This window comes from Enoplosus armatus, chromosome 15, assembly GCF_043641665.1.
Source record: "Enoplosus armatus isolate fEnoArm2 chromosome 15, fEnoArm2.hap1, whole genome shotgun sequence".
Classification (NCBI taxonomy): Eukaryota; Metazoa; Chordata; class Actinopteri; order Centrarchiformes; family Enoplosidae; genus Enoplosus; species Enoplosus armatus.
This window is the reverse complement of record NC_092194.1, coordinates 21,429,172-21,501,260: the sequence shown is the minus strand read 5'-3', so window position 1 is coordinate 21,501,260 and position 72,089 is coordinate 21,429,172. Positions and strand designations below refer to the sequence as shown.

General features: G+C 42.0%; 2 protein-coding genes across 2 annotated transcripts in view; both read right to left on the bottom strand.

Annotated features, from left to right (window-relative positions):
- The window catches only part of akap6 (A kinase (PRKA) anchor protein 6), a 142,895-nt gene extending 142,870 nt beyond the window's left edge, over window positions 1–25 (bottom strand). The window contains exon 1 of the mRNA XM_070920560.1: window positions 1–25. This exon is cut by the window's left edge and continues 220 nt beyond it. Within this exon, the coding sequence (XP_070776661.1) occupies window positions 1–25 (25 nt within the window).
- Window positions 26–26,573: 26,548 nt separating this feature from the next.
- On the bottom strand, window positions 26,574–70,087 carry arhgap5 (Rho GTPase activating protein 5). The gene is made up of 7 exons (XM_070920359.1): window positions 69,998–70,087; window positions 60,892–64,838; window positions 58,723–58,876; window positions 36,099–36,176; window positions 32,977–33,108; window positions 28,890–28,995; window positions 26,574–26,892 (listed from the first exon to the last, which is right to left on the bottom strand). Exons 2-7 carry the CDS (start codon window positions 64,714–64,716, stop codon window positions 26,574–26,576), a joined length of 4,614 nt encoding a protein of 1,537 aa, XP_070776460.1. The 5' UTR covers window positions 64,717–64,838; window positions 69,998–70,087.
- Window positions 70,088–72,089: the final 2,002 nt, after the last annotated feature.

Genomic DNA, 72,089 nt, shown 5'->3' with positions numbered 1-72,089 from the left:
CGGGAGAAAGAGCTACGATGCTCATGGTGTCAGAGAGGGAGAGAGAAGTACAGGAATCCTAATGTGGGTGGACGAGCCTCATTGGAGTAAACTGGGGAGGGAGAGCAAAAGAGAGACAGACATATATAGAGATCGATCAAAATGTGATTCTGAGGAGGAACAAATTAGGAAAGAAAACAAGAATGAGGGGAGGGAGGTTGAAGGAGGAAATGAAGGAAGGACAGGGAGGGAGACATTTGGGATTCAATGACTTTCTCAAGGACCCTTGGACGTGCAGACAGGAGGACCACGCCAATCCCTGAGATGAACAGTTTCAGGGTTAAAGTTGTGAGAATAAATATCCATATTTAAACCATATTCAGACCATCATGAAGTACAGAAAACAGAACTGAAAATATGGCTAGTCAAAATGTTCACATGAGGTTTAGATTGCAGCGGGGAGTTTGTACTCCGACAGTTCATTATATACCTGTAGTCATTTGGTTATAATTACGGGTTTCAAAAGCATTTTGAATATGAGTGCAGTATCAAATCTCTCCTTGAATCCATGTGGGTTTAGCTTTCAACCTCTGTAACTGAAGTTAGGAAATAACTCAAACCCAACAGCCTGACATCTGATTCCAGCTGTGGAAACAGACACACACAAACTCATTCTTCATCCCTTTGATACGCAGCAGGTGAAGTGAAACGAAACAGCAGTTCAGATAAAAAGTGAAATGAGTCAGACAGAAAAGACCAACAGAGCGTAAACTAAGCAGAAAGGTGAAGTTACTGTAGGCTGTGAGCGTCCTAAATACTTCTAAGATTAAATAAAAGCTTTCTTTCCAAGTCATTGACCACTCAATCAACCATCTGCTTCACGTACAATCATTTCATCAGAGAACGCAATGCAAAGATAAATAGGAGAGGAACACAGAAGCATAAACACAGCAAATAAATAAATCTCATCATTCCTCCTCTGTAATGTCCTTCCTCTCTGCTGCTCTTCTTCTATCGTTCTGCCTTTTTTTCTCTCTCTCTCTTTTCTCTCTCCGTCTCTACAAAGTCTTTCCTTCACCTTTTATCTGTGCCTATAATCCCTCTTTCTACCTCCATGGGGATCCCTGAAACCATTACAGGAGGAACTAAAGCTCTTAGAGACGCCGACGCTAAAGGAAACAGACATTAAGGTCCAGGATCAAGACACAGAGAAGCAGATAACGGACGTGATTTTATGTTTCACAAGTTTCTCCAAAAGGAAGAGGAGTCGGGATTGCTGCACTGAGGGAGGACGAGGTGCAGGAGAGTCAGATGGCGGAGATAAAGATTGAGGCTCTGAGCAGAGAGACAGACACGATCAGAGCCACAGAGGAGGAGCTGAAAGCTGAAGACCTCTTTTTCCTGCAGAACCACTAGACTGCGGCTGAAAGAGTCCAGCTTTCCCTGCCGGATGTCCCAGAGCCGATCCCTGGAGCTCTGGACACGGCCAAACACCTGAACAACCTGTCCTTTGCCGTTGTATTAAAGACATTATCTCCACTTCTGAGGTTCTGGACCCAAAAACTAATCCTGGACCACAGCGGTACTGTCCTAAAAATACACTCTGGAGAGAAGCTGTGTCCAGGAGGCCGATTAGTCTTTTCCATCAGTAAGCGACTGCAGCAGCTAACAGACAGAAATGTTGTCCATAAGTGAGACGTTATGAACTTTGGGATTATCAAAGGCAGGTTAACACTAAGGCACCACTGGTGGCAGCAGTGTGCCACTGACTGCATTTGTGTCTTAGTATAGTTATGTAGCTGCATGTGCACAAACATTGATGAAACAGGGATAAGAAACGGCTGCTACAGTTAAGCATTATGGCTAAATGCTAAACTGTTTTGATTTGGGTGCTCAAAAACAATGTTGCTCCATAATGTTCAGGTGGGACATATGAGGAAGTACAGCTTATTTAAATGTGGTGTTTGAGTTGCTTATCAATGTGAAGCTCTTAGTGCATAATGAGAATGAAATGAAAAGTTCCACCCATAACCAGAATCACCAGAGACAAACCTGCAAACCCAGGCTTGACTTGTCCGGATTAAAACACAAATAAACACACAGGCACATCTGGTGCGGTTCAGGTTCAGGCGAAACTTCTCAAAGCTGCGAGAGGGAAGCTACCACAGCTAACAGCTGGAAGACTGCAGCTGCTGACTCCAGGAGGGAACTGAACTGCCTGTCCCAAAGTTTCTTCTGTTTCTACATGCTGAGATTCTTTTTTAGAAAATGTTCCCGTCACCATCAAGAGCTTGGGCTGTCAGGAACTGTTGCTGTTGTGCTGTGAAGCCCTCTGAGACATTGTATTGTACATACAGAAGCTGGACTTGGGAGTGGAAGCGTGACTGACGGGGTTTAAGTTGTTTGCTGTGTAGCTGGAGGTTTAGTAAAACTTACAGATGATGACTTCTAGGTCAGAGGAGAATCTAAACTGTACTGTCTGCCATGGAATCTATAAAGAGCCTGTCCTCCTCTGCAGTCTGCACCCTGAGAAACTAAGACTCTTCTGTTTGGACCATCAGCAGCCAGTTTGTCTCATCTGTCTGCATTCAAAATCACACACAGACCACCGCATGATGCCTATTGATGAAGCAGCTCAGGATTACAAAGAAGGAGAAACCTTGGAGGAGAAACTGGGGCTCTTAAATAGACTTGATCAAACAGCTAAAGACACTGAAGTCCAGGCTCAAGACACAGAGAGGCAGATTAAGGACGTGTTATTATCATGTTTACTGGGATAACATGTACAGGACGGTGTATGTGGGGCTTTGTGTTATACGTGTTATTAAGATCAATAAATTGTTGGTTTGGTGATTGTTAACAGTAAGAAAAGTTTTGAGTATCACCAGACTCATCCTTTAATCTGTGTGAGAAGCTGCATGATGTTTTTAACTGCTAAAGCCGCTGGTGAGGTCGTGCTATGCATGATCATCAACATCTAATAGGGTCAGTAAACCTTAAATCTTTCAGTCCCAGACCTCAAACTGCATCTTTAGTGATGGCAGTGTCTGTCTTTTGGTCCACCACTTTGGTCCAGACAGAAATATCTCAACAACTACTGAATGGGCTGCCATGAATCTTTGTGATCCTCTGACTTTTCTTCTAGAGCCACAAAGCCACAAATCACAAAGTCCTCACTTTGTCACGTCTAAAACTAGTTCTCACAAAATACAAAAGCAAGAAAAAACAGAAAAGGGATAATAGAGAAAAAACAACACACTTTCACACTGTACCTCTCCATCGGCCCCGGCATTTAAACACTTAATAATCCCATGTTTTAAGACCAGATGGAGTCATCCAGACTGATCCAGACTAATCAAACATGTGGTCGGATGACAACAAACTCTCTCTCTCTTTCTGTCTCTGTTTACCTCCTCCACTCTTCCCTCTGTCTGCAGGAAGGAGACAAAACCTCCTTTTTGTCTCTCTACTTTGTTTTCTCACACTGTCTCTCTCTCCACTGTTGTCCTCTCTGTCTCTGTCACAGCATGGCACCACACACACACTGTCCATGTGTGTGTGTGTGTGTCTCCTCCCCTTCATCTCAGCTGTAGCTTTAAATCCTTTCAGGCAGCACCAGACGCAGCCAACAGACAAATAAAATGTTTTATTCATATTCTCTTTTCTCTGAATAAAATATGCATCCAGCTCCCAGTTCAGTTTGTCTGCAGGTTTCAGCATGAATCTCACATCAACATAAAAACATAACAGAGACACTAATACTTAAAATAAATCTTGATCAATATCCTGAATGACAAAGTTAACATAAACATCAAGTGTGCAAAAAAGGCTGCAGCTTCTAATCAGGAATATATATATATATATATATATATATATATATATATATATATATATATAAAATAAATAGCAATAAATGGTATATAAGTAACTCTTTACTTTTAATAAAAGTAAATACATATTTACATATTAAAAGTTGGAGAAGTTTGCTTTAGTTACTTTGCTCTGTTTAAATAAAAGATAGATTAGCTGAATAAAAACCTGAATATAGTCAGTACGTGTTTGCAGTCTGGCCTTATTGTAAAACAAAGATTTAACATTCACAAAAAAAGAGTTATAATAAAAATGGTGGCTGTTACTGATTCCACTTAAAGTGTTAACTTCTGAAACAATAAGAAACACATTCAAGAGCTGTATGTGTGAACGTGTCTCTTCCTGTGATTTACTATGAAGTTCAATGACAACAAAAGGAAAGACAAATGAAGATCACGCCTTCAAGGAATGAAATGTGTTGGTGTGAAATCTCTATCTCACACACACACACACACACACACACACACACACACACCCAGTAACCAGCAGCAGCCAGCGTCGTGTTGGTTCAGTCAGTTGGAGGGACTCTGTATTGATCAGCATTAGCAGCAGAGAAATTATGTCAGTGGAGCAGCAGAAGAAAAACCAGTGACGAACTCAACCTGCCTGACAGCACTAATGATGGTAACCCAGTTCAGCCCAGTTCAGCCCAGTTCAGCTGAGGACAGAGGAGGCTGTGGGGTTTGCAGACCACCGAGGTTCTTGTGTCTCCACCGTTAACACTGGATCAAAATATGCCCGGATGGCCCGGATACCGATCCTTAAGATTGGCTGGGGACATCTCTACATTACGTGGAGGAAGTAAGTGACTTTTCAAATTTTCATAAAAGTCCAAAAGCACTTAGGCTGACTCCTCTGAAAGCAGTGAGACCCTGAGCTATAACGAGACTCCTCTGCTGCTCAGACACCGTCATTAATGTTCATAAACTCTGGGCTGAGCTGCTCATCGATGTTCAGGCTCAAAGCATTGTTAATATCACTGATAAACACTGTCGATTAGATCAAACACACTCATTCAGTCACACAGAACTTAATAATAATAAAATGTCCACAGAACAAACTTCTTTTGTTATTTGTCAAGTTTATTCAATTTAACTTTTCATGTTTATGCATTCTTTTTTGTGTAACTGCTTTTGTTATTTATTCACTGAGCATCCTCTAAAAACGTGTCTTCTCTTTCCCAGAAACATGGTGCTTCATGTCTGTGAGGCGTGTCAGGATGAGGTCAGTGGCCAGAAACAGACATGACATCATCATCATCAGCATCACAGTGACTTCATCAGCCACATGACCACAGAGGGTGGAGGAAGGGGGTGGAGGAAGAAAAGGAAAGAAGTGAGGAAGAGATGAGGAGGCGATGATGCTGATTATCATCATAACTAAGAACTCTGAGGGCAGTTATGACGATCACATGGCTCAGATCAATAATATCAGCCTTAATGAGATGACGACGCTCATAAAGAGCATGCTGTGAGTCACCGGCTCATGAGGAAGTCCGTGAGTCAGACATCGTTTAAGAAATCTGTATCATCATTTAAATCACGTCTTTAAACTCAGTTATATAGATAAAATTCTCCGCTTCTTTATTTTACCTCTGATAACCACTGTTCTCCTGCTTTATCTTATTTGTGTTGTATTTTAAAGTACTCTGTCTTGAGTGCTTTTTGAATATTTCCATGTAAATTGAATGAAACTATATTACATTGTATTGTTTATATGTTCAGCTGACCGGCTGTGCACAGATTAGAAGACTTAATCTGAGCTAATTAATAGGAAGTATACAAATTGAGTCCTACTTACAGTAACACTTCTTTTGAAGGAAACAGTATGGGTAAATGCAGGGTTACCATGTTTGGCCTGATTGACAGGTGGCTCAGCCTGTCACACACAGCTGCGGTGGACGTTGTTGTGTAGTGAAGACTCTTCTACCTCAGTCCATCACAAACACACAAACACATTCTGACAGACGCGTGCGCGAGTTCATCTCTCAGTTTCAGAACATGCACACGCTACAGAAATCATCTTGTTCGACGTCCTCTCTGACGTCTAATCCTCAATGATCTCATGATTCAAAGCTCGCCGGCTGTTTGTGAATCAGCTCATCTGTCTTTTGTGAGATTAAAGCTGAGATTAAAGCCACACCGGGAAAGAGTTTTATGTAACACAGCAGCTGTTTTATCAGCTGAGATCACAGAGAAAAGGATTTCTCCCACTTTAATCCAGATTCTACAAATGTTCCTAAACTGAAGATTAAATGTGATTTCTCTTTTCTTTGAAGAGTCTTTCTTCAGTCGGTGGTGTTCCCACCTGAGACTGATTCTGTGGCAAATTTTTAATTCATAATAAAAATAATAACAAGTGTTGTACTTTAATATTGTACAAATCAAATGTAAAAGTGTGCACTGCAGTATGCTGACTGATAGATGTCACATACCACGTTGCTATAATATTACTTTTAATGTTTTAATTTAATATTAATTTAATTTCTCTGCGATCAGTTTACTGCTGACCAAGTTAGCCAAACTATTAGCTATCTGAGGCTAATGTGTTGCTGATACAGCTGATACTGACACGTAACTCTTTTACTCTCGAGGACTAAAAACAAACAACAGATGCTTTTCTGGTTCACCTGCACTTCTTCCATGACAGTGTATCACATCCTCCTGTGGTGATGCTACCAGCTTCACCTTCACAGCTAGCTCCCCACTGGCCACACCTACATCACATGGTGCACGGCGGCAGACGGAGGAGCTGCTCTCGGCCGACTTTGTGTTATAAATCATTTACAACAAACCAAACGTCGTGTGTCACTGTTAAAGTCAGAAGGAGGGTGTGTTGCTGTGATGCGGGCACTTAGAATAAACGGAGGAGAGGTCGATGGGAAGAAAGAAAATACAGCCACGAGACAGACTGCAGTCACAGAGCAACAACAGGGTGTGTGTGTGTTGGGGAGGGGGGGGGGGGGGGGGTCCCAGGGGTCTTCCAGCCCAGCCCCAGTATGAATAATGTATCATAGGGGAGGAAGATGTGTTGGAGGATCTCCTGTTCCTGGTCATAAATCTTTCCCTCTCTGTATTGTGTTTCCGAACACGGAGAGCAGCAGAGGTAAAAAAAAATAAAAATCAAACTCAGTCACGTGTTGCGGATGTCGTGCATGAATCCTGCCTGCGCCACCAAGACTGGAGCAAAACATTAAACTGTGCCACCAAAATCCAGATTAGAGAGCACAGGGGTTGATTAAAGTATTGATATTCTCGTCTAGGTCGCCTGTTATGATGCGCTCACAGCAATAGGCTTCATGGATGGACTTTCTGCTGCCCTGGGTTTCACCTCTCAGGCTGCACACAGGCTGCCCTTCTGATTGGTGCAGCATGTGGAGGCCTTGCACAGCCTGAGATAAACACCTGCAGACACTACTCAGGGGTGAAATCTCACCCCCTCTGCATGTTTTTCAGGTAGAAGAAAAATCATCTATATTTCAAAGTACAGTTTATATTCGCTATAAAGCTAATAAGCTAATAGTCATTAATCTGCTGGATTTTCTTTTCACTGTCCAAATGCTGCAGATGCTGAGTTTATTTTACTCCATTTACTAATACTTTACTGTTTATTTTCCTCTAATAATTCATTGTGTCTATTTACACTTTGAGCCACACTAGATACTTAGATGAATATCTTAAACAGCAGGAAGTCTTAAATGAACTGACATGAGAATTAAAGTATTTATACAGTTTATATCAAGTTTTGTTTTTTTTTACTTTCTAACTTAATAATACCTTTCTACAAGGCTTTTACATGTATTGATTAATTAATCAATAATAACCTATTTCAACACTATGTATGTGTGTAACATAGTTGACAACTTGAGAGGAGACACACACTTCATGTACACACCTTTAAACAATGATATCCATTCCTCTGCAGTGGTTTCCCCGTACTGTACATTACATTATATCATATCATATATCATATTATTACCGCTCTTCTCTCTCCAGTCCGGACTCCCACTGGGACCAGACCAAACCATTAGTGTGTGGACGCCATGTTTTTTTCCCCTGTGTAATTATGGGTAATATTACAACAGTATTTCCTTACAGAGCGCTGACGTTATCAGAGACCAAGTGAAAAAATCAGAGCTGCACACATTCTGCAGAACCGTTTCAATCATCTGATACGTTCAGTGATGATAAATGTTCCGCGTCCGTCTTTCGGAGCTGACAACTGTTTCACTCTGAGTCTGTTTCCTCCAGAAACCGGCTGAGCTGATAAACTGCAGACAGAGAGAGAGAGAACCAGAGAGAGGTCAAACCAAAGGACGCTCTCTCATTAAGATTGATTATTCTGTCCCAGACATGTTAGATCTTATGCTCAGTCGGTGGCTGCAGTCTCTACAGTAACTTATTACAGCTGAGTGACAGTAACAGCCACCTTACAACAGCTACAATCTGCCATTTGATTAGTTCACTCCTGATCAATGACGTTGGGACACGGACTGATGTCCCTCTTGACTGTGGAGCTGTAGTTCGACTTTACAGTATTAATAATCTACATTTACTTCATCAACTTGTGAAAAAACTACATCACCAAAGGCATTACAATAACAAATGTCCATTTAGCAGTTAAAGTTTTAGAGATACTAATATTGATTGAAGATATACGATAAACCAATGTTCTTTTCTTACATTTCATTTCAGATAACATTTTTGGTAATGACATCTCAAATTAACTTTTAGGTTTAACATACATCAGATATTTTAAAGATCTGCATTAATCAAAGACTAAAAATGCTTGTTGAAGATCTTTTTTCTGCAACGGAAACAAAATAAAAACTATTACAAAAATTATTACAATTTATGCCACCAAATAAAAACTAAAAGATAACATGAAAGACGGACAAATGAACTACTTGAACTAGACACACAGTCTACATGCATCTGCATAATCACACAAACCCTCCTCAGAGGAAGATTCAGCTGCTTGGAACTGTTGCACTGATAAGCAGCATCACTGACACAATATCTTTGCCTTCAATGTTAGCTAACCGGATCTTGGAGGGGAAAAAATGACATATTTGTGGACTAATTTAATCTACAGGAACAAACCACGACAACTTCACAACTTAACATCACCTCCAACTGATCAGCAGGATTTATGGAGGCTGTCAAACATCAAAATCTTCCCCTTGATGTTCACTCAAGAAACTTTATTTTAGCTGCTCATTTCAAGCTGAATGCAGACAATGATGAATGAATGAGTTTCTATCATTGTGTCATATACAATACAATTTCCCCCAGTGTTAAGACTAATACAGCATAAACAACAGCAACAAAACACATCAACACTGGTTGTCTTTTTCTCAGCAACACAGAAGCAGCCAGTACAAAGACACCAGGGTCCCATGTTTCAGATGTCAGAGTGTCTTTGAACGCACCAACAAGAAGAGTTTTCATGCGCGCGCACACACACACACACACACACACACACACACACACACACACACACACACACACACAAGCAACCGTCAAGTGAAAGTGACAGGAGCTCCTTTTACTGTCTCTCTGACAACAAACACTGACTTCACAGCGACGGACCACAGCAGTCATACACAATCTGTGTGTGTGTGTGTGTGATTTGTTTCTGTCACACACTCTTGTGTTTTAGAAGAAATGTAGGTCGTTTTTTTTTTTTTTTTACCTTCACAGCTCTGATGTAATGCTGAATGATTAGAGTGCTTTCTAAGGACAACGCTGCTAAATGCACCTTAAAATTAACAAACAAACAAAGATTAAAACCACTCATGATAAGCATGGTCCTCCTTAAAGCCCTCTGTTACGACTGCCAACATAACTGAGTATCACTGTTGAGTTTCCCAGCCATCCAACCATTATATATCCACTCTCTGCATCACAACACAAACTCTCTATCAAAGATATGTTTTACATTATTTTCAGATTTGCTTCTTTCAATTTCAATGAGATTTAATTGCGTCTTAGCGGCTACATTTAGTCAATAACTCACTGGCTGATATGATTTTAGTTGATTTTATCTCTTCTTGTAATTAAATGAACTTTTATTAAAACATGGCAGCCTGACAGGGAATTAAAATATTCTTTATTAATGGAGGCCTGGCTGACGTAGCAGCACTGCAGACAGAACCTAGCAGAACCACAGAAAGGCTTCACGAATGACAAAATAAAGCAGAGGAAACACAGAAAGAGAAGGAGGAGATGTTGGATTTGGAAAATTAGCAAGATCACACAACTAATAATTAGTCAATCAGAGCTGCACTGTGTCACATGGGTCACAGAAGTCTTAGAAAGGACAGGGAGTCTTGCAGGAGAGGAAACTGGTGATTTATATATATGAAGTAAAGACACACTTGGACTGGAGTGCTGGCCTGGAGTCAGCACTCAGCATCTCAGTATCTGCTGCTGGCTGGCCTGCTGCATTTTGTCAGATAACTGGTCGATCTGTGTGTGTGTGTGTGTGTGTGTGTGTGTGTGTGTGTGTGTGTGTGTGTGTGTTCAATAATTTACTCTCCACAGATAATGCCTCTCCGCCTCTCTGCCTCTCTGTCATACAAATTGTCAGACTGAACCAACTTGGATGCTAAAGTGTTGCTTGGTGTAAAAATGACTATGAATATACAAATGTAATAAACTGCTGAATGAACCACATGTACTCTCAAACCTGAAGACCTCCCAGTAGCATAATGGGTTTGGATTAGGACAAGTGGTTTTCTAGTAGTAAGATTTCCTTTCCTTCCCAGAATGCCTTTCAACCGAAAGACAATATAAATTTGTATTCACCAGTCATAAATACATTCCCTGATTGAAAACCAAACCTGCCTCGTTGCTGTGGTCTATACATATGTGTATTTCTAATTCTAATTGAATTAAATTAATTTAATTTAATTCAATTTATTCAGTCAACCCCCAGTTTATCTCTGTAGTTGTCTACATTGCTTGTCTGAGATGCCGATGCTGTGGTTCTCTGTTCTGTACTGAGAAAGAGAAACGCAGGACTGAGTGTTCGCTGCCACACCCCGGGGTCTGAGCAGATGTTATCGATACAGAGAGAGAAGAGGAGGAGGAGGAGGAGGAGGTTGGAGGAGAAATGGCAAGCTGAAACAAGGGTAGCTGCCAGGAGAGAAAATGGAAAAAAGGCTAAGAGTAGAAGAAGGAGAGGAGACAAGAGGAGGACATGAGCGGACGATGGATGTGAGGATACAAGAGGAGAGGAGACAGAGAGTAGAGGACAGTCAGAGACACTGCAGGAAAAGTGAAGGAGAGACATTATGAAGGGAGTAGAGAAGAGGAAGAGGAGAACAAAGGAGGAGTCCGGCTGAAGGATGGATTCAAGAGGAGAGGAACACATTTTGAAAAAGAAAGAACAACTTGATCTTTCCTGTGCCACAGTAATGGTAGGTTGGAAGTGAAACCCCCTCCCACACTATTTACACAACAAAGAAATCAACTCCTCCAACAATGAAAACACATCAAGTGTACCAGGTAGGCCTTAACACTGGCAATTAAAGAGGCGATGCTAAACTAATGACAGCATGTGCTAACATCAAGCTAAGCTAACAAAAAGCTGGATAAAGGCCATGCAATAACAAGCTAGGCCAAGAGCAAGACTTTACTAACATCCAATTAAAGCTTGGGACAAACCTGAAGACCAGCTGAAGCCCACAAAGACTGAACAAACCAGATAAAGAGTGTTTTTAGTCTCTAGTCAGGAAGGAACATTAATCTTACAACTGAGTAAATACACCAGATAACATACTGAGAGACTGGTCAGTAACTTCTGAGTTCTCGAGGCAGACGCCCCCCGCAAATCCCACAAGAAAGCCAACTGTCGCGTGCTCTTGTACAGCAGCTTGCACTGTTCATATGCAGCGACATTTGTGCTGAAAAGGTAAAAAAAAAAGGAGGAACAAAGCTCAGAGTTTGGTGAGATCCTGGATGGAGAGGACAGAGGGAACTGGAGCTGAGTGAACTGTAAAACAAAGCTGTTTTTAATTTAGGTACGTCTCCCTCAGGCGACACACTAATCACATACTATATGATTTTATCTGCCAACTGTAAACAGCAACTGACCCAGACTGGAACAGACCCGGTCCACCTTCAGGTCCCATCAGTCGTCACGCCCAAATCATATTCAGAATCGGCTCAACAGTCATAATGCGTAACCCCGCCTTTAGTCTACAACAAGCATACAACACAGTCAACTAACAACAAGGTGGACTAAGAGCAAGCTACATTAACATAAGCTAAGCTAACAGGGTACCATCTAGCTCCATATGTATCCTGAGCACTCCATTATGGGGGATTTAAACGTTTGATTTGCACCTGGGAGACATTAGATCATTTGGGCAGACAGTAGACATCTATGAGATGAAGAAGATATAAGCAGCTGCAGGATGAGTAAAAACAACCTTTTCACAATCACAGAGTAACACACAGGGAGGTCACAGGGCTACAGGTACAATCTAGCTGACAAACAGTCAAATAACTGAATTCAAGTCAAGTCACGAGTCATCAGAAGTCAAGGGGGGTCGAGTACAACAACACTGCAGCTAGCATCACTTTTAGCAACAGAGAAAATAAGATATCTCATCCATTCTGCATTAAAACTGAATATCTTGAGGTCAGTGATCAGTCAGCTAACACCACAAAAGCTTTTATGGCGTAGTTAAATTATGTGTGCAGGTTATAAATACGTTTATATCTACGGTTCACTTACATTTCATCACTTCGTTTATTCAGCCATTATTCACTCAGTTCATGTTCAATCAACAGTCTTCCTCAGTTCACTAGGTGAGAAACATGCAGACGGCATAATCAGTCCTGTCTGAACCATGTTTATATCAGAGAGTTACAGCTGAAACAGACTTGAAGTCAGCAGCAAGTGCAGCCTAAATGATTTCATTCATTCTGTCACCTGCTGCAGATTTCACCATCACCATCCCCCATATTCAAGAGAGACAAATTACCCAATGTGTGTGTGTGTGTGTGTGTGTGTGTGTGTGTGTGTGTGTGTGTGTGTGGGGTTACTATTCTCCAGAGAGGAGCTGGATAACCCTGAACCCTGAACCTCGAACCTCATCATGCGTTACCCATTCCAACCTCACATTGTGGGTGATTTGTTCACAATGGTGGGTGCTCACACACACACACACACACACACACACACACACACACACACACACACACACACACACACACACACAGCTGACTGAGTTCCCAGCACTATTGTGTGATGAGGGAGGATGGGGGGCCCTCTGGTCTCTTGTTGAATCGGGGGTCTCTCTCTGAGCTCCATTAACATGTACTTTACTTTACTACATTTATCTGACAGCTTTAGTTACTAGTTACTTTATGAATTAAGATTTTTACACACAAAACATATGAAGCGTTTATAAAATACATAAATTAAATGACCCAACTGTTTACACAAGTACAGCTGAAGCGATTAGTTGATTAATCAATCAATCAATTGACAGAAAACTAATTGAAAACTATTTTGAATGTTTCAGTCATTTTTCCTGTAAAAACATTTGATGGTTCCAGCTTCAGAAATGTGAAGATTTGCTACTTTTTCCTTTTAATTGTTTTAATAATTGTAATGTATTAATTATTAATAATGTTGAGGTTGGGACAAAACAAGCCTTGTACAGATTTAAAACATGTTTCACAGTGTGGATCACACCTTTCACTCTCAGCAGTAGTAATAGTAGTGACACAGCGTCTCCATCCTGGCAGTGGATAGATGTATGGAGCGTATGATGACGTGGTGGTCTGAGCTGTACTGTGACCTCCTGCTGTGTCATCCTAATACTACAGCAGATCATTAGCCTCTCTGCTGAGCTGTGGAGACACTGAGGATACAGGCCGGACCAGCATGCAGTTCACCATGTCAGCTGTTTTAAAACCAGAATGATTTCTGGTTCCTGCATTACAACAAACAGAGAGGAGTGGTCACAAATCTAGATCTCTGACTATGAGCTCTGTCAGAACGTGGCTGTGATGCACCTAAAGCTGCCTGTCAATCACACAAAAAACAAGAGAACAAGTAAAAGGCTTTGCTCAAGAAGAGATACTTCTGTACATTAAGAATGGTTCGTCAGTCTAATCTATAAACAGCTGCTCCGCAAAAACGGGCAAAAACACTTTAAAAAAGATTAATTATGAAGCGTTTTTTGTCTTAAACACTTCCAGATATTTTTATTAAGTGCTTAACAAATGAACTTGACCTGAATTGACTTCAGTAAACACAAGTAGCTCCTGGCTAATTACAGATGATCCTGAGGGAGTCAGCCCACCTGTACTGGGAGATCCAGCACGAGTCTCGCTCATTAGACATCTCTAATATGTGACTCTGTTAGAATAGGAAGGAGGACGGGGAATAAATGCTGGAGGTGACAGACTAAGCTCAGGGGCTACTGAGGGTGGCTGGTGGTAAGTCAGCAAGAAACTCTTTCTACATAACAGCGTTCTTTACTAAAATAAATAGATCAAATGCATTGAAATAGTTGAACAACATTAAAAAATTAAAAAATGACGAATGAAAAATGCAAATCTAACCAGATGGGCCTTGAGCTGCTTGTCCCAGGTGTTTGCACAGGTAGAAGGAACTGCTTTGAGGATACCAGCTTGAGGTCTGGAGGCTAATAGCTGAGGGTTTATATATACCAAGTGATGCACATGAGTGGAGAGTGAATCTCCTGCATTACTGCCAATCATCCTGTCCTAACCAAAGCAGCGTGTCAGCAAACAGCAGGAGTCGTTTCACTCCACGACAATGATAACCATCCTCTGCGTTTGTCCTGGGCCAAACCTTCAAACTGTTTCATTAGCTGAAATAACACCTGGTCAAACTGCATTCAGATCAGTTTCTAAATCAACATGGAGGAGGTGGTCTCAGCAGAGCAGACGGATTCTGTCTGACACACAGCAGGCTTCATTTAAAGATGTCAACACCGGTGCTACAATGATACCACACGTCTGCTGCCAATACCAAAGAGATGATAAAGGTTATAGAGGCTTAATATATATTTATTTACACACAGCCACATATATGCCCTCCATTAGCCGAAGTCAATTACATCTATATAGCCTGATATCACAAATCTCAAATTTGTCTCAGGCAGCTTGACAGTCTGTACAGCACACGACAACCTCTGTCCTCAGACCATCCACTCAAACTAGGGAAAACTCCCCAAAAAAAACCTTTCATGAGGAAAAATGGAAGAAACCTCAGGAAGAGCAACAGAGGAACAACAGGAAATAGATGTTGTGTAGAGAACAGACAACATCATCAAATTACTGTATGGACAATAATGATGACTAGATTATAATGAGCAACTTCAGGCATCAACAAACAGACCTGAACCACAGGACCCCCCCTCCACTAGATTCAAATCTGGGTACACACTCCAGTCAACTAGGTGGTGGCAAAGTTATTGACCAACCAACAAACAAACACCAGAAAAAGGAGAAACTGGATAATTAGAAGAAAAACAAGAAGCCTAACTCAGCTAACTTAGCTTACTTGTACTAAAAGCAGTTTAACCAGCGAGCTAACAACTAACAGACCTGAAGTGTAGTTTTTACGCTTAGCAGCTAGAAAGGAGCACATACTGAAGGAAAAATCTTATTATTAAAGTCGCAAGGCAAACTATAAAAGAATAGCTCCTGTAGTCTCTCACTCAAAATACATAATGCAGCTGAGGCGAGTGGAACAGAGGTTAGCTTGACAATTAGCTGTCTATCAACCAGCATCATCATGTCCACTAAAGCAGCTACAGCTCAGTGAAGCAGCAGCATGTACTCCAGTCAGGAGGCTTTCTGTCTTCCTTGTTTCAGTGTGGATTTAATCCCATAAACCATCTGTAATAGGAGAAGCCTAAACCCACTTTAACCTTCTACGCCTTTCCTCTGACATCTACGCTTCTGTGCTTCTCTGCAGCCACTCAGCCCAGTTTAACAGCCCCGGAGATACGTTACATCACATCCTGTGAAGTGGAAAATGCAGACAGTGAGCTGGGCTGTACTGACCATCACACTGCACTGTAACAACGTCCTGCTCTTCATAATCAACATGAAAAATACGTTATCAACTTATTTACCATTAAAACCACTGTCCTCTCCTTCCCTCTGTTCTCCTCTTCTTTGTTAAACCCGAGGCTGTTTTTTGACTGCTGCCATCTTAACCTCCTTTTAGGAAGCTTTGTCGAAAGAAACACAAGAACAGGATGGCAGGAAGTTTCATTGATGCCAGGTCCATTTAATGCCACATCAGAGACATTTGAAAGGTCGACTTTGTACACAAAACCTGCCCCACCCAGCCTTTGATCAGCAACAATAGACTCATCAACGTCCTCCACATGTCCCTCTTACAGAGATATTTCAGCTCGATGTATTTCCCATAAATGTGTCTATTGTGGCTCTATGGGTCATGCTAACTCGCCTCCTTTGTTGTAGAGATTCAGGGAAACAAGGACTCCTACAGCTTTCCAAATAAAGATGATTTTTACATGAATCTCGTCTCTGAGTCTGGCCCAAAGTAAACACAGAAAGTAGCCATCTGGAACCATTATAGCTAACGGCACAGAGATCTACATCCAAGGCAATGTCACTCACTTCTGTCCTCACTTCCTTTCCTTTCCTTGCTTCCTCTTACTTAGAGAGGAAATAAGGAGGGAGAAAAGACAAATCGGCTTTTCACACTGGCACCTTTTCAGCCCTGTGTTTAGTCAATTTTCAGGGGATAACCCAGCAAACTCGGGGTTGACCCTGCACTGGAGAAGGGCCAGCAAGCCCTAGGCTAAAGTCGGGGTTAGCCCACTTGGATGTGCCAGGATTGATCCAGTGTGAAAGCTTTCTTAGCCTGGGATTAAGTGCAGTGTGAAAAGCCTAAAACAGGATCAACTCTCTTGGTCTGAAAAAGGGTCCAAATGAATGGATTTAGGAAATAGGATCAGAAAAAATCATTTCAAGAATTTGGACTTGGAGAAACAACAATGCTCAGGTAAAGTCAGAAATACTCACATGTAAACACTGAGCAGGAACCTGCACAACATAAGGCCTTTAAACTTCAGATCATAGAATAATCAACTCATTTAGAAGAGAATATGAAGATAATAGTACAATAAAGTGAACTTTAGGAAATGAGAGCAGATGTCACTCAGCAGCAGCCACATATTTAATGAGTGAGGCAGCTGCTCATGCCGTCATCCAGTGATTAAATAGGTAACTAAACTGATCAAAGGACGAGATGCTTTAGGATATATCTGCTCAGAAATGGATCACATTGTGGTTTCACTTAAATCAGAGCAGCAGGTCGCAACAAAAACAAAAAAGTTGGGGAAAGTCTAAACGGCTCAGTCACATCAGGATTTGTGGGAACACACACTGTTATTGCCAACATTTCAGGTGTGCTCAGTTTTACTTCCAAATAAAGTGGCTCAATCTGAATAAACTGTTGGTTTGTTTCCAACCTGTCTGACCGTCTGACTGCTCGTGTTTCTTCTTCTTTTTAGTGACGTCACCGTTTCCAGAACTCAGGAATGAGTACAATGTTAGGGTGTCACATATCGTATCGTCCAACAGCGTCTCAAACCCCCCCACACCTGGGACACAGGTCATTAACCAAACGTGTTTCACATGTGCTTTTCCTACTATGACAAGTCAAAATGTCTGCTGTGAAGAAGGTGTGTTGGTCAGCTGTGTAGAGGTAAGAAAGCAGGCAGGGTCTGAACTTCTCTCTCGAGCTCTTTGTTGGCGCTTCACACAACTACTTCCATCTTCCATGCTTCCCTTTTGTGTACAAACTCAGCACCATGACTGCCTTCAAAGAAACTGACTGTCATTTAAACAATACTTCATCTCGTCCCTCCCTATAGCAGACTTCTCGCCCCGCCTTCAAGAGTGGCCACTTGGCAACATGTATGAACACTTTTACCTTGAGACATGGTCAAATGACACATCATCATCATCATCAAACCATTTTGTTTCAAGAATACCACAAAGTTTAAACTTTACTCATCCCCGTTTCCTCAAAATCTGAACTTTGAGAATAAACAGAGCTGAGATCAGGTCAGCTGGTAAACACTGATCAGAAAACAACACGTTAGAGACGCAGGAAGGATGTGAGGTTTCGAACCCAGTGAAAGAGACCTAAACCAGCCCAGTGAACCAGTAAGACAGCCCAGAATGAAGCAGGGCAGCAGACTGGGAACAGAGAGGAGAGGTGTTGGCCTCTTTCTGTATGCAGCAGGCAGAGCGAGCTCTTCTGCAGAGCAGGCCTCCATAACAAAAGCTCAGAGAGAGAGAGAGAGACACTGGGAGTCACCTCCCTCTGCTTCTGCCTCTCTCTTTATCTTTTCCTCTCTTTTCTTGCATCATTCTCGTAGCATTAGCATCAGACAGCTCATTAAATCAGCATTCCATGAAGGATTAGGCTTACACACACACACACACACACACACACACTTTCCTCTTTCATATACACAAAACAGGAGGAGGTTTCACAGAGCAGCAGAGAGGAGGTTCAGCAGTACGTACCACATCTCTCTTCTTCTTCTTCTCCTTTAGTCCATATCGTTCCCTTCTTCTTCTCTTCCTGAGTGTTGGATGTTGGAGGATGCAGAGAGAGAGAGGGAGGTGCCTTTGATGTTGTGGCAATCCCACTGCAGAGAGAGAGAGAGAGAGAGAGAGAGAGAGAGAGAGAGAGAGAGAGAGAGAGAGAGAAGAGAGAGAGAGAGAGAGAGGTGGTGCTAGCAGAGAGGAGGCTAAAGCTAAACTAGCCACCAGCTCAGTGTGGGACGGTGGGACGGACGGATGGGAGGGATGAGGATGATGATGCGGCACCTTTCAGTATGGAAACAGAGAGAGAGAGAGGGAGAGAGAGAGCGGGGTGCCCTGTTACCTTGGAAACTGAGATGATGTGATGGAGAAGGTGGAGCTGAGCTCTGATTGGCTGACAGGGTGTGGTGCTCCCCTTCCTGAGGGAGGAGGGGGAGGAGGGGGATGACAGAGCAAAGGCTGGGATGTGAGAAGCAGCTGCTCTCTCTTTTTCTGTGCCGGAGGAGGAAACGCTGCACAGGGAGGACAGGAAGCCATCGACGCCCCCAATTGGTGACTCCTGGGAGTGCAGAGGAAGACCAGAACCTGCAGGACAGCCAGGAGAGAACACTTTATTTTAGATATAGTTTCCTAATCATATCATCGAAAATAATAGATACACAACTTTAAATTCATAGGAGTTCCTGGAAAGAATTATGTAATTCGTCAGCCAAAACTGAATCTGCTGGTTTTTTATGTTGTGTTTTTTTCCTTTGATGTTTTTTAATATGTTTATAGCAGACTTATAGCAGGCTAAATTAAATCAGTTTAATCCAACATTCACTTGAAGTCAAGAATCTACCAATAGCCACTGCTTCAACATACAAGTTAGGTCAGTAATTAAGTAAACACACAAATAAATAAACATGTGGACATGTAAATAAATAACTGATATGCTGTTTGACCTGAACTCCACCAAATATCTTATAAGGGGTCAAATTGAAACCCGACAGTCTTTAAGATGCTCTAAAAGAGTGCATTTGCTTAACATTTACAACTATATTAACCACTGATTAGTTCAGTAATTGAAATGACAAATTTGGTATTAATAATAGGGAACGTGGAGACGGTGTTCAAAGACACTTTTAAATAATTCCAATTAACTCCACTGTTGAGTTGTAAACCATCTATCAAATAATTTCCTTCCTTTATATATTATATTATTATTTATATAATATCACCAATCAATTCAATTCTGTTAATGAAATCATAATCTATATTTACATTCACATTAGGCAGTGCGTGTATTGCAGTTTCCTTAATAAATTACTTTTGTTTCTCTTCCTTATTTTCCTTTTATGCAAACTTAAAGAAACTTAAACTGTGGTTTTAAATCTTATGTATTTTTAAATATTCATGACTAAATAAGCAGCCGTCAGAATAAAAATAAAAGAACATCTTCAGGTTTAGTATTACAGTATTGTTTAAATAACTGAACCACAGCGCCATCTGGTGAGGAATGACAGAAAGCATTAAAGGCAGAGTTGACATAATGCAGCTGAAATCTTCCTGTCCAGTTGATAATTCAGTCATTGGCAGCAGACCGGCTGACAGACCCTGTTACACTATGAGTGCAGGTGGAGCTCATGTCTCAGTGAGCCAGTGTGTACAACAGAGACACACCTGAATGGCATTCAGCCATTATTATAGTAGTTAGTGTGTTGAAAAATGGTACGAACCAGCTGTGGATCGTTTCATTTAACTTTAGCATAGCATAGCATTGGGGGTTTCATTCAGGAAAAGATGAAAATATACATTTTTTAAATATCACTGAGGTATCATAGATAATGGAAAACAAGTGTATAAGAGTTTCTGTCTGTTTTCATCTTGAAAGAAAAAGCCAGAAAACACAAGAAGTCAAAAGAATCATGAAAACCATTGCTAATGTTGGCTAACTGTTACCTAGTTATAAATCAGTTAGGGAACCGTTAATGTTAGCTAGCACAGAGTCTGAAAAAGCTAGTTATTTTAAGTTGATGTTAAAAGTATTTTCTTTAAAGTTTGAAGGCTCTGGTTCAGACACCTGTTTACTGGCTTAAAACATTTTGAGGGTATATAAATTCAAAAATTACAATTGTTTCCTGTTTTCATCTTGAAGTCGAGTCGAAACCAGAAAACAAGTTCATGCTAGCTAGCTAGCGGAATCCGTTAGCTATCAAAGACCGGTACGAAATCGTTAATGGCCTGTATCGGAAAAATGCTCGTCATTACCGGTGATGAGGATCAAGAAAAGACAAGAAAACCTAAACCACAAAACAATTCTGAGAATCATTAGCGAGGTAATATATAACATTACCTGGTCGAAAACGTCACGAACTGTTAGCTAAACTAGTCTACATCTTATAAAGAAAATGGCGATTAGCTTTATGTAAAGATTAGGCAACTATTGTGAAAGTAAAGTGCCTACCATGATGTTTTCAACCATGATGTTTTCAACCCTTCGTCCTCAACTCAACAGCCCAGCAGGTCCAAGTTCTCCGGGTCAACACAAGCAAACCAAACACCATTCAGAAAAACGGATTTTCCTAGTTACCGAATATACTAACCACGAAGATTATAACATAAGGTTAGTAAAGTATTTGCCAAAATTGATGAGCTCCACTGATAAAATCGGCGTACATAAATCCCCCATCATTAAAGTTTAAACGTTTTAATTACGATGTCGCTTTGTGTTTCTTCCAGTATGAAACTGTTAAAAAAAACAACGTTAAACTTAATGCGGTGATGTTTGATAGGAGATAGTGTTTTTGCTGTTAAACAGCTACAGATACATTCACGGAGAGAATTTTAGATTTTTAAAACAGTAAAATCTATTCATTTGACAACAGATTTAAGATTTACTCTGGCTGTAACTCCTGAACCTTCATTTGTCCTCTACAGGTGCTCCTGCTGAGGTTTGTGTGCTATGCAGTTCATATTTTGGCCACAAGGTGGCGCACTTAACCATCTCAACATCTGAGTGTCTGCAGGGCTGAGCTCCAAACAGCAGAGGTCACTTAGCAGTACTTTTCTTGGTAGTACTTTTACTTAAGTAAGATTTTGAATGCAGGAGTTTTACTTGTAACGGAGTATTTTTACATTGTGGTATTCCTACTTCTGCTTAAGTAAAATATCTTAATACATCTTCCGACTACCAAAAGAACTAATACCACATTACTACAACCACTGAAACTGTCATTAAAGCTACTGCAAGCAGTGGTGAAAAGTACATTTAATTAAGTACTGTACTTAAGTACAATTTCGAGGCACTTACACTTTGAGTACTTTCGTTTAATACTACTTCATACTTTATACTTCAACCACATTTCATGTTGTACTTTTTGCTTTACAGATCAATAGTTTGCATACAAAACATGATTAGCTGATAAAATAAGATGCATGTTTATAGATGAAGCTTCCCAACAGTATATGAATTTGAGTTTCTAAACAAATACAGCTAAAAGAATTAAAAAGACTCCAAGCAGCTTTGGAAAAAAAGAAACTTTATTTGGAAACATTATGGAGAGAAAACAGAAAACAAAACTTGTTTTAGAGTTTTTCATTTCTGAAAATCATTTTTATTTACTATAATACACAGCGGATGACGTTAAAAGTCAGTTGGTTTGTACACCGGTGTGACTGGATGAGAGCAGATCTTATCAACAAAATGATAAAAAATGAAAAGAACAGTTGATTGATTGATGAAAACTACAGACGAACAGCTTAGTCTTTTATTATCTAGCAGCTGCTGGACCCCCCCCTCACCCTCCCATCCCATCCCATCCCATCCCACCCCCCCAAAAAAAACCTTGAGCCTGTAGATCAGGGTGCTCCTGGCTCTGTTCCACTCCATTCGCTCCCTTCAATGTGCCCTTCAACGTCCTCTTCAGTCCAACATCATCAAACCTTAAAATGGGCTTTTGGCTACGTTCCATTCTGAATATTTATCCTCTTTGACACACCCTTTACCCTCTCATTCACATCTCAAAGGAAAATTATTTCTCATGTGTCTGCAGCGGGTCCCGTTCCAGACACGTGTCCCCTCCAAAGTGCCCTTCAAAGTGAGCTAAATCAGGTCTGTGGCGACGTTAAGACAGGCTTCTGGCTCCACTTCGTCCCCTTCAGTACGGCTAAAATCACTGCAAAACTGGAATCATTCCTTTTCTACCCTTTAAAGTTTGTGACCTCTCATGCCGTTGTAGGAAGATTACCATCATCAGATAATCTGTTTAGATTCAAAATATTTTTTAAAGTCTATGCAACAATAAAAAGCCATGACATTTTTGCTTTATAAATGACTTAAACAATCAAAATCGATGCATTTTCTGCTGATAGACTTGATTGTTTCAGCACTCGTGGGAAGAGAAATTACAAACTGGCAGAATATGACAAGAAAAGCTTCAATCTCAAACAAGAAAGGCCTCGTGACGCTGTCTGTATACAAACATCAGCCGCACAGGAAGCGGCAGGCCATTTTGAGGGTTCAAAAAAAAATCAAGTGAGGACACAGGAGACACACGTCTAAAATGGGACACACCCCCGCGTGACATTCTTGTATAATTGGATTCATCCCCCGTCGCTGACATTCACCGAAACACTGAGAAAAGGCTGCAAACTTTCCTGGTGAAAGTTAAACAAAATGATTCAGTTTCTCCTGCTGAAAACGTTTTTTAGGAGAATCTGGTTCAGTCAAAACTCCACTAGCAGAGCAATGCATTCTGGGTATCTGATAGATGTTGAGTTTAAGGAATAATAAACTTGCCCAGGCTGCAGAAAGGGCTTTTCATTTTTAGAGTGCAGATATTCTTCCTATTTCTAAAGCTAAAACCATGAATACTCAAATAGTCCTATCTCATTTTCTCTGGAATTTGATCAAGAAAAACTCAAGCAATTCATCTGCAGCAACATCAGAGCCTTCCAAGTTCTTTAAATATGCATCTAATTTTCAATTCACTATCAACACAATGTGACTGTGTTGTGTCCAAAAAATAAAAACCCAGAAAGTCGTTCAACATCACTCCTGAAAGACTCTTCTGTACATCCGGATCAAATAAAACTCCATCAGATGATAAAAAAGATGATAAAGAGTTGAAATTATTTCATCATCAAAACAAAAACCTCCCTCCCTTATAATTATCACGTTATTGTGTATAAAAACATGACAAACATTATAACTGATGATGAAAGTTTATCATTTTGCTTCACATCATACAGAGAATAAAAATATGTCGCTGACGCCGTATTTTAGGGATCAATAATGTCCAAATAATTTCCTCTGGCATTACCTGGAAAGAACTGTCATTTTATTATAATTAAAGGAGAAAAGAAAATGTCAATTAAACCCAAGTAAATATGAATTCATTCATTATTAATGTATTTATTCTCTTACTGCCGCATGTTGAGCTGCTACGTCCTGATTAAAAGACTCTCTGGGTGACGCCGACAATTAACTGAAATGAATTGATTAGAAGTGTGCTAATTTAACACCGTCTGCTATCTCTATAATTAGTACCAAATTTCCAGTGGTGGAAGTACTTAGAGCCTTTACTCAGGTAAAGGTAGCAATACTGCAATATAAAAGAAAATACTCCATTACCAATAAAAGCCCTGAAAAGTGCAATAAAACCTACAATATTTCCCTCCGACATGTTTTGGAATAGAAGTATAAAGTAGCATAAAATGTAAAGTAAAAGTACCTCAAAACTGTACTGAAGTATAATTCTTGATTAAATGCAAAGTTCTTTCCAGGAAACTTGACGGAAGTTATTCTGAAATGACTCAGACATGAAATTACAGACGTGTTAAATAAAACGTTAGCGGCTATCATCTTTGTTCCGACGTGGAAAACAAATCTTTGTTGTTGTGCAGCAGGTGGAATATTTGTATCCAGATGGACAGAAGATGTGATGAATGTTTAACATCCTGCTGCCAAAGACCAGCAGCCGTTTATCTGACAGAGAGACACTGCTCAGCTTGTGTACCAACACAAAGTGGGCCGCAGGTGAGCCGAAGGTAAAGGTGTGACTGAACGAAGCTCTCGCTGTGTCATCGATGAAGACAAGCGACGAGGGATGTTTTCTCTTTCAGACAAAGAGGAATTAAAACCCACCCATCTGTTATCTAACCCCCTCCCCTCTAGACACACACACACACACACACACACACACACACACACACACACACACACACACCATCAGAAAAAAAGATGGGTTTCAGTTACACCATCACAAAGAAATATGATTATAGCTTCTGACAGATTATTCAGTCCAGTACCCCGTGGTATTTCACTAAATCAGCAACTTCTGCTGCTGATAGATTTATATATATATATACTTATATATACTTCTTTCCTCTATTTAGGGAAAACTATTCAACATATAACCAAAAATATGATATTAAGAGTTGATTTCTTGCATGATGGAAAATAAACAAATGCAAAAAATGAAACCCCTCCTCGAGTTTTTTCTGTGGAAATGTTCCCCTTAAACCAAAAAGATTCAGATAAAACGATGCAGATCTGAACAAGAGCTCCGTTAGAGTTTCAAAGAGTTTCATTTCATTTCATTTTCTTTAACTTTTAAGTTGTTGTTTTTTTTTTTCACTAAGTGGCAAAACAGAGACATGCAAATTTTAGTTTCCAACAAACCAACAGAACAAAAGTAGAAATGACAAAGTGGGAAGCGTCGTCCGCAAAGTGAAGGAAGTAACCGAACACGGAAGACGCCTCCTCGAACCGATCCTGAACGCATCGCAACGTAGTGGTTTCCTCACTCATGTGCCATCATCGAGGGCTCGGGGGGGGGGGGGGGGGGGGGGAGACGTCAGTCGATGCATTAAGAGTTAGAGGCTCCAAAGAGACGAGACAGTCAGCTGAAGGTTTGTAGTAAAGTCTGATTCTCTCGTACGGAGCGCTACGAGTCCGTCAGTTCCTTTTCCCTCCTGAATCCCCCCTTCCCTCTGCAGAGAAGGTACAAACTGGCTGTAATACAGACCACAGGTCAGTTCACACAGATACACCATCACACACACATCATCGTCATCACACACACACACACACACACACACACAAACTGGGTAGAAATCAGACGTTACAAAAAATATTTAAAAAAAAGAAATGAAGAGTCCAAATGATAAAAACATAAACTACACAAACAGACATGAAATTGGCATGTGGGACCTTTGACACAAATCGTGCATGTGCTGTCCTTTAAGGGGGTCAAAGTTCATGTAGTGGGGCAGGGGTCATTCCATTTAGTCTTTTAGTATTTAAAACCAGAGCACCCCCCCACACCTCACCTCCCCGAGACCAAAAATAATCCACATTTTCTCATATTTCAGCGAGGCGGCGAGTTCATAAACCCGCTGTTTGTGAGTCTGACGTCTGGTGTCGAAGGGATGAAGAGCGTTCCCTCCTCTTACTGACCGATGTTCGGTCAAAGGGCAACAGAAGAAGAAGAAGAAGAAGAAGAAGTCGTCAGTCAGTCAGTCAGTCAGTATCAGATGTTTCATATTGGCGTTGCAGTTGTGGGGTCTCTTTAAGCTTTAACTTCCCTTTTCTCTTGTCTCGGAGCAGGTAAAGGTGGGCAGGGTTTGAGGGGGACTTGCTTAGGACCCAGTGTGCTATTCCATCAGGGTAAGGTAGGTGGAGGGTAATTTTTATTTGCCCCAAGCGAGTCCCAGAATCCCCGGAGTCCAAGTCAGACCCTGCTAAACGATTAGTGTTGTCGCTATGTGCCGAATCAAAGCAGCTCATCCATCAGCTGGTTTCAGTCTTCGTATCATAAAAGGGGCGGTCGGATCCAAAAATTAGTTCCAAAAGGTGACGTCCGATTGTAATTCTCTAATCCAGGATTTACCTCGCAGGATGAGCCGATCTCACAGATTAGGTTTAATCCAACAAACGGTCGATGTGTCTCAAAACCCCGAAGCTCATTCACCTCAAAGTCCATGACGAACAGCAGCTGCTGAATCCACAAAATGTCTCCATCCGGGTTATTTTATATTTCATTTGAACAGCCGACCAGCAGAAGACGACCTCCAGGCGATTGTTGGCCGAAAACGGCTGGCGGCGCGCACAAACAACCTCAGACTTCATGTCCCAGCATGCTCCTCTGGCTCTCAGATCAGCGGGTCGGGGTGCAGGGTGTGCTGGATCTGCTGCGGCTGCAGGGGCGGGGGCAGCTGCAGCGGGAGCAGAGCCTCCACCATGTTGTGGCAGTGCGGCGGCGGCGTGCCCTCGCTGCTGGAGCTCTCGGCCACCTCGCCGCCGTGGAAGAAGTAGTCGCTCTGCACGATGAAGGACTCGATGACGGCCTGGTTCAGCTTGGTGGTGGACAGCGTGTCCTTGTTCTCGAAGTCGGGCCGCATCAGCGTGGGCCAGAAGCAGATGGACAGGTTGTCGGCCGTCATCAGGGTGGTTTTGCTGTGCTGGCTCACCCTGCGGGAGGAAACAGAGGCAGACAAAGGGTTAAAAAAAAGGACAAACTCATCCACAAACAACCACTCCTGAAATCATGTCACCATAATGTCAACCTGTCACATCGCTAACGTGTAATTCTCCTAATATTTATTGTTTTTATCTCCTTTGTACGCATGTCAAAACACATCTTTTTAAAAATATTTTAGAGGAGAAATACAAATATAATTTAGACGTGTTGGTATCTACTGTTCAACAGGTAAATGATGTGAAAGGTATATTTAATGTCTTCAGGTGTCATTAAGCTGCTCTAATCTGCTCGGACAGAGTTAAACATGCAGACATGTACTGTCATTATGTAGAGCTGGGCGTTATGGGTGAAATCAGTATCATGACATTAATAGGGATATTTTTCCAATATCAGATCTAAAGTATCATTATAGCAACTGTGTGCAAAATCACCTTCATCTGAAATTCAAAATAATGAACTGTTTCCAGGAGCTCGAACTCTTCATGTGTCTAAAACTAAAACTTCAGGACTGATGTTGTTTCACAGAATCTTTCACTTGAACAACGATGACAGTGAATAATCAGCCAGCCCACTGAAGATGTGCTGCATTAATACATTTAAAACCAGAGGCACTTTCAGCCTTCATTCATCGGGCATCATTAACTGAACAAACTTGATTTATTACTAAAATAAAAAGTAAACACCATTTGTCCGCTGTCATGACGACGGACATGATTTTGTCTCTTTCTGATCAGCTGACAGGACACATCCAGCAGCTGACTGGTGTTTTAATGAAATCATTAACTGATGAAGCTTGACATCATGATTAGGGTGGTGATTTATTACATTTAACACAATTAATGAAATCAATGACAGCCGCCATTTAACCCCGTCACTGAACACCGTCCAGCCTGTCAGCTGCAGGACGGCGGGGCCGTTCACGCTGCGTCACCAGATCTCAGACCCAACAGAGACTTCAGCACGACGCGAGATTATCTGATCGATTCAGAAAACACAAGCACGAGTTTACAAACCACAGCCAGAGCAGCCGAACGACAGCTGAGACTCGACGGCCTCGTAGGAGCACATCTGTGGCACTACGAGTGATTCAAGACAGTTCAGCTATTTTCTCGTATTTAGAGCTGAATTTAGTGATTCAGACCTGTCGGACCAGCGCAGAATGTCTCGGGGAATAACAATAATAACAACAATAATATGACTTTACAATTATCATGCCTTAATCTGAATTTTAGAGTTTAAATGACACCAAAATTAACTAAAAGAAAAGCTGTAATTCCAACAGACTAATAATGTTGTTGCATGAGGCCCACTGAGACAGAATCAATGCAGCAGTCTCAACATTGTTCGGGCCACTGGTTCTTTAACTGTATCTAAATAGTTAATTTAAGGAGTAATCACTGTGGACGGGACAGAATTAGTAAATAAGACAGAACCGAGGACAAGGATGAACACTTCAGTCCCGTTTCAGTAATCCACTACCTGCAGCTGTGTTCAAGTTCAATCTTCTTCTCTGACACAAAGTCAAAATACAGCCAGCAGACTCGTGTGTCACTAAATCCGGCACGGCTTTTTTTTTTCTGATCAGACTGCTGGATGTTTTAGAGCATCTGTAAATGTTCTCACTGCGTTCGTTTTATCATCCAATCACAGCTGCAGCAAACATGACACACGGGGGTACAGTTCGGCTGCTGCCAACGCTCACAATGTGTCGGCTTGATGTCAGAACTGCATCGTTTGCATCCTGCGACGTGTCAGACGACAGTTTGAGTCTAAATGAAGCTACCTGCTGCGACGTGTTCACTGTCACCACAGAAACACGTACATCTGAGCACTGAGGCTGCTGCTGGAGCTTCATACTGAGGATTTAACTCCAACACCACAACACCACATCGAGAGTGTGTGTGTGTGTGTGTGTGTGTGTGTGTGTGTGTGTGTGTGTGTGTGTGTGTGTCTGTCTCTGAGTTTGTGGTTTGTGTGTGTGTCTTACCTGTTGAGGTGTGTGATGATGTATTTGAAGACCTGGTAGTTGACCGAAGGAAACTTCTTCACGATCTCCCGCAAGACCTGCAGACGCTCGATGTAGTCCACGATTTCTGACACACACACACACACACACACACACACACACACACACACACACACACACACACACAGGGAGAGAAGATAGAAGGTGTTTTACATTTTACACACACACTCTCTCTTGGGAACGGATATTATACTCTTTGGAAAACAAAAGGCTGAGATGCTGCCAAGAGCAGCTCCCACGCTGTACACACACACACACACACACACACACACACACACACACACACACACACACACACACACACACACACACACACACACACACACACACACACACACACAGCAGCACTAAGCCTTGTGGGCAGAAACAATAGTCGCCTGCATCACATCTTACTCTGCACTGGTTAAAAACAAAACAGGTCCGTTTTTGCAGACTAAGAAACTACAGATTTAAAGTCACAGCAGCACGAAAAAGGCGGAACTGGTGTTATTAACTTATAGAGCTGAAGAGACTGGAAATAAAACATGAGGAACTTTGGGTAATAAAAGGTATCTTTATAGGATTTGATGAGATGTTCAATATTTAAATGTAGACTATTTGGCACGTGTGACGAAGCAGTGATTGAAATGATGTCTATTTAATCAATTTGTAATTTGAGGTAAAGCTCTTTGAGGTTAATGTCAATGGTTATAAATTCTTACAGTATTTTCCAGAATCTGCTCAGAGAGCTTCCATGTCATTATGGGGGTGCAATGGGGGGCTTATTTAGAACCGATTGATTCTTTTGATCAGTTTATGACTGTTTTAATCTCCAAACTTGTCAATAAGATCAAAGGATACTGCAAAATAATAAAATAAAGTCTCTCTCGTATGTTATCCAACTTAAATGATCTTAAATGTAAAAATACAACGGTAAATTATTAAACATTATTACTAAAAAACATGATAAGTGATTAGAGCATCATGTTTCATCAGCTGCTAGCAAGTCAGACAAGTCAGGAAGTGAAAACTGAGAATATTTGGTTTGAGACAAATAGTAAAAATGGTCGTGAAGCTGCTGTTGTGACAGTTAAAGCTGGTAGACGTGAATACGTAGAGGCAGTAAAACAAAAACAACAACAACAAACAACAGAAAACACATCCTTCCTGAAGAGTAAACCGTCTGTGAAGTTCCTCGATATTCCTCGTCCTCCCGAGAGAATCCATCACTTTCCCGCCGGCGAAAGCTCGTTGGAGCTGAAGCGCTCTGCTCGGTTATTAAATATTTAAAGAGCAGATGTGAAATAAGAGCTTTACCTTTGGATTGTCACAACAGAGCTACTTTAACACACCCCGACCTTCCTTCCCCCATCTGGAATGTCCTGGAGAATATTCCAGACATTCCAGGACCAGCGGGAAGCCTTTTATATTTTTAGACACAAATTTACAGCCGTACACACAACGACACTCAGATTTATTCATCCTGCACACCATCAATCATCCTAACGAGGAGCCAACGGGAGCCTTTGACCCTCTAATGGCTGCAAGAGGTCAAAGGTCATTAATCCACGCTGCCACATCTCAACATTAGCTGGAGCTATCGCAGAAAGAAACGGTTCATCATGGGACCAATATAACAATTCAATCCTTTATTAAATGTATATATATCAGTCTGATGGGGCCGCTGTCTACACCGTGTACCCACAATGCAATGGGTTCAGTGTGATAAATTGATGTGCTAAAACTATAAAAGGACTGTAAAGTTTAGATGAAGCTCTGACGATATAATGAAGCTGCGGCAGCAGGAAAATATATTATCGATAAAAAATGAATCTCAACTGACAACAAAAACAGAAACGAATCACTGAATGAATGAATGAATGAATGAAAGACTCAGGACCTGAATTAACAAAACACCACTGAAAGAATTCACCAACAAACAATCCACTGACTTTGATAATCATACATTCATCTGTTTATTCTTTCCAAATAACAAACAACAAAACACCTAAATCTTAACCTGTTCAATGCCACAGACCAACTACTATGACAGACACCTAATCCAATATTTTAAAGGGAAAAATAGAAAGGTAGAAAATTAAAGAAAATAAAAAAAGATTATCTGGTGCAATATTAACATTTATTCTAGTGCAATAAGAACATCTAGTCTGGTGCAAAACTACATTGTATTTATGTATATGCTGTTTGGTCTTTTGATGATCTGATCCGGAGCAGCACTCCTAATCTGGTTCCATCCTGTAAAATAAATTCCTGTTCTAGTATCTTGCGACCCCAGTGGGGCCCCCACACCACAGGTTGGGAACCACTGGCTTACATTAGAGGTCTCTTTTGGTCCAAAATGGTGTGCCTTATCAGAATTGAATGATTTCACACCATCTGCAGCAGATTATTTTCCATCTTTTGTTTTCCGTTTCATCCTCTGCATCTCAAACAGAGCAAACAGGAAACCAGCTCCACCCAGACGGAGCTTCTGGAGAATATGATCCAACTCACGGTGCTCTGAACTCTCTGCAGGACATCATGTACTCATAATCCTCCAGCTCCTTAAATTCTTCCTCAATGTGCTCAAACACTTTTCTGACTTTCTCCAACTCTATTTCTGGTTCTTGCTGGCAGAAATGGAGCTTTTGTTTCAAGTAAATTCCTGCATTCCTATATTATTCCTACATTTAGTGCTGAATAATGTCACTCTTTGTAGGAAACTATTGAGAGGTTACAGACCCTTGGAACAAAGCATTACCAAAGTGCCCCCCCTTTCCTGCATTTCAAAGTGTCGCCTACAGTAACACACTTTCCTCCTGTGATGACTGTGACGCCGATACATGATCAGAGCAGAGAGAGTCCACTACACAGACCTGAGCCCTGCAGCAGTACAGCTGGACCCTTCCTGACAAATTTGAACCAGCCTGACTCTGGTCCCACGACAAGTCTTGGTTAACAAAAGATAAACTGGTGGACCCCTGAAGACCTCTAATCTAGATAATACATTTAAACTTGTGCCAAACCTGCCTGTCAAGTTATTTATATATGACAACAATAGAAAAATGTAATAATATTCAACAGAAACTAAGACAGCAGATCGCAGAAAAACAAGACTAGAACGACAGAACACATGAAGCCTGAACCTGAGACCGTCACGGTAATAAACCAGATATGTTATATGGCATATTAACATTCATCTGTGGACAAAAGTCAGAATCCTTATTTCCTATCAAAGCTGCTGCAGAGAACAGACAGCGAGGAGGTCAAAGGTCAAACAGTCACAGCAGCTGACTGTAGTCATGACATTAAAGAGAAATCACAGGAGAGGAAGAAGAAGAAGAAGAAGAGGAAGAAGAAGAAGAAGAAGAAGAAGAAGAAGAAGAGTTCCTGCTGTATCTGAATAATTTTACAAAGAAGAACCGCATCGCCTCTCTCACTTCTTCTTCTACTCTCAGAAACTCATTAAAATGTGTGTGTGTGTCTTTTTACATTTCTCGTTGTGTGTGCGCGTGTGTATTTTTGGCTCATTAATCTGCTGTCGTCAGCCCGGTGGTTTCAGCACTCAGCAACACACACACACACACACACACACACACACACACACACAACACACACACACACACACACACACACAGAGAGAGTGGATGTCTGACAGCATCCTGAGGCTGTAAAAAGCCTCTTAAGAGTGTGTGATGTGACAGAAAGCTGTGTGTGTGTGTGTGTGTGTGTGTGCGTGTGTGTGTGTGTGTGTGCGTGTGTGTGTGTGTGTGTGTGTGTGTGTGTGTGTGTGTGTGTGTGTGTGTGCGTGTGCGTGTGTGTGTGCGTGTGTGTGTGTAAACTGAACAAGCTGAACAAGATTTCTGAAGACAGCAGTTAAAATAGACAAGAGGTTACTGAAGAACTTGAAAAGGTGTCATTACCTCCACGTCAAAGGTGTGTGTTTTTATGTGTTTTTACGTCTTTTCTTTGGGCCCTGAAGGTATCTGGAGGAGAATTATTGATAATTTGTCTCTCAGATAAATCTCACACCTGAAGATGGTGTTCATGTGTTTGAGTTTATTCTTACTTGCAGCCTCCACCAGCTCCGGGTGCAGGCAGTAGGGGATGAGCGGGTCGGGCAGGTCAGCAAAGAAAGCCTTCAGCGCTCCGGCAGCAGCGTTCACCGCCACGTCCATCACCACAAAGTCGATGCTGTGATCTATACAGAGAGAGAGGAAGACTTTGATTTTCTCTGCAGCAGATTCACAAACTTATATTTCATTGCTTGTTATCTGTTGTTTCACGGCAGATTCAGCTACAAAACGCCATCCGTTTCACCCTCTGCATCCCAAACAGAGCTGACAGGAAAGCAGCTCCACCCAGACGGAGCTTCTGGACAATATGATCCAACTCACAGAGCTCTGAACTCTCTGCAGGGCCTCATGTATATATAAATACATTGAATTGAATGTACCATGTAGAAAAGGAGCAGGATCGTCAACACCAGTGCTCCATAGAAGACGTCTTCACAAGGCGTCACTGAACCCACTTTGGGAACCACTGCCATAGAGGACAAGATGATTTGGTGCATCTCTAAAGACTCTATAGACTTTCTTTTACAATAAACTTCATGATTATTCAATAACGAACAAATTTCAATAACAAGCGTCTTTTTTTTACAAAGTCATCGAGAACAGTGTTTACTGGCTAAAAAAGGGAGACGTCACTGATAACCCAAAGACCAAACCTGCATCGACAACAGTGTTCACCCTTTGTGCACTGAATCCAGGCCCTTTTAGGACCATGTTAAAACCAAGACCTGGGTCCTATAATCCATGTTGATCCATGGAGATATGAGTCAAACAGGCTTTTGGTGGGTCAGTGCTTCAGTCTGAAAGGATATCAAAGAGCTTGAAAGTGGTTGTGTTGCAGCAGCTCACAGCTGAGCTTTGTGTCTGAGCAGGAGAACAGAGCTCCTCTCTGATCCCAGCTAACAGAGGTTATCATCAGTCTGTCTGCAGCCACAGAGGCCTGAGTGTTTCTCTGATGGAGCAGCAGGGCTGGAACAGAATACACGTCCAGTTCAAACAACCATTTTTCTGCTCTGTTATTCCTGTCGAGGGAGAGGGGGGAGCTCCAGCTCCATCACTCCAGTTTGAGTTGTCTTTTCTGTTTGGAAAAACAAAGCTGCAGCCTTATTTACACAGGTCAAAGTGCTGTCAGCTTTCTCATTAGCCCAGAGTTAAAATACTGTGAAATGACGGCTTATAAAAAGACCAGAGATACGCGCAGAAAAAGAAATATATATCACTTCCTGTTTTGACACACTGCAACGGGCAAATGACGACGGGAAGGAGGAGAAAGAGGAAGGAGAAAAGTGAGAGAGAAAGAGGACAGAGCCCTGAGGTAACACGACAGCTGTCACACTGAATCTGAAAGACTGCCAACACACACACACACACACTGAGTTCACCAGAAATACTCTCAAGGAAATAAAGAGATAGGAGGGGAAGCAGTGAGGAGAGAGATACAAACAACAGGAAATGCACGAGTGAGTAAAAGGAGGACAGAAAAGGAGGGACAGAGGAGCGAGGACACTAAATGAGGAAAGAGCGAAGATATTAAAGAAAGACGAGACACAAAAAGAGGAGGAAGAAGGAAGTGTGATCATAAACAAATGCTGCTTCAGCCCTGTTGAAGAAGCTGAAGCACCGTGACCTCTGCATCCTAAAAGAAATCCTAAAAGCAGTTTCCATAAAAACACATGCAGCTGGTATGGAGGCAGCAGCAGCCCAGCAGCCCCTCTTACTGACAGAGGAGCTATTGGCTGTAATGGTGCTTTTCACACACAGATACGATCGAGCTGCAGCGAGAGGAAGGTCTCAACAGAAATATGCAACCTGACAAAGGCGCCTACGGCAAGCCATGAGGGGCGCACTAACAGTGAATAACTCAAGAGTTAACTCAAGATGTTTAAGACGGTTTAAGCAGGTTTAAAAGACGCCTGCACAGAGTCGACCTCGAGCACAGCAACTCTAATCTCTGACAGCAAACGAGTGAATGGAGCCAGAAATACAACTCATATCATTAGCAGGTGCTTGTTTTGTAAAGGGTCAGTCCATTTAACACTGAGCAGCTTCATTTACAGCTATATAACAGAATCACAGCACAGCTACATAATGTGAGACCAACTTAAATAAAATGTTTTCATATTTATATATATGTGTTGTATGATGACTCTGATGAAGGCCACAAGCCGAAACGTGTTGGTCATCTTTAGACTACCCGTGTTATATGGTTATATGAGAGTCCCATCTCAGCAAGGCCACCTCATATACTGTTATAAATAAAGTTGGAAACGTCTTCAGTGGTTCTACACATTATCTTAAACAGACACTGAAGAAACTTCTTCTCTAAAAACCTTGTTGAACTGATCCAGTTTGACTCATTAATGACACGGAGGAGAAGAAGGTGTATCGTTTGTTAAATGCATCAATTGGGGAAGATGGAATAAGAAAGGTGTTTTTCTCCTTTAGGATACCAACTTTATTCAAATAATACCGTCATCATGTAAAGGTAGGCGGTCTCTCAGTTTGGAGGAAGACTCCTCAGGCTATTCACAGTTTGACTGAGATGCCGATTTATTTGAACCATGATGACACAAATTGATTAACTACAATAAAAGAGAAAAGGGGAAGCAATGCAATCAATAATGAAAAAACAAACCACCTCATCTCAGTCCCGCCTCCATATTTCACTGCCTGGCTGTAAAATGAGTGACACTTCTGCCCGTGTGCTGGTGATTTCTGCCTGTGGAGACTTTACTTATTCTAACAGCCAGTCTGGAAGCTCTCCAGCACTCGTGTTCAGGTTCGACTCTGCTCCACAGGGCATGTGTTTCTCTTTAAACACTTCTGCTGCGTGGTCAGATTTCGAATCAGTTTTCTCTGCGGCTCGAAATTTATTGCACACATCACACAAACGCTACTCGATTGGTAACATGTTTTCCAAGGAACTCCTGAGTTCTTAAACGTTCATGGGAAAATAATTTAGAATCACGATCTGTGAAAATAATGAGAACCACCGGCCTCCGTGCTTTGAAACTCCGGTTACACATGTGCTCCTTCGGCTTTCTCGGTAGCTGAATATGTATTTATGAGGTTCTGCTGAGAGCTTGTGTCGGTCCAGGTGTGTGTTTGAGTGCTTCACCTTGATCAAACTGTTTCTGGATGTTGTCCTGGTCCGTCTTGTTCCCACTGACGCGATACAGGCCTTCTGTCGTCAGACCTGCAAAACACAAACAACCCTCAGCTCAGTAACAGCTCTGACGGACTTCATTCATGTGGAATTTAAACAGATGGGCCAACAGGAGCAGTGGAATTGGTTTCAGCTAATGTGGTTTCCTGTAACCACACACTGAGATTTTTTTTTGGATTAAAGCAAAGAACTTTCATGCCACCAATTCCAGAAGTTTCTCAGAACTTTAACAGCCTCTGAAGCGGTATTCACTGTTTATCATGACTAATTTTTCCTTTTTCTTATTAAATTCTTCATCATTTCTGGTTTCCAGTGTGTGTGCAACCTGTGAAAGGACGATTAAATGATTTTTATGATGCTCTGTGATCATTTTTGAGGGTCACAGCATCGGACCAGCTGATGAAAACATGAATACTTGTCTCAGGACGGCATATCGACATCTCAATCTTTGAATAGTAGAGAGCAACTCTTTACATAGCTCTAAATAATACGTTTATAATTATCCACAAAAGGTAAAGCAAACAGGAAAAAAGAGAGAAAGTAGTAAGTGAGAAGGTAAAGATGGAGGAGGCAAAGCCGCTGCCACTGACATCATTAAAGTGAATATCTTTCATATTTTATTCATCTTTTAATGCAGAGTTCAGTTCATAGGATGTCTTTTAATTTGGATTTGTCTGTAACCATTTATGAGTAAATGAATTTTTGTTTGCTGCAGCCTCAACATTAATCATTTCTTTATGTGTGGTAATATGTCTGGACTGTGCTGCTTATTAATACATTTTGTACATTTTGTATTGTGAGTCAGGTAGGCGTAATAAGCTCTCTAAGCTTCAGCCTACACCTTTTGGGTCTTTGCTGTAATCTGTTTTTGACATTTACTCATTCTTCTGTGTCCGTTTAAGCTCTCAGGTGGATTACTGTCTTCAGTTTTCAATTATTAAATTAAATATCAATTGAATTAAATTATTTTTGGCAGGTCTCCCACATGGAATCTGGTTCAAAACATACGAGTGTTTTGCCTCAACAACGCTTGTGGTCAGATTTATTCATAATTCAACATCAGAAGGCCACGAAACGATAGCAGCCATTATTTACTTACAAGAAGTCGGGGGTGGGGGTGGGGGGGTCATTAATATCCAGTTGTCTACAGCAACAACAACAACAGATAAACAGTAAATCAACTATTTAGTTATTTTAGCCTTCAACTGGTCTGAGAGCAGCATTTGTTAGTGTCTCTGACCATAAATATCACAGCCAGCTGGCACCTGGCAGCTGATCTCAGACCAGCACATGTCTTAATTAGGGCTATAATGTTTGTTCTAGCTGCAAGGATGAACACACACACAAAACACACACACACACACAATCCATACAGGTCGTAGTTCTGCTCTGTCGCTGCTGCAAGGTCACCCACACTGCAGTATACATGCTGTGTGTGTGTGTGTGTGTGTGTGTGTGTGTGTGTGTGTGTGTGTGTGTGTGTGTGTGTGTGTGTTTTGTGTCCCTGCAGAGGCAGTTAAGCAGAGACAGTATTATGTAAATTCAGCTTTAATGGATTCAAGTAAATCGTGTCAAGTGTGAGCAACTGTGGGAGCGTGTGTGTGTTCATTGGTATCTGGGTGTTTATCTGCGCCTATTTGTGTGTGTGTGTGTGTGTGTGTTGACTCAGGTGTGTGACAGAACACTTCGTCTTCGCTCTTAAGTTAACAGAAAACTGAGGAAAGCAGCGTTTTTGCTAAATTACCTCAGTCTCATCAGCAACCCACTCGACCCAATTTGTGTATGTACATGTGTGGTGAGTGTGTGTGTGTCTGTGTGTGTGTGTGTGTGTGTGTGTGTGTGTGTGTGTGTGTGTGTGTGTGTGTGTTTTGGCAGTGCCTCACACAGTCAGCAGAATATGTAAGCTCAGAAAACAGAGTGGGTGGAAAGCCTCAAATATGTTCTGTTGATGTATATTCAATATGTTCAATATGTTTAGATTACTATATTTGTGAGGACCGACGTGCAACTCCACAGTTAACAACCACACTGACATCAGATCAGTTACACGGCGGAGGAACGCCTTGATCAAATGTTCAGACTCATCTGAAGCCTCCGAGTCATGTGACTTCATCTGTGTTTGTTTCTTCACACTGTGGAGCGTCGCTGTAAAGTTAATGTGCGCAGAGTTTCATGTTTCACAGAAAACCGAACACTGAGACGTCGACCACAAACCACAGAAGCATCCTGCAAGGAGCTGATTCCTGAAGTGGAATTTTAATGGTCGGGATCACAAAATGAGCTCAAACTGAAATATGAGCTGGACTCTTTCTGTAGTGTTTACTGAGTTTAGACAACAATTCTATTTATACTAATATTCATGTTCATCAATGTTATTATAATAATTATAAGAACCTGAGAATTAAGCGTAATCTAATCTAATGAACTATTATGGAACATTAGATGAAACCATCTTTATTCAAAAAAATTAATTATTCAAAGGTCCCGTGCGATGGGCACTTTAACTTCTTGGAAAACAGCTCATTTCCAGTGGTGATGTCACGCTGCACTAGTGGGAGCAACTCAAAAGTCCAACTGATAAAGTCATCAGAAATATTTCTACCTGTTCTATCAAATCAAACCGGCCTTTCTCTCCATAACCAGCAGCACACTGTTTAAACATCTTGAAATTGATTTCAATCAGCTGATAACATCAGTAAACAAACCACTTAAGTGTATATAAAGTATTTGATTATTTCCTACAGAGTTTACCAGCTGATGAGGTAACACTTACTTCACACAGGCAGTTCATTTTTACTATTCTTCCGTGTGTCCTGAATGCAGCATCACCTTTTCACCTCTGACCTTAAAATGACCCCTCCAACGCCCCCTGACAAAATGTCACCACCCTGTACATATCTCTGTCCTTGTGAGGACATCTGATTCTCAACAGGATGCAACACAAACCGTGCACGCACGCACACACACACACACACACACACACACACACACACACACATACATAGAGCTGAACCGAGGGGAAGGAAGTTAACAGTGAAGCTCATGTTTGCATGTTGGGATCTGATAAGACTCGTCCTGCTGTGATATGATCTAATATCCTGATGCACACACACACACTGTTACTGTACCTCAGTTCCTCTTATCACTCCGTTTCTATCTTTCTATCTCCATCTTATCTCAAAGCTGTTTCACGGTCTCTCCCTCTACCTGTCTGTCTGTCCGTCTGTCTGTCTGTCTGCCTGCCATGGGCCAGTTGCCACAGTTATTTTATTGCTGTGACAAACATCTGCTGTGGGAGGAGACAGGAAGCCAGTTCAATAAGTGAAAGTCAATCATCGGCTATTTTTAACTCTTATTTTACCAGGCAGGGACACACACACACACACACACACACACACACACACACACACACACTAACATGAGTGTGTGTTATTTTCTTTCAACCTCTTTTGAAAGTCAACGCTGACATTGATGAATGGTGCAACTCCTCAGTTCAAGGCCTGTTTTATTGAACAACTTTAAGCTCTAACTGCAGATAAAAGCTATATAAACTATATAATGTGGATGATGATGATGATGATGATGATGATACATTTACTGTGACCAAAATAAATGATGATTTAGACTATTTTAACAAACATTCGGGTCGGATCGGGTGTTTTTCAGCTTTATCAAATGTATTTTTCTGCATCACAAAGTGATTAATGTGGAAACAGCCTGCAGTGAAAACCAGAATAAATGATGATGTGTTCAATAATGGGACAAAGATGCACAAAGAGAAAGTCTGACTGGTTTCTATCAAAATAAATAACTCCTACATTGTTCAACACATACAGACACTGACTGTTGTGATAACTGCAAACATTGTTCTTGCCCTGCGGAAAAAAGATCCACACACTATATAAAAAAGCCTCTGCTGTTGTTTAGGGATTCATTCAAAGAGATCTGAACTGAAAGCAGAACTGAGCGGTTTCTGTCAAACTTACATCTGCTCCACTGCGTATGGTGACCTTTGACCTAATGACTGCTCAGACTGAGGTGTTTACTCGCCCTTATAAATAGACAAACTGGGCACAACTGTTAAACATGTTCTTCCCATTAAGATAATGACTTTAAGGTGCTGACATGACGGCCTCGACAGATAATCAGTTTAAGGACAAAGTGGCTGAACGCGTAAACAGTCTCTGTGTTGACGCGGCGGCGCTGTCAACAGTTTTATTAAACAGCCACAGACTGTCAGACCTCCGCACAGGAAGAGGAAACCATTTACAACAAGATCTAAGAATTGTCAAGTCAAACAATGTTTATTCACTACATCACATGTTAACCTGCCATTGTGTTGTGTTGGTCCACACTGTGTTGAGTCTTTGATGTTTTGGGCTGTATTGTGTCATTTAGGGTGGGGTATCAAAAATATTACTTTGAGTACTTTGTGTACACTTTTTACACTTTTTAATTTGTTAGTAGCTATTTCCTTGTATACATTTGGGCACTCTTAACTTTAGACTGTATTTCATTTTGGCAAAGTTCTTTATTTAAAGGAATAGTATCTTTCTTCTCAACAAATCCAACGAAAAGACTCAAACCTGCAGTGCATGTATCTACTAACGGGTACTGTGTGGGAATCACAGCCTGATACATCTTCCTCCTCCTCTGAGCCATAAAAACTATTTAAAACTCATCAGTGTTTCCTTCATCACCATGAACACACACACACACACTGTAGTTTATCTTGACTCCGTCCCACACACACCGTCCTGCCGCCCCAAATACTCCACATGTGGATTCATCCGCCCCTGAAAATAGTCCCCAACAAATGCACTATTTCCTCCTGTTAGTTTGATAAAAACTACAGCGAACGGCTGTTTGAGGGAATGACTGAGCCTTTTTAAACATGAAACTATATATTTCTGAGTTGTTTTTAAAGATTGTTTTCAGGTCTTCAGTGTTTTGGTCTTTTTTAAATGGAGAGAAGGGTTAACATTTACATAACCCTTGGTTTCGTATGGAAAAAGGTAACATCATGAAACCAATAGTCAGGTTTCATATTGGCATTTTCAAGCTATAATATACAAATAATTGTAAATTGTGCTGCCATTTGGGACAGAATTGAGGAGCTCATGCTGGCAAAGTTTAAGTGGTGTCGCTGTTGAGTTTTTAAAATGTACAATGTTGTCCCTTTAATATTCTGAACATAAGCTTTATCTTAGATGAGGTTTTGGATCTGGATTTAAATGATCTACCTGTACATTTGGTAACACTCTGGTGTTCTGTGTTTGTTACTAGTGTAGAAACACACAGACTAACCCGTGTTGGTTAAAGCTGACCTGCTGCTTCCACTACATATCAGCAGACCCCAGCCCACATGTGCCAGTTTCTCATATCCAGGACATGAAGGTCTTATCTCGCTCATTATATATGGGATATGACATGCTAACATGCACTCACTCCTATAAGGAAGATGAATGTGCAGGTAAAAAGCGCTCGTTTTCCCAGAGGAGACCAAACACAGCTTTTCCCACAATCCTCAGGCTGAGAAACGAGCTGAGCTTTCTGGTCTGGAAGTCATTCTGCTGCCGATACTCTCCTCCAGAGAGAGAGAGAGAGTGTGTGTTAGAGAAAGACTGCAGCTTTATGTGTATGGAAGTAATGACCTATGGTGCGCGCGCACACACACACACACACACACACACACACAGCTGTGGTCTGGTGGAGTCATCAGTTTCTCCGTTGGTGTGTTAATTTAATGACCGACCCTCCACACAACCAGGGGTCAATATAAATCAATACAAAGGCTGCAAGGGGAGAGAGTGTGTGTGTGTGTGTGTGAGAGAGTATGATTTAATATCTGGGCAGCTTGGGTAACGAGATCCATACCCACACACACACACACACAGTCTCAGCAGACAACAGGCCCACAGCTGCAGTCTGCTTTCAGACTGAGATCTTTACAGTCGGGAGTTCACCACTGCACAAATCACAATTTCATCAAAAGTACAGTTTCTGTTTGTGTCTGTGCTGAATGACAACGGTGAGTCTGATTCTCTACGCTGCTCTCAGAGGCTGACAGCAGCTTCTCCGCCATCATGTCATCACGCTCACAACGAAACAAAAATCCAAAACATGACAAGAAGGGCTACCGAGGGAGTTTCAGCAGATGACATCTCGTGTGAGACCACCAATGGAAATATCAAGCAGCCCTCGGGACATCAGACACATATCACCCACACCGAGATCAGGATGTGAAAACAGTTGTATAACGTGTTCTGTATCTCTGGAGGAGCTTTGCCAAGTCTGAGAAAATAATCTGAGTCAAGTCATCAGGGTTATCGTGGCTCCGGCTCTCAGACTACAGAATCATAACAGCAAGTCTGCCTTAAAAACTGGGAGCAGTTAAAAAGACATGGGCATTTACCTGGCAGGGAGGGGCTACACAAGTGATTGCATTGTGGGAATTGTGGGATGCAGTATTTTTGAAGCTTGATCCATGATAGGGACTAAAAGTCAGGATGCCTGGGTCTCTGCTGCATCGATGTTAATTTATAGTCTGTCTCTTCTGAAGCCCCCAACTTTATGGAAATGTAATACTGAATCACAGAGACACCCCTCACATGATGCACCTGGCTTTAATCTGACCAAAAACACCACATATTCAGTATATTAAAACATTACAGTAAATCTATTTGGCAACCGCTTTTGTTAAAAAATAATACCAGTGAGATCCGCACTGATTTTGAATTAGGGAAAAGGTGAGCTCTGGTGTCAGACTGCACCTGTACTCGTCCTGCAGACACAGAACGAAGCTGTGGGATTGGTGCATCTTTACTGCAAACCTCCCATTACATGACACAAAGGAGGATTTAAAAAATCTGAAGGGAAATAATCTGAAAATGTAATATTTAGTTGATAAAAAAAATACTAAAATGACAATCAAGTAAACGATTAATGAGAAAAGCATTTAAACCAAATATTGAATCAATGCATTCAAACTGGTTTTTAAAGATATTTTTAAGAGGAACAAAACCTGGTCCATTTTATTTCTACAGCAAATAAAAGAAACCCTTTAACAGGGAAACAGTCTTTTCTCATTAGAAATGTTTTGTGATCATTTGAAACGCAGCTGAACTGTGAGGAAACGAGCAGCAGTATTTCAGGGAGGCAGCATAAATGTTACGGCTGAAAAGAGGAAGAAAAAGGAAGAAGAGACGAGACAAGAGGAGGAGGCTGATATGGGGCAAGATGTTCGTAAGATCTTTCTTGTGTAAATGTCTCATTTACATCTTGTCTACCTGAAGCTCTGCAGCAGAGGAGGAGACTGTTATCAGACTCCTGCAGCAGGGAGGAGGAGGTGAGCAGCTCGACCTGCTATTATCATAAACACAACCACCGACTCCTCCTCCTCTCCTCCATTTCCCTCCATACCTCTGTGCTTGTTCATTGGATATCTGCCTCCTCTTTCAGATCTCCCTTCCTCTCCTCGCCTCCTGACACCACTTTCAATTTCAATCACCTTTATTGGTGTGACATGTGAATAAAATGGAAAACATTGGATGAAGAAAACCAAAGCAAAGGTGATAACAATACAAACTTGTTATATAAGAACAGAATTATAATCATTGTGTCTCCCATCATGTCAACACTTTCTGTGGTTGTTTCACAATAAAGGCGTAAAACCCCCTTCAAATTAAAACGCATTTATGCCTCATTTATGAAACAAATGCAGGAAGTGTTGTGTTAGTATGAACAAATAGCCTCATAATTATTCTTAAGCTTACTGTAGGAAATGATGAAGTGCTGCATAATGTGCATTCACTTATCACATGATCAATAATTACCAAAAACACTGTCAAATTGATGAGTTGAATGTACTGTTTTGCATTAATAAACGTGTGAGTAATTATATTTTGTTAACATTCAGGAGTGGAGGTCTGTGTGGGCCACCACCTTCTGAATGTCACATCCATTTGTGTTTTACTGTAAACAGAATAACAATATCATGTGTTTTGTAACAAGAATGAAACTGAAACTAGCGAGAACAGAGCTGCTTGGGTTTGTGACAAACGAGCTGCGACATACTGTATGTATATGTTTTATTAAATAACAACACATTGATATTTGATCATTTGTCACAATTTAATGATTCAACTAAATTTGTAATCTTGGTCCAAGTAACGTTAGTCAATACGTATAATGCTTTTTGCATAAAATCCCAGACACACGTATGTGTGACATTTCGTATTGTGCATCACAGAGTCTGTATTAATATTCAGACAGATGTTACCTCCTCGAGTTTAAAAAACAAAACAAAACTTTCAATAATTACCACAGAACAAGTCACAACATAAAAACAGGCCAAACTACCAACACACACTGACCTCCCCACAGTCCCGCTCCCCAGTCTGAGCTGCAGTGATCTCAGTGTGTGTGTGTGTGTGTGTGTGTGTGTGTGTGTGTGTGTGTGTGTGTGTGTGTGTGTGTGTGTTGACAGTAGGACAGATGTCCAGCTTTCAGGAAGCAACAGGAGCAACCGACAACACACCCACACACACTAATTTCTAATGTAACAGAGACAGATGGGCTAGTATTATAAATAGAGCCATCAAGCTGCAGCTACCTAGCTACTGCTCTATTTACTCACACACACACACACACACTCCTTTTTTAAGTCGGATTATTTCTCTGTACCTGCTGCACAATGTGATGAATGATAATGAGGCTTAATAAATAAATTATATCTCAACACAAAGACACATCTGCAAAGAAATGACACCAACTACCGTCAAACTTTTGGACTGCAGATGTTTCAGTAGGTGGCGCTCTTTTCTATGTCTGTTCAGCTACGACACAAACTGACAACCAAGTTCTTTCAGCAAACTAAATATTCCTTTGAAGTTTGGTGCGATGATGAGCAGAGAACAAACATCTACTACGACTGTGGGTTGGGACATTTCAACAATGCCAGCATTAATGAGTCAGTTAGTTCTACAACAAACAAATGCGTCACTTCTCGCTGTCAAAAACAAAACTGAACACACACTATGCACTTTTCACCATCACACAAACACCAAGCATTTATTTTTGGTGAGGGCTAAGTGACGACAGAGGGGAGAAGAGGGTGGAGGGAGGAGATAATGATGAGATGGAGAGGATGGAGGGAGAGTTAAGAGAGGAGAGGAGTGGGGCAGCAGAACAGAAGGAAGATGAGAGGTCGGAGAGGAGGAAATAACAGAAGAAGGAATCGATAAGAGAGACGGAAAGATTAAAAGAAGGATTAAAAAGGAGACTGAGAAGAGGAGAGGAAGGAGAGAGGGGGATAGAGAGAGTCAGCACCTTGTGTTGTACAACATGGCCGACTAAACGCCCTCCAGAGACCTTCATTAAAGCCACTGCATCATCAGAAACACACACAACTACTGCTGCTGCTGAGTGTGTGTTAAGCCTGCAGCAAGGTGCTCATCGAGGTCAGTGGCTCTCAGAAGGGCGACAGACTGACATGTCTGTAACAGCAGGACTTCAAAATCCTCTCAACACTTTTCCATTTGCAGCTGCTGAAGTCTATTTCGCTGCTTTTAAATCAGTGTTCTCCTCGCGGTCTCATTTTGACCTGAACGCAGTCCATCACGCTGCCTAAAGAGCTGATAATCACTATTTTTGAAATTCAGCCAATTACGGATGCTTCTGTGGTTATGTAAGGACATAATCACAACCCAATTAAGAATGAAGAACCGCCAGCTGTGGTCATAAGCCATACACACTGTTTATCTCTATCCATTCACAAACAAGATGGGAAACAAAAAGCACATGTATCCTAATGCGACAAGAGCTAGAAGCAGTCACCAAACAGGGAGGGAAATCAGGACATGAGCAGTAACTCCCACTGAGGCTACGAAAAGCTAAAAATAAAGACGTGCTCTGAAGTCTTGGACCAAACTTGTGGAAACGATCATTCAAAGCATTCAAACAGACACTGATCAGCGAGAAGTGCAGTTACAGCTGGAAACAAGGTGACATTTCACTCCTGATTGGCTGAGACGGGGGATGACATTACTCGTGAGCCGGGACATTTTTCACTGCCGCCTTGTTAACGGCGAGAAACGGAGGAAGTGTGGAGTTAAAGGCTGTCGGGAGTTTATTTAAATATTTCAAGTTCAGCTGAATGTCAAAAAGGGAAATATGCGAGCGCAGATCCACCTGTCAAAATGTTCTGTCCTCAAAAACTTTTTGGGGGCTTTTTCAAAACAGACTGGACCGATCATGTCAAAAAGGTTCACATTATATCAGCTATATAAACTCGTACTGAATAACTTTTGCTGGTATGTATCCATCAGTGTCACACGTTATATTACATATTATCAACAGTTACAGTTACATAATGTAACATAACCTGATCCATCTGTCCCAGTAATGATTTAGGTCACCTTCATCAAAACACTGTGTTTGGAGTCATTTGTTTAAATTAACTGGGGTGCATTCAAGCTGCTGATTGCTCTATGTTGTTCAAAGTGATGCACAATTTCTCATTGGGAGTCATATTTGGATTCAGGTGAAATTAATGAAATGCTTCTCTTCTTAATTCTCTTTTACCAAAGTTGAGTTAAGAGATAAAAATCTTATCAGAGACCTGAATGTTAGCTTTTTATTGATTTTACTGAACCTTTCGATCTGTTTTAGTCCAGCACCCGTACCCAACTGAGTACAAGACACACTACAAAAATATAAACAGTTTCAACACATACTGTCAAAAGTTTTACTTAAGCTGCAAGTGGCTCCAGCATAAACACAGCTCTACTTATGAGGATCATCTGTAAGTAACCGGGACACAGATTCTGGAGAGAGATGTTGTTAATACTCAAAGCTGGAAGCACCACAAACTAAATTATATATAGGGAGATTGATATTTCAAAACCTGGGCAAATAAAACCAACACTATTTGCAAAAGAAGATACCACTAGAGCCAAGTGGTTTCTCATTTGAGTGATCTAACTCTTCTCACAGTTTTTATTTTTTGCTGTCTTTGGTAAATGGCCAATGTAATCCAAGGTGTCCCAATTAAAAAGAAATTATGGAGTGTGCAGAGTGAAGGACGCTCCGATTTGTCTTAAGCTCCACTTTATAAATTATCTTCTTATTGCTCATATTGAGGTCCTTGTGGTCACTTTCTCTGTCACTTGCTTGATATTCACTTCGCCTGCTGGTTTGTTTCCAGCACACTCACATGTTCGCTGGCGGCATCATGGCAGACAACATGAGAGAGAGATAAAAAAAAAAAAGAGAGAGAGAGAAGGGCAACATAAGGGCTTTTCAAGGCAAACTAATGGAAGACTGGACTGCTCAAATACAGCCACAGGACACACACACACACACACACACACACACACACACACAAGCCCCATTAGACCAGATGACTGCCTTGGAGCTAGGTGGCTTAGCACTAGCCTCTCTCTCACCCTTTTTACTCTCTCTCTCTCTGCACAACCTGCCCTCAAGACACACACACACACATTTGTAGCATGCTAGTTCATCTTAACACCACACGCACACCATCCATCCCAAGCCTGATGTAGCCCCCGGCCCGGCTCAAACTGGCCTCGTCTGTCCCCCCTAATACTCTGCTGCACACACACACACAGATGCTAGGGGCCATAACCAATTGCCTTAATCTAATCCTTGCCTTGGCCCTCTCACTTTAAGCAATATAAAGAGAGAGAGAGAGAGCGAGAGAGAGGCTATGTCCAAAATATACCAGCTAAATTTGAAAACGGTGTGCATCCACACATGCATTTCTTGGGTTGTTTTCATAAAGATCTAAGTCTACATTGAAATGTCAAAACAACAGGAAAACAGCTGAATTTCTTCTTCTTCTTCTTTCATTCAGCAAACAAAGAAAATGTTCCTCACAGCCAACAGGGGTTGAGGAGTTGACCGACCCCTTCCTGTCTCTTTGTTTGAAAACAGCTGATTATCATCCTTCAATTAATCAATTGACTTTATGAAAAACAGTACAAAACACAAAGAAAGTCAATTTACTGTTCTATGATACAAAGAACAACAGCAAGGCTTCAGAGAAGCCATTTTTGCTTGAAAAAATGAATCGATTATTAAATTAATTTTCTGTAGATTGACACTGAATAAATCGAATACTTGCTTCAAATACAGCTAAAGTTATGATTTACTTGTTCTAATTTGCATATTTTTCTGCTCCTGCTGTCAGACACCTGAATAGAACAAGGAGTTGATTGTGCCTCAGAAATGGGTGACGGGAAACTCTTGGTGCTGCGCAGAGATATCGATCAAGTCCATCTTTTAAGATCAAACATTAGTTTGACAAAATGAACATAAATGTCATCATTCTCCAAAAGCTCCAAGAGAGAATTTCACATTCATCCAGTCTGGAGACGACTTTCAAAAAGCTCAATTTTATAGGGAGTGAAAACAGCAGCTCAATGTGAAGATTAAGATGATTAAGGTGACTTATTGTGGACGTAGTCACAGAGAGAAGGTCTTGGTGAGGATACTGCTGAAGCCAAAAGCAGGCAATCACATTCAATTAACTGAACTACAAAGGCAGCGCCATGGCCACTGTACTCTCTCTCTCTGTGGGGATGATCAGAGAGAACAAACAAAACCAACAGAAATACAGAGTGCGAGCGAGGAAGGCAGAAAGAGCAAAGTTTGCCCAGAGGGATGAAAGAGGTTAGAGTCCCTGCTTCACCTCTTTACCAGGAAGAGAGGGAGAGAGGGAGATGGGTGGGGGCTGGTGGGGTTAATGGAGGAGTGGCTGCTCAAATATTCAGCCACAGAGAAACACACACATTTTCCTATCTCTTAGTGTCTCTGAGTCGGTGACCAGGAAATCCACAGGGAAGAGATTAAGACTACGGCTATGGAGCAGGATGTAATGCCGAGAGTGTGTGTGTGTGTGTGTGTGTGTGTGTGTGTGTGTGTGTGTGTGTGTAAAATGAAAAGAAAAGTCAAATAAAATTTAAGCACATACACAGTTTTTAAAGGAAAAACTGAACCGAAAACTAAATCAAGTTGAGACACTCAAGGTTCACACACACACACACGCACACACAGTAAGTATGTATGTATGTGTGTGTAAGTGCCAACATCTTCTGTAACCGCCAGCAACAACCCAGACGCAGCCTCACCTCAGAGACCACACGTACCACAAATACATCCACACACACACACACACACACACACACACACACACACACACACACACACACACAAACACACACAAACACACACAAACACACACACACAGACACACATTATCAGCTCAGAAACCACAGGCAACACAAATAGCTCTCATCCCCTCTCTGCCTCTCAGCTGGTGGTTTATTACATGTGGTTAAAACTCAACCGACCATCAGCCCCTGAGCCTCCAGTTCGTCACTCTAACTGGGAATCAAAGAGCAGCCAGTGACTCATATACTTGGAAGCATTAGGAAACAAGGCTAAAGCTGTGACTCAGAGTGACAACAGTTACTAGATCAGTAAAAAGGTGAAAGGTTACAGAAGCAGGTTCATCAGAAGGATTTATTTCCCTGAAACCAGCAGGAAGTTAATCAGTTAATCACTGCGGACTGCTGTCATGTTGCTGTATACAACACAAGCTGGGACTGAAACATCAGAGTTTCGCTGAACGCATCCATGTGAGAAAATGAAATTCACCAGTGACCCGGACGTAAACGTAAAAAGGTCAAGATGTTGTACTCAGTGACTTCCTGGTCCAGTGGAGGAAAAAAAAAAGAAGAGAGAGTTTATGTGAGTGAAAGTAAAGAAAATAACCAAAATAACTTGTAGCTGGATTAAAGTTGAATAAAGCTGTATGGGTATGATGCGTTGAGGAGTTGCCTGTTCTCTTGGTTCAACATGGCTGCAGGTTATTTGAGCATTCATTGTTTGCAATATTTAAAACTGATCAACTGACACACCTGTCTTCAACAAACAATGAGTCAGCATCGCTAATGTGTTAGATGCGGCTGCTCTTCCTGTAGCCGCTTCATGATTATGACCTTCCAGTATTTGCTTTGCGTTAACAATATCTTAACAGAAGCAGACTTCAGCACAGAAGAGGAGAGAACATGTGGCCTGATCAGTGATGGCCACTGGTGGGCAGGTGATCGAGGTTAACCTTGACAACGATGAAATGACTGCAAATAAAGACTTCCTGACAACTGTATGTCCGTATTAAAAGATGATAAACTTTTACAATTAACTGTTAAAACCAAACAATAACCTGCAGATTGATGCAGGAGAAAATAATCGTCTGGTCAACACGTCTTCTGGGGTTCAGTCTCTTGTTTTTGTTTCATTTTGGTCTTTAAAAGCCATTTATAAATGGAGTTAAGAGTTAATAATGTGAGCCGTTTTTCTCCCCAGACAGACAGTAACACCAGAAGGCCACAGGTCAGATTTAGACCAGTCCCATCAGGCTGCTGGGAGCACTGGCCGCTCTGACCATTGAACAGGAAGCTCAGTCAGTGTGTTTCCATTGGACATGACGTCAGTCCAGCTGCCAGCAGGAAAACAACACACACACGATTGCATCACAAACACACACACACACACACACACTGAAAGAAATTGGAGTGTAGAGAATGGGAGGCATGCCAACCGCCAATCAATTTTCAACTTGAACTCTCACTTTGGCTGATTTCTACTCTCTTGTGCGGAAGCAAAGAGAGCCGGAGGGAGAGATACAATAAATAGAAGTGGAGAGGATGATTGACAGGGAAGGGCCGAAGAACACAGTACATTTAAATTATTTCTCATCTCCCGTCAGTTGTGTTTTTGTAGCCTCTTATATCATCCTGAAGGCTCTCTGTCCAACCTCTGGGTCCACTGAATGACTACATTCTCCAAGTACACACTCAAAAACCTATGAATTATTTTCATAAAACCTATTTCACTCCAGTGAAAATCCCTCTATTCCGCAACAAAGTCAGGAGTGGTGATCTGACTTCAAAGCAGGCTGAAAATAGCCAATAATCAGCTTTGTATGAAGCCTGGTTGACACGGCTGCTGAATAATTCTCCAGCAGAGCTCAGAGGGAAAGTTAAAAACCAGTCTGCTGGGGTTTCCCTGCTGTTTCCAGAGCCAAACCAGCCGGGCATCTGCAAAAACTGGCACCGATACAACGGACTGAGGAAATGTACATGTGCAAAACACTGACACGAGAAATTAGATATTCACGCTGATAGTGCCCATTGACACTAACAGGTACATAATGAAACATATTCCCTGAAGTCAATACTATAACATTTAGAGAATAAAAATGAGAGGCAACTTTTCAAAAGTTAATACTACAATCAAAAAGGAAGAGGTATGTAAACTGTGTCATAACTTTGGCATTGAGTAACGCATGTGAAATTGATTGGACCATTTATTTTAAACTCATCTCAATCTGTCTTTTAATTTCAGCAACGTGCTCTTTAGTTTTTAAAGCCCGTCGAGCATCTCAAAAGTAAAATAACACTTCTGTACTGTTATGATTACCAAGTGTTTAATTCAGCCCAGTTATCAGGGGTTTTGATTAAGAAATGATTACACAACCGGAGAAGCAGGGGAAAATTAAACAGTAAAATGATAAATGACATAAAAATTGCATTTTAAAAAAAAAAAGAGCAATTCTTCCTCAAGGAGACTTTGTTTAAGACTTGTTTTATTCAGTCAAATAGCCGATGGAAGTTCTTTTGAGAAGCAGAGAACAGAAACTCCTCTCCTCCCTCCATCCATCCATCCCTCCTCACATTATACTAAGTGCCGGGGAAGATAACAACCAATGGGACTTCCAAATGCATCAACATCAAAAAGCCATTTAATCATTGCTCTGCCTTTCTCTCTCAAACCTTCGTGCCAAATACCATTTCATGTCTCTGGGGAACAGGAAACATTTAATAAAACTTCTCTAATCGGGTTCGGCAGCAGAGAGCCGTGTGGCCTCGCTCACGCAGTCGCAGCCGTCTGCTCGTCATCTGAAAGACTCCACTTCTTCTCTGAGACCCAGTTCATCAAAAGGTTTTATTCTCAGAAGCCACACTGATGTTCTGAGGGCATTTATGTAAGCCACCCTGACAAAAATCAACCCTATCGGGCATTTCACGTTAGTTTCAGGTGCTGTTAGGGGGACCACAGAGGACTGGATGGTTATATCCGACTGATATTTCATTCACTGGACGTTATAGCAAATGCGCAATTTAAGCAGAGGCTCACATGTACTAGATTAAAATATATGCAGCCTGAACTGGTGCAGACTGGAGCCCGGGGCGTGTGTGCTTTAGCCATTTTAAAATACCAAGATGTCAGCAATATTTTTGTGAACAAAGAGCATTTTGGAAGAAGAAAATAAGTGAGCCAGGGCCTCACTTACACTGCTTTGCATACCCCTTTCACCTATTTTTTTGAAGCATTTCAACATGAAGACAAATGGAACAAGAGAATAACCGTTTTCCATCTGATGAGACGCACAGGCGTCGTTTTATTTGTTTAAAAAAGTATGTTTTTTAAAAAGCTGGATGGTGCAGTTACTTAACACTGACACTGCAGCTAAAAAGGCAGCATGGGTGGCATATAAAATATGAAGAATTTTCATCAGTGAGCACTCAAAGTTAATTATTCACTCCAGTGCTATATACTAATAAACTGGTTTTAGGATGACTATTCAAATCTGAGGTTTTAACACCAAAAATTTAAAGATAATCAATGTCTGAAACAGCATTTGGAACATCAGGAGACACTAAAACTCTCCTTTATATACCTGACAACTGAAATACAAGAGCAAGCAGGACGTCCCCGTGTCTCCCTGTAGGACAGTTGGACAGTGTGACTTTTTGTTAACAGGGACGTCTCCTGTAACCACTGAGCCGCTCCGCCACCAGAGACTCTGCCGGAGGACACATAGCACGCTGCGTTTCCCTCAATAAAGCACTCATTTCTCAACAGCTACTACTGCTGTCTGCATATCTGTGAGAGTTCACTTTCATTCAGAGAAAGGTTGCTGAGTGCGTGGGCAGGAAACTTTTAAGAAGTACCTCATGTCACCATCTCTCCACAAAAATTCTTTTACCTTCCTCTTTGGCTCTTCTCAGCTTTCGTTTCTTTTCCACAGCACTGCTCTCTCAGGAGTATTATCGGGTCTCTGCGGCTCTGACCCCTCGCCTTCTTAATATTGGATTCTCGTAGAAATTGAAGTTTTTGCTGCCGTTGACCTCTCTGTAAGTCGTTCCGGATAACAGTGAGAGCTTAATGCTGAAAGTACAGAGTGGAGATTTGTGCTCGACCTTGTACAGTTGGGTAAAACCGTGGCCGTCTAAAAGCATGATCCCCTGACTGCTGCATTTTGGAGAAATGTAAGTTCAGGACCTATCACTGTGCTGTAAAGTCCACACATATATCCAAGGCAGAGGCACGCTTAGTCCTTTAGAGCCCAACAAACAAACTCTCCTCCAGATACAATCCTTTTGACTCTCATATATAAACACCAACTCATGTATGCTGACACACATTCAGGTACGTGTACAGCTGGTGTTCTAACAAAGGATCTGGAATGGGTCAGGCTTCACACGGCTGGTACTAATTCATCGGTTTGGAACATCCCTGCATTAAACAGCTGACATAGCATGTCCTTTTACCTGGGTGACAATGAAACAAATGATTATGCCGATGAAATGATTGTAACCTCTTCTGCCCCGTCGCTGTCATCTGGCTATTTTCTTACTTTACTTCACCAGCCTTTCTTCAGCTCCTTCCATGTTAGTTTGCTGCCAAAGAAGAATGTCTAATAATCCTAGATTGTTCACGTTTCATTGTATGTTCCTGTGTCCTCAATATCTAACCACCGATCCATGAGTATAATGAGAGGAACGCAAGCGAATAAGGATGGTTGATGGATAAAAAGATCCTAAATTTGTGTCAGCTGAAGATCAGATAGTCAGCCAGGCTTCACATAAAAATGGGAAGCCTCAAGATTCACTCCTGAAATAATGTTCACTCCTGTGGATAGAGCTGTAATCTACAGTACAGAGAAACAGCGTGACGTGAATCACATTACCACCCTGTAATGTGATGATGTGTCTTGCTTTCATTAGAGTTTGCTCCACAAGGACATACTTATCACGCTGGAATCACCTTGGCCGAGAAATTCAAGGACAATCTCTTTCTACGTCTTTTTTTTCGATAAAATTCAAAGTCGACTATATTTGTCGTTCTCTGGGGTAAGACAATAACACATTGTGGATGTCTTTGCTTAAATCTGTCATGTCATGCCAATAAAACATCCCAGGGTGGATTTCAAGCGCAGACTCTGAGGCATGTTGACAAACCTTGAAGGCTTTAGTTCATTTTTCTTGAAAAACTACAAACCTTTAAGGGTTTTCAAGGCCTTTGGGAAGCCTGTTAGTAATATTATAATTAAAATGTGGTGACTGGAACGCACTAAAAATGATAACAAGCAGATCTGTCCAAACAGGAAACAGAGAGGCAGCGAGCACAGAACAAACATCATCTTTATTTAATGGCGGCATTTTATCTCAGAGTTTCTTTGTCGCTGCGCGCTTAACACAACACGCTCGACACAGACGTGCACTTCATTAGCCGATTCCTGGAAAATGTCACATTGAGTTTTCACAGTTAAAACCCAAGAAAAATATGAGATCTGCATTAAACCTACCAGGTTTGGAAGGAGCTGATGTACAAACCGCATGACACAAACCCACCAAACAAAGGTCACACACAGAATCACAGTTTCACGTCTTCACACTTTCAGTCACATTTACAGCCACGCTCCGTCTCACACACACATGAAGTCACAGTTTTTCCTCTCACACTTTCTGGTCTGAAACCAAAGGCACCACAAACAGCTATCATCACCTCTCTGCCTCTGTGCCTCTCGACTGGCAGCTTATTACATGTGGTTAAACTAAACCAACCAGCAGCCTGGCCTCCCGGAGATTACCGCTCCTCGCTACAACCCAAAAAATAAAACGGAGACCGTACCAGGGCTGTGACTGAGGTTTCATTTTTAATGTGGGTTCATCTATTGAATATCTTTCTGCAGAGGTTAAACGATTAGTTGATTAATTAATAAGTCTACCAACAAAAGATTAATTTGGAACCGTTTTAATATCAGAAATCAGTGGTTTACGCTTCTCAAATGTGAGTATGGTAAATTGAATGTCGTTGGTTTTGGAGTGTCAAAAGAAGTCATTTCAATATGTCACCTTTGGCTCTGACAAATCATACACCAAACAATTGATCAAGAAATAACCGGCGTATTCATTAATAATGAAAATAATCATCCAGAACTGGAGAGAAGAGTTAGTTTTGTCCAACTGATCAATTATCAAAATTTCCATTAATTTTCTTACAATGGATGAATTGATTCATCGTTTCACCTCAAGCTGGGTTTCATTTCCATACAAGTGCTGTTATCTGAGTTTCAGTCAGTACTAATAAAAGTATTGAGGTTACAGATAATTAGCCGGCCCAACTTTCACCTTGACCATACTTTGAGTGCTGTCTGTACTGCACCCCTCAATAAAACAGTATGGGTGGTGTTATGGCATCATTTCCCTTAAACTGATTAAGGCTCTGTGGGTGACGCTCTCAGCCACAGACCAGAAACCTTTCTGTGAATATTTTTCCAGAAAAAGCAACAAGGGGAGGAGTGCTTTAACATTTTGACTTTCAACCCCAATTAATGTGACAAGTGTCTGGTGTCTGATGGGAAAACTACAACAACACAATATAATAGTGAATGTTTTAATGATCCCCACTGGGACAGTCTCTGTCCTCCTACCCGGCCCAGAGGTCGCAGGTCAGATAGAGCAGCAGCTCTGCAGTTGGCAGGGATTCAGTATCTTATTTCAGTAAACATTAGCAGGGTGGAACTCTGCAGACAGAGGGGTTTGAACCTGTTTTTTCCACTTAAGGAGGGTCTTTCTAACCACCGAGCTATCATGCCAACACCCACAATCACTTACAACTGTCTACATTCACAGGACGACCACACCCTCCGAGCTATAAACTAAAATATGTTATACAGGCAGATTAAATCCCCACCAAGGCAACCAGGCTGTACAAGAAGACTACCTCAACCCCTACTGAGGCCCCCTAAGAAAGAAACAACCAGAAAGGTCTCATCAAGTTGTAAAAGCTCCTAAATTGTCTGGATATGACACACCTTATACAACAGCAGCCTTTAAAAAAAGCACAAAGATGTGCTCGCTGCTTCTGGTGAGAAATTATATTCCAGAAAAAGATGGGGTGGGGGGGCTGTTAAATCCACCCAACAGACCGTCTGGACTTAGAGGGTTTCACGGCACTAGCCATGAAATCTCCAATACACTGCTGTCAGCTGGCAGGCGTCCGCACACACACAAACACGCGCACATCCACACACATACAGCGCTGGGATTAAGCCTAAATTTGGTTGGCAGCCACCAACGGGCTCATGTAGATCCAGCTGAATATCAAAACATATTCGGGAGGGATTTTCAGGACAGGAATTAACAGCCCCAGCACGAAAAAGAGCTCAGACACAAACGCTACCTTCAAAACAGAACCGAACACTCAAAGTGAACACAGGAAATACCTCCTTTTCATGTACATACTATACATTTGCTTCACATATGGCAGAAGGAGGAGGAGAGAAAGGGGAATAAGGTGGTCGGACATGTGTTTTCAGTCTTGTGTTTGAAGTGATTTTTATGTCGACAGCTGAGCTACATTAATTTAGCCACGGTGGGTACAATTACAAAACAACTGTCCTCAAAACAAGATCATCATTCTGTAACTTTCACAAACACTAGAACTGATCCTGAATTCAGCACACAATAAAAAGACCTGCCTGAGCCAAAACTATCCCCCCCTCGAACACATAAACACACAGCAGGAAAATCTCGACAGGAAACATGACGTCATCAGATATTTTAAAGAATGTGACTGGGGTAAAAGTTACTTTGAGGTCTCTCAGCAAGAGGCACTTAGGGCTCATTCAAAGACACTAAACATGGAAAAGAGTACTGGACCATGAGTAAATACATTATGCAACAAGCTCATGAAATATTGAAATGTGCTTAAAATATTCATTTGGGTGTTCAGAAGCAAAAAAAGGCATTCAAACCGTCTGGGTTGTGGGTTTGAATCTCGCTGCAGTCATCCAGAAAGGAAATAAACCTCTAACAACGCTCAGGGCACCTCATGGTGTATACATATCTATCAGACCGATCCACGGCTTCACTGAGGAATCTGTCAAACTTAGGCCGCATGTCTTATTTTAAACCTTTATTTGTCCAGTATGAGTCCTTTGAGCGTGTCGATACATCCACTGGCTTCTGCGGTTAGCTAATTGATCAGTTTCGGGGGAGTTGATCGAGGGGCTCACTGAGACAAACTCCAATCAATCATGTTGATATGACATTAGGTATTGAATCGTGGATTGTGATGAGCCTTGCTTAAGGCCATCTGAACAGTATTTTAGATGTCCTTGAGAAGAAAGTTCATTCAGTCACATTTCCAACCCACTATGAACATCATTTTCAAGCAACCTGAAGTGCACTTGATGCACTCTTTCAAGTCTAAAAGAGAGTTTTTCAAAACTCTTGAAAAAAAACACCTTTTCCCAACATTTGACCTTGAAGCTGGCTGATGGGAGAGAGAAACAGTATCACTGACAGCTCAGACTGTCAGACTGCACCTAACAATTGTTTTCATTATTGATAAATCTGCCAAACACAATCACACTTTCCCAGAGCCCAAAGTGACATATTCAAATTTCTTGTTTTGTCCAATTCACAGTCAAAATTACAAAGACATAAAACAAAGAAAAGCAGCAAATCCTCACATTTGAGAAGCTGGAGCCAGCTAGTATTTGGCAGTTTTGCTGTTACAGCTTTTTTTTTTGCCATAATTGTTTCAGCTGTACAACAAAAAAGTCTAATAACCCAAACATGCTTCAGCAGTCACCAGGAACTTTTTCTTACATGTTCTTACGGGTTCCATCTCATTTTCTTTTCTTCTGTCTCGTGCACGGTTGATTACTGGATGGCACGTACCTGTGTAAATCTCTCTTCTGCCATTCCTCAATCAGTTTTTTGATCTCAGTAATCTTTTATCGTCTTATTTTGTGATCATTCCAGCAGTGCTTTGGAAACACATCAAATGCTGTGCCAATAAAGCTTATTGAATTGAAATTGACTTGTGTTGAATGGCAGCCCGGCAGGCTGGCAGACAGACCAGACACAACATGTTTGATGGGTGACATCAGAGCCGAGAAGTGAATCTTCTTAGAGATTTAGATTCATTTGCTTCCCCCTCCCAACATAAATCATCCCTCTGTCCCTCCTTCTCTCATTCAATTACTTATTTGGATAGACATGAGAGGCATTTTCAGCAAATAACCACAGAGCTTTTGCATGTAACAACAAACCAGCTGTACCTTGCAAGAATTGCAAAATACCAGGGAGAGCCTGGTTGCACCTGAACGCAGAGGCAGAAGACTGAGAAAGAAAAAGGAACAGAAACAACATAAGAGAGTGGGACATGAGAGAGAAGCTGACTGACTCACCTGTGCGCTCGATGTAGTCGACGCATTTCTCGATGAAGAGTGGGATGGGTCGATCCGGGGTCACCAGGTTCTGCAGGGGAACACCAAAGTAGTTGCTCTCCCAGGTTCTCCGGGTGGGGGGGTACAGAGGCTTGGGGGGCTTGGAAGATTTCTGCTGTAAGGCGGGATGAGAGAATAAAAACAGGGATGAGATGAGGAGAGTGAGGGTAAAAGGGGGGAAAGAGCAGGAAGGAAGGACGGAAGAGGAAAGAGACAAGAGGATGACAAAGGAGGGAGGACAGCAGGAGAAAGGGGGATGGAAAGGAGGAAGAGAGATTAGAAAACAGGTCCAGGGAGAGAGGGGTGTACAAAGAAAAGGAGACGCAGAAAAGGGGGAAGAAGGGAAGAGGAAATGAGAAATAGAAGGGGACAGAAAAAAAAGAAGTGAAAAGAGGATGTACAAGTGAACAAAAGAGGAAAAAGCAAATTTATAGAGATTGAGGGACAAGAAAAGACAAAAGAGGACAAATGGAACGATGAAGGAGGGACAAGAGGACGTAGGGATGATAATAATGGATGAGGGAACAGAAGGAGGAGCGTGAGGAGAGAGACAGAAGAAGGGTAAAGGAATGAAAGAAGAGGGATTTGAGAAAAAGACACGAGGGAGAGCAGGTTGGAGGAGGAGAGAGGGTGATGAGAAGGCAGAACATAACAGAGGAGGAGGAGGAGGAGGAGGGCAATCGGGAAATAGATCAGAAAGAAAGTTAGTGGGATGGAGGGAGAGAGACAGAGAAAGCAGAGGGAGGTCCATGTGGAGGAAGACGAGAAGAAAAAGACGACAACAACAGACAAAAGCGTTATTCAAGACCGAAGCTGGGACGAGTAACAAGGTGCCGAGGTGGCTTTGATTTCCCACACTCCTCTGCTCTTCAAAGTGTTGTCATGCCTACAGCGGTTCGGGCTCCTCGCTAATTGGCCAGGACGGCGACTAAACACCTTCCATTTTGTACCTTGTGGTTCTCCTTTCGCTCTGCTCTCTGATTATCAAAGACAGTTTGAATGTTCCAACAATGCCCTGCATTCATGCAGCCATGTAGCGCCGGCGGCTGTTTCTATACTGATTTGCACACTATTATCTGATTTGCACCAGCATGCTCGCTCACATGCATGTGTGCATTTGTGCACACACGCTGTAATTGCTACATAGCAGTATTGCCAACAGCCAGAATTTTTGTGAATTACATTACATTACAAGTGACTACACAGTTTTATTAATGAAAATCAGATGTTGCTGCTTAAGTTTCGCAGTATTTGAAATAATAAAGTTTGTTTTAACAATACTGGCTGAGGATCCATTTTGAGCACCTAGACTTTAAAAATGGAGGTAGTTCATATTGCCGTTTTACATTTCAGTCTTTTATCTCTAATGCGAATATACCTGTGGCATGCTAATGTGTGGGCGTGTGTGCATTTAACTGAATTTTAAACAAAGTTGTTTGATTTGTGCGTCTGTCTACAGAAAAGTGCTAGTTTAATTGCCCTTGTTATACATACATACTGTATGTATACACTATTTGTAACCCTAACCCTGCATCAAATGCACTTGCTCATATATTGGTGTATGTGCTCGGCAGTCTCAGACAAGCCTCTAGAGAGCGGTCGTAAAGGATAAGCAGGCATCTTATCACAGATGCAGCCTCTGCTCTGACATTATACAGACAAAGCCCTACTGTCTTTAACAGTGCGTCTTTTATCAAGATTTTTATGGGTTGTCTGTAGCGTGTAAGGTGGGGAGGCTCACAAACCATTTCAACTGTGGGGCCGATCAATCAATGATCAAATTAGTTTATTCTCACCATGAGTCCCAGACCTATTAAAAACAGAAATCTGCTCGTATCTCACACCCACACACTCGCTATACACAATCTCTTCTGCTCTCATTCACATACACACTCCTCTCTCACTCATATTCAATGTACTGAAGCTCTCTTTCAGTCACTCTCAAAAAAAACACAAGAAAGCTTTGGCTCAGTGTCTTGGAGACTATAATATCTTTGCTGTGTTGCTTCTTTCTGTCGTCTGTTGCGCTGCAAAGCTCTCTGAAACCATCATGTTTGCTAAAAACACTGGATAAAACTGACCTGAAATTAAAACTCTGCAAAAGTCAGATTCATGACAGACAAGACTCACCTTCTTCGGTTCCTTTGGAGTCTTGGGCGTCTTCTTCTTCTTCATCTTCTTGTCCTCCTGTTCAGGGTCGGAGGTGATGGCGGGGTTATCTATCCCACCCTTCCAGGGGTCGGCAGGTGAGAGCAGTGGGTCCTCCTCGCTGCCCCGATGGGCTCTTCCCTTTTTCTTCTTCTGCGTGGCGGGACCAGACTCCTCCCCGTCGCTGTCAGAATGGAATCGTCTTTGGTAGGCCTTTGTCTTGCTGAACAGGATTTTAGAACGATGTTTGTATTTTGATGGACGCCGTCCAGCCTGAGACTTCCTGTCAAATCCATTTTCTTCCTCTCCTCCGTGGAGGCCATGTAGCCCACCAAAGGAGTTTCTTATTTTGACCAGACGGCTGTGTGCGTCATCGGGCACAGCATATATGTCATCGTTGTGGAAGCCCCTGGACCTTAGCAAGGTGTCCACAGGGTCTGCATAGTTGTCTGACGCCTCCACGTCCTCTGAGTGTGTCGTTGGGCCACGCTGCATCCTACGGTTGCTTCGCATGCCAGCCTCAATGGTTTTGAGCAGATTGGGGTCCAGCTTTTTGACATTAGGTTTGGGGAGCACTGGTTTGGGGCGGACAGGTGGAGGCACTTTGTGGTTGCGTTCATGGTCTCCAACAGGCGTGCTATGGACTGGGTACTCATTGCCTTCTAGGTCGATCCGGTACTTGGCCCGCTCGCTGGGTGTGGGGAGAAGCTGAACATCATCACCTATTGGACTGTAAGGTGGGGGGGCCTCATTATCGTCATCAGATTCAGGGTAATAGGTATTGTAGGCCGGGGAATGGCTATGAGGTGAGGTGGGGAAGACGTCTTCACTAGCACCAGTGGTGCACTCCCGTGATGAGCTGTCAAACAGGAAGGAACTCTCAATGCTCAGCTTTTTCTCCAGCACTTCATTGAAGAAGGGTGTAAAAACCTCTGTCTGCCGATGATACTGTGACAGTGAGTAAAGTGCTGTAAACTTGGCTGCAATCTCGGTGGCAATGTGCTCCCCCTCCGTCATCAACTCCTTGATGGCATCATTCTCAAAGAAGTCTGCCTGGCTGTCTGTGATCGCCACCATCTGGACAGGGATCACGTCCTGGACTTCAGCCAGGAACGCCCGAAGGGTCGCCATAGAAGCCTTGCGTTTGGCAGAGTAGACCAAAATGTAGCCGTGCACCAGTTCATCTTTGCGGACACCAATAGCAGAGTGGTAGGAGAGGACAGTGACCTGGATCCTCCTCCTGCTGTCCCCGATGATCTTGTCCAGTATTAGTGTGTTGCTCTGGCCTGGCTGTCCTGCGCTACAGCAATGTGAGTCTAGGAAAGGCGAGAGGATGAGGTCAACGCTGAAAGGATCCCAGCACATGGCGCACATGACTATCCTAAGGTCTGTCTCTGACATGTCTTTGATAGAGGGCAGTGGGGCCAAGACATCAAAATTATGCTTTAGCCCCTCCAGCACTGCTCTGAGACCCTGCTTAATTTGGAACTCTGTGAATTTACGTGGAAAGGCCCCAGAGGGGATGTCAACAAAGGTGCACTGCAACTTGTTCGCCAGCTGTTGGCCCTGGTGCCTCAGGATAGGTATGTTCTTGCAAACGCTGTCCCTCTGATTTGCCAGGATGAGAATGAACGGTAGTGGCTGAGCAAACCTGTCTCTCCTACTCTGTGCTATCTCTGCTCTGATCCTGCCTATGCAATCTCCAATACAGTTGAGGGACTCTATGGAGTTGAACACACAAAAGCAGCCATGTGGCTTGAAAGTGTTGACCCACGTATGGCTGAAGAGAAGTGTGGAGTTGACATCCACGGGAAGAAGCTCTAGTTCGTAAATCTTTCCGTCCAGGGTGTACTCATCATCTGTGGACTGTGCTCGAATCTCATTGGCTAGTTCCTGTGAGAGGCCCTCCCTTCCCAAGAGGCAGAGGTTGATCTTATCGATGTTGGCACTGTTATAGTAGAGATTAGAGCGTCCATGGTCGAGCTGCACCAGCCTGTTTGCTAAAACCTGCTCCACTTTCAGATCCACACAGTTCTGCCCGCTCAGGCATGTCTCTTTAGTGGGATGGTAAACAAACCCAATGTGTTTGAGGAGGAGCGACTCTCTATCTGGGGCAAGTTTCTGCAGCGCTCTGTATCTGGGCTCCTCATTCAGCACACTGTGAATTTCGCTCATCTTGTCGCAGCTGGGGGTGGCATTCAGATCCAAGTCATAGAATAGCTCAGCATGCTCAAAAAGCATTTCCTGAAAATCCTCTTTGGCCCTTTCAACTATTTCCTGCTGGTGTTTACAATAAACATCCCTCCTATCTGATTCTGTGATGTACTTATAGGCCTCGTCCTCCATGACAAAGCACATGACTTCCTCCCAAGGCTGGCCTGCACTGATAAAATGAACCCTCTCCAGCGTCTTCTTGAACCTCTCTTTCATCTCCACCCTTCTCTTCTCAGACAGCAGGTGCTGGACGTGGTTATGGTAAATTCTCTCACCGTCGGGTGTATCGAGGAGGTCAAAGGGTATCCTGCGGTCACTGATGTCAATGTGGTCTGTCTCATCCCACGGCGTATGTTCCAGAACCACAAACCAGTACTGGAAATCAGGCCGGTTCCGGATCACACTCTGTGCATCAGGCCATGGGAGGTGTTCGACCTCCTCCAGATTATTGAGGAGGTTGTTAAGGGTTTTCGGTAGTGTTGTCAGGTACTCTTCCCTCCTTCTCTTGATGTGCTCCTGCTTCAGTTGTGCAATGTGCTTTGTGAACATGCTGCGTGCTTTCCTGGTGCCCTCCAAGGTTATGAACTCGTCATAGTCATGTTGGCCCTTCAGATTATTAGTCACTGTTTTCCACGTGATGTGATAATCTCTCACAGTGTGCACCATCAATTTCTCAAATCTATCTGTTAATGAGGCAACAAGCTGCCGTTGGACTTTATAGGCCTCCAGGTATGGCACAGTTTTTGGCTTCCCCCTTGTTTTATCCAGCTGCTGGATGAGGGCGTTGAAGCTGAGCTCCACATTGATGTTGGAGCGTCCTGACGTCTCAATTAGCAGCAGGTTCTTCTTGCTGGCAACAAAGGCCTGCAGGTCCCTCAGGTGCTGGTCCACACACTCATCACATTTTGTGGCAGCGACGACGATAGGCTTCTTTGACTTGACAATTTGGGAGTAGAGGCTGTTGACAAACTTCATTTGGTCATCAAACTTCCTATTGCAACCCTTGCTAACATCGATGCAGAGCACAAAGCCGTCGATGTTCAACTTCCCATCAGGCATCTGCTTCTGGTCAAAGTCCTGCTCCAAGCCCAGCTGGTCCGTGCAGATGTACATAAGCTTCTCTGCCGACTGGAGCTTGGTTGCTGCCGCTCGTTTGGTATACGGCTGCAGGTTCGTACTCCGATGCGGAAGAAACGTCTGGTCATCAATGAACTCTGTTTGTTCGATGACTTGGATTTTACAGTCCAACCCATCGTCCCCTCGATGGGACACATCCCCCCAGTACAGGAAGTGGTCATTGTTAACCACACGTCCCCCAAAGTCTATTGTGCTCAGCACTGAGGTGTGCTCCGAGTAGTAGCTGTCCGCGTCAGGACGCACATATCGGTTGCATATGCAGGACTTGCCCACGCCACAATTTCCCTTCTCTTTCTCCGTCCCCGAGAGGCCAACAACACTGACGGCGAATGTCGGGGGGCGCGCATCCTTGTTCTTGGCCATTATATCCCCCCGCTCATCGCTAACTTGGTCACTTCCAGGAAAAAAGGTCAAGATATCATTCCAGTTCTGCTTGTCAGTGGTACAGAAGCACATTCATTCTGATATTCCCTTGCTAGTGGTGAATCCCCCTCCAACTCTATGTATCTCTCTCAGTTTCTACCCTGGGTCTTCTTTAAGCTGGGACAGAACAGCCGGCTTCTCCTTTTATCACCTGCCTGCAAGACATGGAATTCACAATTAGGAAAAGATAAAGGCAAAACAAACAAAAACATATTTGCATTGATTTGTCCTCAGAGAACTTCAGCCTCCTTATCACAAATAATATAATTAGCTTTTTGTTTCTCTACATATCCCTCTGAGACACACGTGTACATGTGTGCATGGTGCGGTGAATCAAAACAAATCAGACATGTTAATCTGGCATTAAACAGAGTTATCAGAAAATTAGACAAAGGTACACATTATCACACTTGTACAGGACAAAATAATCCCTCCTAAATGGTAAAAGCTTAATAAAAGGATTTTGATTGGCCTTTCATGCATTAGTAGTAAAATACGCTGGTCTTACAATACCACTACAATAGGTTTAAAATATACAAATGTGATGAAAAAGCCTCCTGCATTTCTGAGAAACCAATAGAAATTTTGTTTTAAAAAATGCAATATCAAAATGGACTTTTAAGAAGACAAAAACCAAAGTGTGACTGTACAACTTATATAAGAGAAAGGGAGAGTAATTCAATCATGGACTGTGCTCAGCAATGTCACTTTTCCCCTCACAGAGAAAAAGAAGTGCTTTCAACCAATTTGTGCCGAGGCAGGATAAAAATGGCATGCAACTCCAGCCCTTTGACAGCCACTGACCTAGAAATGATTTGCTTCGCTGTGAGAATGAAACAGAAAATAAATCAGTTCACAGATTTGCTATCATCATCGGCACATCCTAGGGCTACATGATTACGGCTAAACATATCACCCTGATTATTTTGCCATTACTATTAATCCTAATTAGCAGTCATGATTATTTTAGGGGCGACATAATTTTGCTGCTTGCACCTTGCCTATTCAACATTAACAACCAGGTGAAATGCAATGTTTCACTAGTGACAACACCAAAATTCAGCAGATTGTAGAAACTAAAAATGTGGCAAATGCATCTGACTGACTGTGCAACCTTTCTGTCAGTATTATCTGGGATTGCCACAGTCAAATAAGCCTGAACCCTTCCATGACCGAACTAGCGGCTGATAACTGATAACTGCTGAGAGAATTGCAGTCATTGTTGTGTTTTACAGAGCGATGGCAATCAGCCAGTGAATTTGCCTGCGTGAGCTGGAACCACTAGCTGCAGCACGACAGCATGCTGAGCCTGAGAAACTGCACCAGAGTAGGAATTCAGTCCACCGAGACGAAGCAATGAGGTTTCCCCTGACTGTTTATAGATGCCAAGGTGATGATGTCACCTGCATGGGTTTTGTGCTATTAAATAGACTTTTGTGAGTTCAGCAGATCTACAGCAACATTACGAAACACTTATGGAAATTTATTCAGAATTCCAAAATGAGGAGGATACATGGATGTTACTCACTGAATTCAATTATCTAATATATAAAAGAGATCACAAAACCCATTTTCTAATTAGTGAGACCACAAATACGTAAGTGCATAAAGAGTCAGCTGGGGGAAATTTGCTCAATTACCTGCAGGAAATGTGCCTTGAATGTTTAGTCACCTGATCTATAATTTGGGTGCCTCCAACCAGGAGCTGCTTGTTCTTCAAACACGCCCAGAACATTGAATGATGTCAGCGAGCAAACCGACCAGCAGGTCTGTCAGGTTTACAAATCTAACCACTAGCCCCTACAATAGCCTCTGTGCTGCTACATGAGCCACACCTGACTGTAGTGGGCAGCCTGGGAGAAGACTACCTGACGCGCTACACATGTGCACATACACTTAGACGTGACACTAATGCCTGCAAACAAGGTATTCATGAGGGTGAAAACTGACGACTATTTCCTATACTGACTGATAATTAGGTTTTAGTTTATTTAATTCATCGTTGACTTTAAAATGTTGAAATTCGCCATCACACATTTGCAAAGTCCAAATTACATTTTCAAATTGCTTTCTAAGTCCAACCAACACCAAAACAATCCTAAATATCTAATTTATTACATTAAACAGCACAAAATGAGCCACTCTTCTCACTGGTGACATTGCAACTATTAAAAATGTGGAATCTTTACTTGGGAATAGATTAAAACCATCAATTGCAACAACTGAACTCTATTAATTTAACCAAGTGATTATTGCAGCCCTACATTCCTCCCCTGATTCCCGTCCAAACCACAGTGTTTGAGAAGATCAGTCACCCAAATCCAAACATCTGGTTTGCATTTTTGTAAGCCTATATCAAAGTCTAATGTTCACTCCGCTGTCAACACGCAGGGTCGATACAAGACTCACAAATATACGAAGAGAGGAAAGGTGGCAGTGCTAGCCAGTTAGCTGTATACTGTAAACACCTGGATGAAGCCTGTGATCACAGCAAACAGCCAACACTACAGCCCAAACTGCATTTTGCTGCACTAACATCTAAAAGTAGCCTTGTGCATCATGATTAGTCTATTCACTGTGAGGCTGCAGGCGGGATTAAGGTATCACTTGGCAAGCTGGTTTTAGAGATGACTAAATGCTGTTAAGCCCTGAAACACAGCAGAACACAGTGCCAAGGATGATAGACCTTTTAAAGCTGCACCCGCCTGGATTTTTAGGTAAAAATAAACTTGTTTTCTCTTTTTCAGCTTAAATCACAAAGCAGGGCTCCAACAGAGAAGAGCGCTCCATCTATTTTAAATGAGGCGCCACTGACTCATTACGTTTCCCCAAAAGAAATTCTGATCTCGGGTACAGACAACTCTCCTCCCACAGGAAGAGATGAATCAAAACTTATGAGCGAAATCCAAACTGCCTCCTTTTAAGCAAAGAGGGAGCAGAGAAAAATGGGACTCCCCAAACATTACATCTTTTCCTCTGTCCTCTTACTATAAATCAGGACAGACCAGGGCTGTGGCCGTTTACTGACCCCGCCTCAGGATTTCTGGGTACTCGCTTTCAAATTTTTAAACCATTACCTGTCACTGCTGCTAGCACACAAAGTTGCGTAATGCAGTTTTAAATTTCAGCTGCCTCGTCATCAAGTGTAACTACAGTTGTAATACAAAGCAACAAAACATAACACAGAAACTGCTCAAACTTTCTGAAATGTTAGTCTCAAAATATATCCAAAATACAACTGTTTTCTCTAGAAGTAGTCAGTTAGTCTGATTCAAGTGTGTAATAAGAGGTGAGACCATCTTATCATCAGTGAATTATATAACTAGACTTAGTGATGACATTTTCTTACTGTCTAAGGATAGTGTATCTTTCAATTCACTGTGCAACTGCCCAACAAAACGTCTCTGCCAGTTAAAATACGGCCTTGATAACACTGATTACTTCATTTCAAAACTATGTGAAAGGTGCTTCTAGGAAAAGAATTTCCTTTAACAGAACATCAGATGTGTTTTTAAGCACACAGCTCATTAAAAAAAACTATGTCACCTTCCTCCACAGTCAGGTCCAGACCTGAAGCCAAGCCTCGCTCATCTGACTTCCTCATTGCGAGGCGTCGATGATGAAAGAACAACAGTTTATAGGCCCAACGATCAACCAAGCCATCACTCGTCAGCACCAATGCCCTCATGTGGTTTGTTGAAGCTGATACTATTATTGAATATTTCCCACCACATTAGCATATGCCAATACCAATATCCATTTGTGTACTAGTCTTAAAGCAGATGCAACGCTTTTCAATAGTCAATTCTATCCATTTCTATAGTTGATATCAGCAAGTAGGCATCTCTGCCGATAAGAAAATAAATATAAACCATTCTCTTACACATTAACTGGATGGGAAGGATAGGAAATTGCCAGCAGCTCAATGTTACTAAGCAGATCAAGAGCTTTGCTCCAAACCCATTCAAGAGAAAAGGCTGAGGAGAACACCCCCGAACAGACTGACTGTGATGATGATGATGATGATGATGAGTCCTATCTAATCATGCAGTGAACCCTTGTAGATGCTTAAAAAGGATGACAACAAAGAACCAAGCTGATATTTTAAAACACAATTGGGTCCCACTAATAATTGATGCTTTTAACAATCTCTATAAGTCATGATTTGGGCATATTATATATGAGGAGTGCTCTGAGAGGACGGCAAAGGGCTGGAGACAAAACATAAAAGCCGGACTATCCCTTTAAAGAGAGTTTGGGTAAAGGGCAAAGGGAGCTGCAGCAGTCCGAGTCAATGCAAATGGCATGCAGAGCTGCAGCAGGACAAACCCACTGACCTGACTGACTGACTGACTGACTGCTACACAGAATGAAAAAGTTAATAAGCCGCTAAGGACAAGTGCGGTTACAACTTTGGGGCGTTTACGTGTAAAAAGAAATTTGATGTCGGAAAATTCAATAACGTTCCCAGTGGCACTCCTGGATCTGACCCCCCCCATCCATCAACAAGGCTAATGTTAGCGATTAGCAGGACATTAACGTGGAAACTGGCAACCCAGCAACTTCCAAACGAACTCAGAATAGGATTTTTATTTATTTTTTAAATGAATAAAATGACCGATAAAAGGCAACACGGCGTGAAGGCTCTGAACTCGGGCGTCGGTACAGTCGTTGAGCTATGCCTTTTATTTTTATTTCTAAAGTAATTTTGGAAGATTTTCCGTCTGTTACGTTGTAATAAAACACAGTGGAAAGGGTGGATATCACGTAAGACATCAAACTCCACGAAGAAAAGGGGCACAACCGGGGAATGAGAGTGAGTTATGGGAGTTAACGTGACGGTTAATGACTTAGTGAAGCTTGAATTAAACCCAACAGACGTTAATGCGTCAATGCACCGTAGTTAACATTCACAACCACAGCATTTGATATGGCGGTTATCAATTTCTCCTGGTGGGGGAAGATGAAGCCCCGGGTCGGCCTGGCTTGGCCCTGATACTCCAGGAGAGAAAAAAAACCCACCTTTCCAATTCCGATTAGCTAACATTAGCCGAGCTATGTTAGCCTCGCATGCCAAGAGGGAGAGGGATAGTCGGCTAGCTAGCGTTAGCAACACCAAACCCAGCCTAACGTTGGGAAGAAAGCGGTAAAAAATCACAACCTGGGCTAATTTAACAGCCCTGACTCATAATCTCATCCCGGTTTCCTTGAACCCAGCGTAGCGCAGCCCTGGGGGCAGGTTTCGCCCGCAGAAAAGAGTGCTAGCTAAGCTAATGAAGTCCCAATCCCAGTCCAAATACATTCCCCTACCCACCTAATAACATGGTCGCTCCCAGATCCACATACCACGGAAAAGAGGAGAAAGCATTCCCACATTACAAGGCAAAAAAACTCCTTTTTACAATCCACAATCTGCGGTCATTAGTGTCCTCCGACAAAATCCGAAGTTGGGTTTAGTTGACGGTGTAGTCCCGTGTAGTTCCAAACGGCCGGTTCGCCTGTATTTTAGTGTATTTTGGTGTTGTTGGAGTGGTATGCGTTGTAAGCCGAAACCTGCTTCTCTCTGCTCCCTCCCCTCTCAGCAGCACTGCCAGGCAGTAATGGCGACTCTCTCTCTTCCACTCCCCACACTCGGTGTCTATGTCGCTCTACCTTTCCATTCAGCCTCTCTCTCTCTCTCTCTCTCTCTCTCTCTCTTGATCGACACCTGTCTCTCTCTCATGTCATATTCATATTATGTGACAGTATTTAAACATATGTTTTGTTTTGTTTTTAATTGATGAGAAAAATAGAAAATAAAGCCAAAATAAATTAAGTGGGGATGCAACTTAAATTTCCAGTGAACAACTGAAATTGCTCCGTCCCTAAAGTTACATTTAAAATATAAAGTTGAATATGAGATACATACAACATAATAAAATCCATAACCTATTTAGTATATATTATATATATGTTTCATATCATCAAATTGCTCATTGCTGAAAGCAGAGCCAGAGTGAACCACTGGGGGGCCCGGGGGCAAAAATTAGCCCTTTTTGTCCCCACTCTCTGTGTAACAGTTAGTAATTAGTGAGGTAGCTTGATTCGCTGGGATTGACCTTCATCAGGTATATAACATAATATAATATATGTGTATATATATATATACACGTCGTATCTTCATCAGGTATATTATATAACATATGTACATAAAATACCTGATGAAGGTCGAGCAGACAAAAATGTTGCTAATTAATAAATATGCCAGCAGTAAGTGCAGGCAAGTGCAGTGTGCAGGTTTTTATTGTTTTATAATTCTTATTCAAGTTATGCATTCAGAACTAACAAACACATTTGCAGTTAATTAAATTCCCACAAACTATAATTGCCTCATAGTGAACCTGAAGCCTTCAGGCCCCAGGGGGGGTCTGGGGTTGGCTTGCCTACGTAATTGGCAAGAAAATATTTAGTTTTTTCAGTGTTGTTGTTTGTGTTGTGTTTCAGAATCAGAACTTCATTGGCCTAGTAGTTTAAACAAAACAGACAGCTGACTACAGATAGGCCTTTTTCACAGCAGACACTTTGACTTGTATATAACATTAACGATGGCTCTGTTGGCTCCGGACCCTGAAACTGAAAAATTGAAGCAGATAAGCAGATCTGCCATAAAAAAAGGCCTTTCTTCACTATGATGTAATGAGTTAACTTATATAAGCAGGTGCTTTACGTGCTTCTGTTGATGCACATTGATATAGTATATAGAGTATATATGTGGTCTGGATTTACATTCAGCAATACACGCCTGTACATGATCATGTACATGCTATTACGCTATGTGTACATTACACTATAATATAATATTAATACTAAGATGAGTTAGTATTGCAGGGTTGTTGTACAGGAACTGTTCATTCATGTGATGTGAGTAGAAAGAATCTGTTGTTGAGTGTAATTTACAACATGAAAGAGAAAAATATTCATATATAAGAAGTTGTCATCAGCAATAGTTTTGACTTGCTAAATGATAAATACCCTCCACACATTTACTTTAACTATTCAGTGTTGTTTTTTCTGCTTGCTGTTTTGTTTTTGATCTCTTTGACCCCGGGGCCGGGTCGCGGTGGCTAAGCAAGGTAGTCCAGACATCCCTCTTCCCAGCAGTGTCTTCCAGCTCCTCCTGGGGGATCCTGAGACGTTCCCAAGCCGGATGAGATATATAATCTCTCCAGCGTGTTCTGGGTCTACCCCGGGGGTCTCTTACCATTTACCACAAATGCCCTGAAAACCTCCAAATGATGGCGCCCAGGAGGATCCTGATCACATGCATGAACCACCTCAACAGGCTCTTTTCGTCATGAAGGAGCAGCGCCTCTATTCTGTATGTCGGAGCTCTTTACCCTTCCTCTGAGGGTGAGCCCAGCTCCAAG

Coding starts and splice junctions, on each gene's coding strand:
- arhgap5 (XM_070920359.1), bottom strand. CDS start 64,716: ATGTGCTTCTGTACCACTGACAAGCAGAACTGGAATGATATCTTGACC. Junction 36,177..58,722: donor CGACTACATCGAGCGCACAG/GTGAGTCAGTCA, acceptor TGTGTTTTGCAG/GTCTGACGACAGAAGGCCTG. Junction 33,109..36,098: donor CCAGAAACAGTTTGATCAAG/GTGAAGCACTCA, acceptor CTCTCTGTATAG/ATCACAGCATCGACTTTGTG.